Here is a 69,188-nt window from a genome sequence, read left to right on the forward strand (position 1 = left end):
AGATTTCGACTGTAAACTGCGAGACGAATTTATTAAGCCTAATTAATCCGTCATTAGCAAATGTTTAGTGTAGCACCATATTGTCAAATCATGGCGCAATCAGGCTTAAAAGATTCATCTGGCAATTTACATGCAACCTGTCTAATTAATTTATTTTTCTATATTTAATACTCTATTCATATGTTTAAACATTAGATGTAACAGGTGGCCGTACTAGTAGGGCATGCATGTAGGTGCTGCTAGCCACTGAAAGTACTAATCTTTTCACTAATATATATATTTTCTTCAAGTGCATTTACTGAACACTAATCCATCTACTCTATAGTTAGACATCAGGTATTTATACTAGCCATATACTCGTAAAAAACAAAAGGACAGGGTTCCATGCATTACCTGGAAAGCTTCTACTAGCTCCAGTGCTCTCAATCTCCCGCGGCCCTCGCCACAATAAGAGTAGAAAAAGTTCTACTGATGATGCAAGTGATATAGGGTCAAGTACGGGCTTTAAATAGAGTAGCTTCCTTCAGACTAAGGAGGACATATGTCCCAGTCTTCATGAGGTGGACAGGTTTCACCCTCTCTCTTCCTTACCTCAGGAGCAGTGGCGGATCTAAAAAATTGATTCGTTGGTTTCATAATGTGTCTATCGATGTTATAGTATGCTAATTATACTTAAATCATAATGTTATAATATATGGATAATCAGTTTTACTGTAAGTTTTACTAAAAGTCGTCGTGTTACCTGACACCGGTACTTATACGGTAGATCCGTCCCTGCTTAGGAGCGTTCGATTCTATCCATTTCATCAATACTCAACGATATTTATCTGTCTTCCTATCCAAAATAATTCAAAAGTTATAATAGAATCTATATATTTAATGTCACGTAGCGTAAGGGTTTTATTATTAGGAGTATTATTGTCGGTGAAGTGCAACACCCGAAAACCGGACCGGCTATGCACGGTACTGCGGTTTTCATTTCTCTTAAAGAATTTTCTGGTTGTTCAAAAAAAACCAGGAGAATAAACCAGGAAAACCGAGGAGCCCACCCGGCCCCCTCTTGCGAGTCGCGTAAAATCATCCTCCCTCCCTTTCTCGCGTGTCGCGTCGTCCCCAAATCCGCTACTCGCTATCCTCCTTCCTCCATGATTCCCTTCTCGAATCTTCTCACTTTCTTCTGAAGTGCTCCGCTCCGCTCCGCTCCGATCCAATCCACTCCGCCCGAGTCCCCCACCCATCGGCACCCACCAGCGCGAGGGTGGGTGGCCATCGATCGATCGGCCCATCGCCGATTCCCGCGGGATCTGCGGCGGCGCGGGGGGATTTGATCGGAGGTGAGAACCATTCGCCGTCCTGGTTGTGTATGGTTCCTCGCGATTGTTCCCTCGCAGACCGTGAAATTGGTCGTCGTCCGTGGAGGATCTGTGCGCATATGACCGTTTGTGTCTAGTTGAATTCACAGTTTGTGGTGATTTGTTTCGGTGATGAGGATTTGGGGGTGGTGGTAGGCTTTATTTCATGTTTGTTGGGGGTGATTGGTTGGGGGGAGGATGAGGGTTGCGGAGGGTATGGGCGATTGATTGGTGGAGTTGTTGCGCTTGTCTTCGTTGGGGGAAATTTATGGGTCCAGATTTGCAGTAGTATAATGGCCTTGTTGGGTTCATCGGATGACCTCGGTCTGTTAATCTAAGCATGGGAAATAGGGATGGAATGGTGTGCTTGTCATGTTTATGTTTCGCCTTTTCGTTTCATGGAGATTTTTTCTCGTGATCACAGGATGTATGGGTTGTTTGGAAGGGAATTCCTGTACCTATTTGTGCTCAGAGCCTCAGATGCAACTCTTGTGCATGTGGGATTCTCCAAGACTCCAGTTACTGGCTGTCCAAACTTAGTCGAGAACAGGACAAACGGAAAATATGAAAATTCTCATATGTTACTTTTGCAACATCCATAAAAAAATTGTATACCCAAAGCAATTTTTTCTTCTGAAATTACAGGCTACTTCAACACTATTACTAGCATAGTGATGAACTGCCTTGATTGTTAGTATGGATTGGTCTGGCTAGTAGGTGTCATGGGTAAACTAAAGAATCTCAGTGTAGGTTTCCCATTCCTTCTATTTAGCTTATTTGGTGACTTGGTATCTACACAGGGTGAATATGTCGACGCCAGCAAGGAAGAGGTTGATGAGGGATTTCAAACGACTGATGCAGGATCCTCCAGCTGGCATAAGTGGGGCCCCACAGGACAACAATATAATGCTTTGGAATGCTGTAATTTTTGGGTAAGGTGTTAGACTTAAGAGATATGTTTTATTCCTTTCGGTTTTATTTTGATCCATTATACTTAGTTGTCAATTATGTCTTGTTTTGCAGCCCTGATGATACTCCTTGGGATGGAGGTAAGGAATTTAAAGTCTTTCCTTTTATTTGGGGTTTGCATTTGGGACTTGGGAGAGTAATCACAGGCATGATATGGGGAAATTTAACTATTTTCCACTTTTAGTTTTGGCAATTAACCAAATACCCTTCTTAGATTTGCACTTAAGAATTTGCCACTGGAGAGAGAAGCTTTTGTAATTTTTTGCCACTTTCTGCACTGTTCAGTGCCACATATACATGCCAGCATGGACCAGGCACACGAAATGACTAATCTACCCTTGTTAGTAATGTCTGTAATATAAGCTGAGTCAGGAATAATATTTGGACAAATTGCTTTCGCGAATCAGTTGCATCGGTATGGATGCTGTTCACTTTTATGAGGTACTATATTAAAGACCGAGTACCTCCACATCAGTTAACAAATCAATATTTGAAGGAATAGATCCACTGAGATGGTTATAACAAACTTTCAAAACGATACTTAGATTGAGTTCTTTTGTTCACTTTCACAACTTATCTCTCTCGTTTTTCATGTGTACGTTTTTCAAGCTGCTAAACGGTATTCCAATTTGGCTGGTATTGTTGGGATGGTGCCACCTGGAGTGAGCTCGATTAAGGTGTACGATAGCATGGTTTGGAAATATTTCTCTCTTCACGTAAAACTGAGCAAAGAATTAGCGCATGACTAATTTAGTTTGAGTTTTAAGAAATAAAGAATAGATTAATATATATTTTTAAAGTAACTTAATTTTATTTAAAAAGTTATTAAAGAAACGTGCGAAAAAAAATGAGGGAGTAGAACTCAGACTGGCGGAGGCCCTGGTTCCGGTTTTTTTCAGTCCAACCGCCGGTCCGGTCGGTCCTAATAACTGTGAGTAGAAGTTAGAAAAAAGACATCCGAATGCAGCCTCAGAAAGTTAATGAACTGACTGTAACATGAATGGTGCCATTGATGTTGTTGCCTTATAAATTTAAAAGGGTAAAATGGGAAGATTGGGCAGGTTGCTGGTTTCTCTTGGTATCTTTCCAGTGAATGAATTATGACTAAGATTCAATGCGGACAGGCTTAGCAACTGAGAAACTTACCACTAGCTAGAAGGGGTAGGTTGGTCATTTTTCACGTTGGTCCATGTTGGCATGCACATGTGGCACTCCACAGGGCAAAAAGTGGCAAAAAGTTACAAAAGCTTCTCTCTCTAATGGCAAATTCTTAAGTACAATCTTAAGAAGGGTATTTGGTTAATTGTCAAATGTAAAAGTGGCAAATAGTTAAATTCCCCCATGATATGACGCATATCTTGTACTTCATTTTACTTCTGTTTTCATATTCAGAGATAGTTTTGCTTGCATAATTCCATTTTTGTTGTTGATATAACAATTGGTTCATTTAATTAATAGGCACTTAACTTTCTGGACAAATGATACAATTTATAATTATCAAACAAATAGAATGTATGAACCTCATTTTTTCTGTCAGTTCAACCCACATTTCTACTGTCTTTGGGATTTTATGTCTCGGAATGTATATTCTACACTTTAGACACTTTTCTTTTTGTCTACAATGGTCCAGCCTTGGAGCATGTAGTTCAAACATTTTAGGTTAATTTTAATTAAAACTTGTAATTTTCTTGTCTAATCGAGTGAAGCATGTGTTTTTTTTGGGGTGACATGGTTTGGAGATCTTATTTTGATTAATGTTTTGAATTCAAATATATGATAGTCTAAATCGTCAATAAACATTTGTTAAAACCTTTTCATCATTAGCTGATCATGTTTTATTGGTTCTATGACTGAGAAAGTGCTTGTTTTTTTTAAAGAGCCTCTGTACAACATAAATAAGGTGATTAACCCGTTTTAAACAGTCTGTTGGGGAAGTCCTCTTTGCCAAACGTCCATTTGATATTTTTCCTTTTTGTATTTATTGGCATTTTGTTCTTGTACGTGTCACCAATTGTACTCTTTTACATGTTAACACTGTCAAATTATGTTTACTTCGCCATCGCCAGGTACGTTCAAGCTGACACTTCAGTTTACTGAAGATTATCCTAACAAGCCACCTACAGTGCGATTTGTTTCTCGGATGTTTCATCCTAACAGTAAGCCTCTCTCCCTGCTGTTTAATACTTGCCTGTGGCATGGTTCCTGTTTCTTACAAGTTATAAGTATTTATGTGGCATTTCGGAACAATAGTCTAACATCCCGAGAGACGTACAATTAAGAACCAGGCTAAAATAAGATATGAGAACTAGTGAGACAATTGAGCTGAATCTGGATGGCTCATGTCAAGGCCAAATGCTACAGGAAACCTATGACAGTTCCACCTCCACCTTCTAGTGACGTTGGCAGTCCTTTATTCTACATCGTTGAAAAGCTGACCTAGGTAATTTCTAAATGTATCAAACAAGAATCAGCCAAAAAATAGGATCCAGAACTAGCGATCTTATTCATGGATTGGATCTAGATGCAGCATAGAAGGCCACCCTGATTCTCCTTGCTTCCATGCCATCCAAAATTATTTTGGTCACTGAGATCAATGTTCTAGTTATCCCATTTTAGTTTCTTTTTCTATCTAATGCAGAAGTTGGTTGTTAAGGCGGTAAGGCATCCTAAGGCGACCCCGGACTGCCTTATCGCCATAGCGGTAAGGCGTAAGGCGAGGCGACGCCTTAGGCACTCCATACCAATTAGATGACAAACAAAATAATCTAATATGATAGCAAATCAAAGCTTGGCAACTCTTGAGCCCACTAGATGGTTGTAATAATTACTTAACCAGATATCAATTTATTAACTAAAAGAACACCATCCTATAAATACAGAGTGAGGGTGCATGGGGGAAGAGCAAACGGGGTAAATATGTGCTAAGTACTAACTACTAACAGGGAGTCAGGGATGTAAGCGAGGGGCAGGGAGTAAAACAGAGCAGTAGAGGGAGGATTATAGTAGATGAGATGTAGAGGAGAGGGAGGAAAACCACAACATAGCAGCAAATGAGGGAGCAGAGTAGAGGATGTAGAAGAGGGGGGAGGAAACACCAAAACAAGCAGCAGAGGAAGGATAAGAACAGGGTAGAGGAAGGAGCAAAGCAGGATCATGTAGAGCAGAGAAAGAAACAGAGGAAAGAAGAGGGTGGAGGAAAGAGGAGAAAGAAGAGCGTGCCTGCTTAGTTTTTGTGTCAATGGTGAGGACCAGGATGATGGCGCAGGTGCAGAGGACCAGGACGATGGCGCAGGTGCAGAGGACCAGGACAATGGTGCAGGCACAGGATAGCCGCAGGCAACAACTTGGATCGCCGCCAGGGATGGAGATGTCGCGAGGGATGGATCGCCACAGCCTCAGACTCCAGCGACCCTCTTTCTGTTGTTTTCTCCTTGATTTGGTGGGATATGGTGCGTGGGGACCTTTTCACCCCAAAAATTGGCGCTTCTGTTAGTTCTGTTTCACGCCCAGGGCCCATGGCGCCAATTTTTTCGGGCTCTTCAACCAATCGCGGCAAAAACCACGCCCTCGACTTCCTGTGGCGTTGCCTTTAGCCATTGTAGCGCCTAAGGACGCAATATCGACGCCGTAGCGGCGCCTTGGGCATAAGGCGGACGCCATAAGCAATATGGTAAGGCGGGCCAGACGCCCTGACTCCTGGCAGCGCCTTACCGCTATAGCGACGCTATGGCGATGCCTTGACAACCAGCAGAACATTGAATAAGGTATCAAATATCCAATTGTTGCAATTATGCTGTTATGGGCCTCATCGCAGGCAGTTAAGAGTATACTAGCAAATACGCAGATCCAATTAGTACTTGTTTGATTTGATGACTAGCTTTGCTCTCGAATGTCATAATTGATGACTAGTATAAGTTTACTTGCATCAAGATATAAAGGACTTTACAGATATGCAGTATATCTGAAGCTTATTTAATGCTTCATACAATTTATGTAAATACTTAAAAAGATCGACTTCTTTTGCTACTTGTGTGGAAGCACTTATGTACCTTAGAATAGCATGATATTGTTGTATCTCCATTTGTTTTACTTTCCTAACATTTTCCTTTTATCATGTACAGTTTATGCTGATGGGAGCATATGCTTAGATATACTACAAAACCAGTGGAGCCCCATATATGATGTAGCTGCTATACTCACATCCATCCAGGTAGATGATGCCTTTTTTGGGGGTATTAGCATGTCATGATGTCCTGTCATGTTTGTTGCAATATTTTGTATCATGTTTATAATTCGTGCTTCTGATTTTGGTCCTGTCTTTAAAAATATTGAGCAAACTCACCAATCTAGTATAAGTGAATTGTCACTAACTTAATTGTTGTCGCCTTAAAATACACATGGTGTTTCCTTATAGATAGTCTGCTTTTCCTCCCCACATGCTCCATTGTTAAGTAGTAAGCTATATTCACTTGAATAATTATTTTTCTTTGTTAGAGGCACTATCACGCGATATACCTGTGGAAGGGTTTCATCTTGAGAGTAGAGATATTAGGCCTCTGTGACTGATTATCACTATTCAGTATTAAGTGACATTGGCACGTGGGGTATATATACATAAAAAAGAATAATATTTCCAGCCTCTGCTTAGTTTTTGATTCTGGTGACAACTATATATAGGCCACGAAGAGTAGACGGCTAACTTCTATATGTAGGCAAACTTCTATAACAGTAACTTTAGTGTGGTGAGGCCGCCTGTCAATAACAACATATTATCTTTATATGTTTTTCATATACATGGTGATATTTATTAATCTATGCTCTATGGAAAATAGTATAGAACACAATAATTTTTATATCAGTTGGGATACTTGCATATCTTGCTTCTGTGAATAACAAATGCATATCACAACAATGCATATTTCATGGACTCAAGACATTGACATATTACAGGCAATTTCATTGATTTAACTGTTCAGTACTTCTATTTCCTGCTTTGTATTATTTCCAGTCGCTGCTTTGCGATCCAAACCCAAATTCACCTGCCAACTCTGAAGCTGCCCGCCTATTCAGTGAGAACAAGCGGGAATACAACCGAAAAGTTCGTGAGATAGTGGAGCAGAGCTGGACCGCGGACTGATCCACTCCATCTAACCATATGATGCCTGATACTTAAAACGCTCATCTTTTCAGTGTGTCGTGTACCAAACTGCTTGTAATTAAAATGCTAAAACAGTAAAACGTGCTTACTGTTATGTATGCCCTTCCCGAATACGAGGAAGGCTTTGGACCATGTTGAGGACCATATGGACTTCTTATATAACATCTATTGTTGCCAGCTACTAAGTGTTAAATGCTATATTGAGTACGAAGCCGTGCCTAAAATTCAATGAGTAATTCTTTTCGCCATTCAAGGAATTACCTCGTGGGCTATATGTATTTTATGCTCTAGTTCCAATATCTATCTTTACCTTGAGGATTAACCAATATCGAGATGGATTCAACCGGAATGCGCTCAGACGTGTGAGTGTACTTGTGTGTGAGAAAAAAAAAAGACAGATTTTTTCAGTTTGTCGTCTGGAATTTCAATCTGGATGGGTAGGGATTAATGCAAAAATCTGAAGCAGATATAATTTCACTGATGCAATTCTTTCTGCGGAAAAAAAAAGCTTTCTCCCGTTGAGAAAGCCCAAGATATTTGTATCTGCTCAGCCCATCTCAGAAATATACTGGGGCCGATATTTTACACCTGATTTTGGGCCCATAACTAGGCCTGAGCCCATGTAGCCTTCCGTGAACTCTTGCGATGTCCCCACCTGTCAGTCTCCGCTCGCTCTCCCGTCCAAACGCCTATATTAACGCGCCGCGCGCCCCCCTCTCCCTCCCAAAAAGCCAAAGCCCCACCCAAAGCGGCGACGCCCCTCTCTCTCTCTCTCTCTCTCTCTTCTCTTCTCTTCTCTCCTCCACGTCGCGGCTCGCGCCTCCAAATCCCCCCCCGCGAGGCGAGCAGGGCGAGGCGGCGAAAGCGCGACGCGCGAGCGGATCGAGGCGGCGGCGTCGGTGCCGGCATCCACCGCGTGCATAGGTTGCGTCGGCGGCGGCGGAAGCGGGGCGCGATGACGGACGGCCACCACTTCAACAACATATCCCTCGGCGGCCGCGGCGGCAACGTGAGTGCTACTCGTCGACTTGGTCGAAAAATTCGCTTCCCCCTCGTCGAATCTTCGCCTCCGGGCTTCGTTTCGTTAGGATTTTGTGGCGGCGTTGTCTCGCTCCCGTGGAGGCGGTTTCCGCGGACGGGCTTGACTACCGGAATTTGTGGCGGCGATTGATTTTGTTTTTTTTTGGTGTGGCGGGCGGTTGATTTTTCTAGGGTTTGCGCGCTAGGGTTTCTGCTTGGAAGGGGGGAAGTCGAAATGAATTAGGAAAATTTTGGTGGATGGACTCGAATATTGTAAGGTTGGCTAGGCAAAACGAATTATTCTGTTGCAAATGCGGCGGTGAAAAGCATTGTATGGAACAATTTTGGAAGTTAAATTAATTGTAAATATTCCCAAACCCTGGGTTTTTGATAATCTCTTCATTCAATATCCTTTCACTAGTCGAATGTCTCATGAAATTGCTCCTAATATCTAGTTGGCTTGCGTTTGGCGCACATTTTAGCATTCATCCTGTGGTTATTTCGTCCATCACTGCATCAATTTATTTAATCGCATCTTATGTCCTACATAATTATCAGTATTCTTCAATTTTAAATACCATTTATCTTCAATTTGCTTGCTTTGTTAAATGATTTATTCCTCTTATGATTTTTTTATCACATGCCTGAAACAAATCACTTTTTGCAGAACTAAAAATGTTTTCATCTGTTTTGTTCATGATTTTTTTTCTGGAAATAGTGGATGCTTATGCCATTTCCCATTGCAAATAGGAATATGTATATCAAGTTTAGTCTGATATCAACGCCAACTTTTCCATCATCATTATTTGCTTGCCCACTGTTAGTAACTTCCCTTGTACCTTGAGGTGCTGAAATCTTCTGCTACTGTTATTGTTTGGGCTCTTGTAGAACCCTGGCCAGTTTAAACTTTATTCGGGAGGACTTGCATGGAAGAGGCAAGGTGGAGGAAAGACCATTGAGGTTGAAAAGTCTGATATCACTTCTGTGACATGGATGGCAATCCCCAGATCCTATCAGCTTGGTGTTTCAACAAAGGAGGGCCTCTTCTACAGGTTCTTTGGCTTCCGTGAACAGGTAATACTTCCTCCTGTTTTTCCTAAGAAAATTAGGTCTTCCCAAACGTGTATGTTTCTCATAGATAACTTTTATTGAGCTAAGATTTTTCTTCTAATTTTTAGGATATCAGTTCATTGACTAACTTCATGGAAAAGAACATGAGAATCACACCAGAGGAGAAGCAGCTTTCTGTTGGTGGACATAATTGGGGCGGAATTGAAATCAATGGTTAGCCAAATTCTCTATATTATTCCGTTGCTCCATTGCCTTTCTGCAACGTTTGGTAGTTTGATTGCTTTCCATGTTATTTCCATTTCAGGCAATATGCTTAGCTTTAATGTTGGTTCAAAGGAAGCATTTGAAGTCTCTCTAGCAGACGTAGCACAAACTCAGATGCAAGGAAAAACAGATGTTGTTCTGGAGTTTCATGTGGATGATACTACTGGTGGTAATGAGGTATGTGGTTTATCCAGATATACATTTCTCTGCATCCAATTTCGCCCATATTTTATTAGATGCTACTTTTCTGTTTGTTAGGTGCAATTGGTTATAAGTAATCAATTTATGTTTATCAATCTGAAGAAATGTGGATGTAACAATTGTACAAGCTATCTGTTACATTTCAGTGTCATGTATTATTAGCTACTCAACTGTCTGCCTTGTAATTAAAGAGTGATTTTACTGTCCTGCTTTTTCATTCTCATTTGATGGTATTGCAAGTAACACACTCCCATTGTTAGAGAAAAACCATTTCATAAAATTTTGGGGTCTTTATTTGTGCTGAAGGGCATATTGATCATTGTTTTCCACCCTACTACATATTTTGGAGGGTCTTTATTTGTGCTCAGAATATTATTAAGGTAGCTAAGCTAATCGTTGACAAAAAAAAAGGACAGCTAATTTCAACTTCCTTTCCTTCTTTTAAATGTAGAAAGATTCATTGATGGATTTAAGCTTTCATGTACCAACTTCAAATACTCAATTCCCTGGAGATGAGAATCGTCCTTCAGCTCAGGTGAGTTTGCTCAACAAGCATGCAAGATGGACAACATACACATGATTTTATTGTGCAAATGGTGAAATCCTCTCCTTTTTTTAGGTTTTATGGCAGGCTATCTTGAATAAGGCTGATGTTGGCTCATCAGAGGAAGCTGTTGTTACATTTGATGGAATTGCTATTCTTACTCCAAGGTGGGTAAATCATATAACCATAGAGACTAGACTTTTTAGAAATAAGGACATCATTCAATGTTATTGTTTTCAATTTTCTGGAATAGCTAACTTCTCCTTTTCTATTCAGAGGTCGATACAGTGTTGAACTTCATCTGTCATTCTTACGACTCCAAGGACAAGCTAATGATTTCAAAATTCAATATAGCAGTATTCTTCGCCTCTTTGTTTTACCAAAGGTTCTGCCCCTTTTATATTTTTATTATGCTGTACTTGTTGTTAACTTTGTATCTGACAAAAAATCCTATGACTTTTCACCTTGGCAGTCAAATAATCCTCATACCTTTGTGGTTATCACTCTTGATCCACCAATTCGCAAAGGACAGACATTATATCCTCACATTGTTATTCAGGTGTTGTATTAGAATTCAATTTGATACTAACTTGGTTACAGTTTACGGTAACCTTCCAATATGCATTTGGTAACCATTTTCTGTATTTATGAATAGTTTGAAACTGAAGCAGTCGTTCAAAGGGATCTGACATTAAGTGATGAGGTTTTGGCTGAAAAGTACAAGGATAGACTGGAGAACTCTTACCAGGTGATGTATTTTGTTTGCGTTCAATCAAGTCTGACATTCTTCATCTAAAAAGTGGATCCTAATTCCCGGCTCATGTAGTTTTGCATTTCTTTCTACATCTGAGCATCTGTAGAACAAAAAAAAAAGTAGTTTGGGGGTGTGAATCATTTTAAATAACTGCTTCCAGCAATGTTATTTGTTCTTGTTTGTTTTAGTTTCTTGTTTGTAGTCATATGCTCTGAGCTGTATTTATTGTGGTAATGTGCTGCTGGATGCTTGCAACTCCAGGAATCATCAGTGCACTGATTCCCAAACTTGTGATTCATCCGTTTATCACTGAATTGCTTGTTTTTTTTCTATCTACTCATGACTCCTGTTTGACTGAATTGCACAAGCTGCTATTGATGTGATGAACTGCTTCTGTGGCATTACTGCCATTGAGTCTATCATTATGTATTCCTTTGTGTTTGCAACTTTGCATGAGTTATAGGGTCCTATAGCTTTTGCTCATTTGCTATTTTTAACTCCTGATAGACTAATAACAAACTCACAGAAAGTATTTGATTTATCTATAGGGTCTGATACATGAAGTGTTCTCCAAGGTCCTTCGTGGCCTATCTGGTGCTAAAGTTACGAGGCCAAGCACGTTCCGCAGTTGTCAAGATGGATATGCAGTGAAATCATCACTCAAAGCTGAAGATGGATTGCTCTATCCGCTGGAGAAGGGCTTCTTCTTTCTACCAAAGCCCCCAACACTCATTCTGCATGAGGAGGTCTGTTTTCTACACTGCTGAGATGATTGATAATTCCATCCATTTGTCCTGTTTTAAGCTGTAGCTCTTTATGGCAGATTGAGTATGTTGAATTTGAGCGACATGGTGCTGGGGGTGCTAGTATCTCATCTCACTATTTTGATCTCCTGGTCAAGCTGAAAAATGATCAAGAACATCTATTCAGAAATATCCAAAGAAATGAATACCATAATCTCTTCAATTTCATCAGGTCTGTGCTTTATTTAGCTGATTCCACCATCATTGGTTTACTTGCCTTTTTGAATAGAAGTATGAAGCTGATAAGTGCCTTTTTGTAATCCCTTTCAAGTGGCAAGCATTTGAAAATCTTGAATCTTGGAGAAGCTCAAGGTAGAGCTGGTGGCGTTACAGCTGTTCTTCAGAGCACTGATGATGATGCTGTTGATCCTCATCTGGAGCGGATCAGAAATCAGACTGGCGATGATGAGAGTGATGAAGAGGTATTTCCTGCGTTTAATTGTTGATCCTACTTATCATGATTCCATGATCTGACTTATCAATCCTGTCATAGCTTGGAATTAATTTGTTTGTATCGGATAATCTTCAACTTCAGGATGAAGATTTTGTGGCGGACAAGGACGACAGTGGATCTCCTACTGATGATTCTGGAGAGGAGGGTTCTGACGCTAGTTTAAGTGGAGGAGAAAAGGAGGTAACTCATTTTACTCACGCAATATCCCTGATCAGTGTCTATAATGAATACATCATGCTAATCAACATTACTATTCCCCCCCTCCAAAGAAATCTTCCAAAAAGGAAGCTAGTAGCTCAAAGGCGCCTTTGAAGAAGAGGAAGCCAAAGGGTGGGGATGCGGCGGAAGGCTCGGAGAAAAGAAAGCCAAAGAAAAAGAAGGATCCTAATGCCCCTAAAAGAGCAATTGCACCATTCATGTACTTCTCAAAAGCTGAGCGAGCTGTAAGTTCCTTTCCACCCTGCACTACTGTACAGAAATTCCCTGACTAATCCTATGTGAAACATTGTGGGAGGATCTCTCTCTCTCTCTCTCTCTCACACACACAAGCAAAGAAGGGAGCTTACGATCGTTTTTCCCAAATGCAGAATCTGAAGAACAGCAATCCGGAGCTGGCTACCACAGAGATTGCGAAGAAGCTTGGGGAGAGGTGGCAAAAGATGACAGGTAACATTCTTTGATCTCTATGCTCGACAATGTCCATGCTGGTCGGTCAAGTCCTCCGAGACCTCCGTTTGAACCATGTCCGCTTCGTGTAACTTGCAGCCGAGGAGAAGCAGCCATACGTCGAGCAGTCTCAAGTTGACAAGAAGCGCTACGCGGAGGAGTCAGCCGCCTACCGCGGGGCGGCTGCCATGGATGTGGACTCCGGCCCTGCTTCGGACTGAAGAGAAGAGACCTGAATTGCATTCCAGATTACCCTTAGTCTAGGAGGGCGACAGACAGGATACGGCTAGTGGCATCTCTATTTCCATGTAAATAAAACTTATGAGTTATCTGGATGTAAATAAAACTATCGTAGGTATCTTTCGAGTCCCGTTCTATGAGTGTCTTATCGCTTTATCTTAGCTATATATATAGATAGCAGCTATAGTATAGTAGAGTTCTTCCCGCCATTTATGCTGGCCGGATAACTTACCTTCACCTATGTAGCAGCAATAAGCATGCTTATCTGCTTAGTTAAATTATAAATGCGTGTTCTAGCTGGAGAATCACCTCTGTTGTGTTGAGCTTGTGGAGTTGCCTGTGCATAACTTGTTCGGGATTAATTCACATATACTTGCTAGGTTTAAAATCATGGGTAAATACATTTATGAAAACAAGCGTATCAGTAGAAAATTTGAAGAGTTAACGAGACTTGTCCTTAGACAATGTGTACTTGGACTTCTGCCAAGGAGCATACTCTCACGGTTGTTTGCGGGAGTTTCCTGGAATCGAAAGTAATAAGCATATACTGTAAACATAGAGAGATTATGAATGCAAACACATTCAAGTGGATATCAGTGTATATTTTGGTACCGATGATTCTTTTTTTTGGGGACAGTGCCCCCCTCTATTGCCATCGGAGTGGGTAACGTTGTGGGCCGAGATCTCCCTCCATTCCCGGCCCATGAAAGGCCTTGTTAAACTAGACCGACCAACCCAACCCATTACTCCGCTTGGAATGGATTCGTGTTCGTTTTACCTCCGCAGATTGCGGCGACCGGCACAGCGACTCCATCCGACCACCCCTCCTGCCACTGACATGTGGGCCCAACTCAACCATTTCCGCCCCCTCTCTCTCCCTCCTTCCCCAAATCAGCTAGAGTGGTCGGCTCGACCCCTCCTCCACGCCTCCGCCTCCGCCTCCGCCTCCACGACGTAGCCCAGGGCGGCTAGGGTTTCGGTTTCCTCCGCCGCCGCCGCCACCTCCTCCTCCTCCTCGTGCGCGGCGGCGACCATGGCGATGGTGCAGGCCGGCATGGGCCTCACCCGCGTCGTTGTCCTCATCGGCGCCGGGATGGCCGGCTCCGTCGTCCTCCGCAACGGCCGCCTCTCCGAGATCCTCGGCGAGCTCCAGGTGCGTCGCGTCTCCACCGCCTTGGGGGGAAGAATCCCCCGCTCTTCCTCCTCACCTGAATCGGTGATCCTGGTCCTGGGAGAGGTGGCGGCGCGCCACCGGATTGGATTTTGATTTGGTTTGGTTCTGATGATGATCCGTGCCTTGCGGACCTCTCTCACTCGTTGCAGGAGATACTGGACAAGGGGGAGAAGGGGAAAGACGGAGAAGGGGGCGGGGGCGCCGACATGACGGACGCGCTCACTAGACAGGTGCGTCGGTGATCTCCCTGTCCCTAGATGTTTCAGCTAGTATATGCTCAGGGATGTGTCCGATTCAGCTGTTCGATTGATTATTGCGCCATTTTTCTTTGCCATTAGTTAGGTGCTCTGGCTTCCCCACCAGAGCCCCATGTCAATAGGAGAAGCATGGGATGCATTTTAATGCGATTATTGTATTTAAAAATGGATGTTATCTGTGCCTATCAGTATATGTATCTATAGCTGCAGTGATTGCTGAATTATTGTTTTATAGTGGCAATGATTCACATTGCATTGAGTCAGTTCTGCTTGTATTTTTTCTTATTTCTGGGAATTGCTAGCTTCAACAATGCATTAGTTGTTCTTCCATTATGTATAAGTTAATATTGTCATGTGATACATTAGGTTGTGGCCTTGGCATTTCTACGTTCACAATGAAGAGCTGTTGAGTATTTTTGGAAGTGTATAGTAGCTGTTGTAATATTAATTATTACTACAAGCCACAACACAAGTGTGTGCTCATAAGAAGCATTCTGCGTGTGTTTTAAACAGCTGTGGTATATGCAACAGTAAACATACTACTTCAATATTCCCATAATATTTTTTTCATTGTCATTTATGAGTAAAACAGTTTGCCTATCTTCATACACATATTTGATACTTTGTTTAATTTTGTCAAGCTAGACTTACACCTTGGTCCATTTAGGTGCGCAACTTGGCTATGGAGGTTAAACAACTTGCTTCTTCCCGTGGATCTATAACTGTTCTTAATGGAGGTTCTGGTCAAACAGGTCAGTCTAGCTTCTGCACAACCTACATAACTGTTACTTCCTCAGTCTAGACATATATGTGTGCCTTGATTCATTAACATCTATATGAATGTGGGCAATGCTAGAAAGTCTTATAACCTGAAACGGAGGTAGTAAATCACAAGCTCCACCCATTTTATTTGCCCTCTTTTTTTCTTTTCTTTCTTGTAGTGTTCTGACATGAGTATTACTTATCGCTTGGCTTCATTTTCTCTTGTTTTAAATTTGAAAGAATTCACGTAGTTAGGGAATGAGTGGACTGAACAATAATCATTACTCACTAATTCAGCCTACATATTTCTGTTGTAGCTTATTTCAGAAATTGGCTTAATTAACCAGTGACCTCTTTGATCAGACATTCATGATGTTAGTGTTCTTGATCTTCTTTTTTGCAGGGGTGTCAGGTTTGATAGTACCTGCAGCAACTGTTGGAGCACTCGGTTATGGTTACATGTGGTGGAAGGTATGCTGTACTTCTATCATAGCCTTTATGTTTGTGTTGTGATTGTAATAGAGTAACTGCCAAATTGTAAGATCAGCTTTAATTTTGGCTGCTATTTTTTTTATCAGAAACCAAACCTAGTTAACTGCTATTTCTTCAGCTGGTCTTGTTCTGTTGAATTGTTTTTTATGTCTTACATCGGCAGTAGAAACTCTTTGGAAGAACAATTCATTAATATGTTTTGATTGTATTTGTTATCCAGGGCATCTCCTTTGCGGACCTAATGTATGTGACTAAGCGTAACATGGCAAATGCTGTTTCCAGTATGACTAAGCATCTGGAGCAAGTGCAAACCTCTCTTGCTGTAAGTCTTACTGTTACAAGTTTCTTTCCTAGTTCATCACGAAGCATTGCTTTTTCACTTGTCTGTGAGAGTATGGAGTGTATACTAATAATCTATGCCAGGACGAGTTTAATGCATCCTAATTCATCTGCATCTAACGTCCACATTTTCATCTTAAAAACAATCCCTGTATACATTTTCATCATATAGAACATCACAGAATTCGGTTGTATGTCACTGTTGAGATGTTTGGTAGTTTGTTGTACAATTTCTGAGATCCTCAATTGTGAAACAATTTTCTTGATTGTCATGCAGGCTGCTAAAAGGCATTTGACTCAGCGTATTGAAAGGTTGGATGATAAATTGGATCAGCAAAAGGCGCTTTCTGGACAAATAAGAGATGATGTACTTTCTCCTTAACATTCATATCAATCCATGTTTGGCATTAACATGTCTTCATTTTCACGCGCATGGGTTGAATAATTAAGAAATGTCTAGTAGCATATGCCTATATGCAATTATTAGCCCAATTATATTTTAAGATGCACTTTTTATTTCTTTTTAGGGAAGTGAACTGTGAGAACTTACAGCTAAGTACATTCTTGTTGTATCATTTTCACTTTTCAAATATCTACTTTTTTATCCAGGTTACTGATGCACGACTGAAGCTTGAGAATATTGGTTCAGAAATTAAGAACATCAAACAATTGGTTTGGGGTCTGGTTAGTGTATTTCTTCCCAGCCATTCTTTATAATTGCCTTGTTCAGGTTGTTTCAATCCCCTTTTGCTTCTGCAGGATGAAAAAATGGATTCGATGGAAGCCAAACAGGTTGGCCACTTGGCATTCACTTAGAAATGTTTGTGTGTTATTTCTGTCCTTTTAGTTTCACTATTTTCTTTTTGCATAGAACAATGCGGTAGTGCATTCTAAGGGTACCGGTTTTAGCCTGGGCAATGATATTCTGAGTTGGAAATACTCCTGACTCGATGTGTGTTAGCCTCATGTCCCAACCTTAGTGAAAAGTGGAGATTGGCTGGCTTGAAATTTGCTGGGGAAGTAATGGAATTAGCTCTTCAGATTTTTTTAGTGCATGCTGCACTTTATTGAATTTGTTTGGTGATTGGACTGAGACGGCAGCCCTTATCTCTTTTGTTCCAACTATACTTTGATAAGAAAGACATCTGTTACACCAAACCTAGTGTTCTTTTCATCCTATTGAAGGTTGAATTTACATGTATTCAGTTTATATGGCAAGCTCCTTGAACCTTGGTTTTTGTTATAATGACTAATTATATTTTATCAACAGAACTTTTCATGTGCTGGTGTGATGTACCTCTGCCAATTTATTGAGCAAAATGGTGGAAAGCTGCCAGAACGCCTGGTATGAGCCTGAGCATTTATTATACAATTCCCAGTTCTGGCTTAATTATGTGTAACTTATCAACTATTCTGTTCTTTTCATATGTATGCCTTGTGCTTATATGACATCCCTTTGATGACAAGTCATGCATTCAGTTGCCACTTTTGTTTAAATTTGATTTTCTAAGGATATTTATTGAATGTTAGTATTGCAGAGTATTTCTATGGTGTTGTAAATTGCAGTTAAGTAGCATGTATGGGCATGTTTGGATTGATGCCCAAATAAGCCTGACTAAAATTTTGGCAAGACCAATGCATTTAGCCATTGTGTGGTTCATTGCCAAAGCTAAAAAATTTGGTTACATTGTTTAGTCTCTTGTTGGTCTCAAACTAAACAACCAAAGCAGCTCTGCCAAAATTTTGCCAACAAACTAAACACTCAACTTTACCAAAATTTTGGCAATGCCCATATTTTTGACTTGCAAATATTTTGCTAAGTTTGAGATGTCTATAAAGCAAACAAACTTTATGTTCTTTATATTTGGTATGGTGTATGCTATGTTCAGTTTTTATCCACTTCTCTGAACTTCTTTGTTCAATTTGTACAGGAAGGCTCAAAAATGGCTGGGAAGCGTTTTGGAAGCCAAAATCTCATACAGGTTAGTAGTAACATTGAGAGATGGTGGCACCACAAGTTGATTCTCAATCCTGATTTTCCTACCCAAAAAATGCTCAAGGCAATTGCACTTAAAATATTTGTGAGATTTATGAAAAATTCCTGTTGCCAATATCTCGGAGAAGTGTTCTGATTTCATTACCTTAATTGAACCTACCAACTAAGTCTGGATTTAAATATTTTTGGCGCTGGTGCTGATAATGGCCTTGTGCCACTGCTTTTCAGGGGTTGCAACTGGCCATAGAAACAGGGAATTTTGACAAGGAAACGTTCAATGCACTTAAGAACAACTCTGATTCAAGATAAACAGGTTCGAGGACTGACCCTTTGCATGTTGTTGCCTGAGCAGCTGAGCTTATTACTTACAGAGTTACAGTCATGTTCTGAAGGAATGACCAACAATTTTATAGGTCCAACGTCTGCCAAAGTAATTTTTGTCAGGGCGGTATCCGAGGGCATCTCATCTTTCCAGACCACGCCCTCCATTGAAATGCTGTAAAGGATAATTTCTTACTAGTTTAACATGTAAAAAGTTCCAGCCTTTTCAAGTTTTCTGCTTGCAGAAGGTGCTGCTACATTTTAAAGCTTGTGCAATACTTAGTGGTTAGGGTTTTTTTACCGTGCTATGCTGGCACCGCTTGTGGTTTCAGAATTTCAGGCAACACTTTGCCGTAAATAAAAGGACAACACGTGTGGTTCGTGTGATGTTTTCAAACCCATTTCATGTTTTATTTGTAATATATGCTACAAGCTTACGTAGATTTTCAAGTCGGCTATGATGCGCTGTTGACAGGTTGGTGATGTACATAAGCCCAAAACTGGTTGTGACGAAACCAAACTGGTCTTCGATTTTGTATGTGAAGTTGTGAACTGCTCACGCAGCAGCACACTTGACGACTAAAAAAACATCCACGTTGGATAAATATTTCGTCAAAAGCAACACGATCTACCCCTAATTTTACCAATGTCTCGGCAGAATAATCCATCGGAGATTGATGGCAAAGTTTATGAAAAAAGCCTTTGGATAGACTAAACATCCAGTTGTTGGGTTGCAGCATAGCGACAACATAGAGAGCACAGCTGCCACAGAATTTTGGTTTCTATTGCAACTGTCAAGTAAACAGAGTTTGACTGGCTAATACAAAAGGCGGTTCCAGATGATTGTAAACAAAATTTGAGGGGTATACCCACTGGTGTATTTTACCGCTGGTGCAATACAAAAGACCAGCAATGATGCTGTTACACCAATCTTTTCAACCACAAACAAAACGATCACTTGGGTCCAGCTTTTCCATAGGAATCCCGTAGAGTAACGGTTCTGTTGAACACAAGTTCCTCAGCCGTCGAGTCGGAATCCACAGCAAAGTAACCTGTAATTGCATAACACTATGGCAGTGAGCAACAAAGACACCATAACATTTTTTTTATTTTTTATTTCCGATTTAAGACACCATCCAAATATTGTTTACCGAGGCGTTCAAACTGAAATTTGTCCCCCAGCGCTGCAGTTGCAAGCGAAGGCACGGCATAGGCACCCTTTATCACTTCCTTTGATCGTGGGTTGAGATCACCCAGCCAATCCTCAAGCTCCACAGGATTCTAATGTAGACCAAGAAGTGATGTCAGCAAGGATAATTTCCGGTACAACAGGGACTTGCAAGAGAGTGTAATGCTATACCTCTGAAAGAAATAATTTCTCGAACAATCTGATTTCCACTTTGAGCGGGTTAACACCTGGAGAAGGTTCGGCAACCCAGTGCAACACACCCTACATATTGTACACAACATCATGATCTCATAAATTCAAATAGCAGAATAATATTCTCATCTGATCTAAAAGAATTTCAATTGCCTAGTTACCTTTGGTTTTGTAGCCTTCGAAGGGTCATACTCAGCTCGGATTTCAATGATATTATCTGAATTATCACCATAGATAACTTCCGTACATTTTATTGGGAATGCATACCTATCAGTTTCAGACGGCAAACATAGATGAGACCACAAAGTATACAAAGTAAGCAAACTAATTAAGTACAGAGTCTACAGATGTATAATGTACTAGTACCTTAGTAGTACTGTTTTACCAGGAGCAAGCCCATAATAATCTTTTGAATCCTTTACACGAAAATCAGACTGCTCGATGTAGACAGTTCTTGAGAATGGAACCTAGGGATGACCACAGTTCCAGAATCAGAGAAGTGATGAACTTATATTGCTCAATGTGTCTAATCTTTGAGCAGAAGTGCAGAACCAAAGGGACTCTGTAACCACTAAACCAGATTTTTAATTCTCAAAATGATTAAGTCATTCAGACATAAGAATTACCTTGTAATAGGCCGAAGCATCATCTCCTGGAGCATCGGGCCACTTTTTTGCATCAAGGTCTATTATTGTTCCATAGTCTAAATTATTTATAACAACCTAAAATTTACCAAATTAAAAGAAAATACTATCAGTGCGTCAATTAACAAAGAGAAAAATAACAAAACTTTTGCCAAAAAAAAAAAGAGAATGCCAATTGCTAAACCTTTAGGGGATGCAAAACAACCATAGCACGAGGAGCTACTTTGTTGAGCTCTTCTCTAATATGATACTCAAGGCGTTCTAAGCGTATCAAACTGTTGTCACTGCATTGAAAGGATAAAATAATGGTATCAGTATATTATGTTGACAACTAGAAAAAGTTCTGCTGATATCGAAAGATGGAAGCATGTCTTTGGGTAAAACATTTCTCCTTACCTCCTTGTTATGCCCATTCCACGAATAAAGGAGTTAATTGCTGTTGATGATACTCCTCTCCGCCGTAGTCCTGCAAGTGTCAACAGGCGAGGATCATCCCACCCATCTACCCACTTCTCTGTCACAAGTTTATTTAGCTGCAAATCCAATCCATATTATAGAACCATATATCAAGGATCATAAGATTGATATAATTCTCCACAAGAATCAGCGCTATACCTTTCGCTTGGACATAACATTGTTTGATATGTTTAACCTTGAATATTCCCAAACATATGGCTGGTACTGGTCCAGGGATACGAGCAGCCAGTAGTATGAAGGACGACGTATGTCAAATTCTAGTGTGCACAACTGGTGATTGCAACAGCCATATGTCAAATTCTAGTGTGTACAACTGATAATTTCAACTGATAACATGTTAAGGCTCACACAACCAAAAGTAGTTAGAGAGAAACTATTACCGAATGGGTAATGTTTTCAAGAGAGTCAACCAAACAATGAGCATAGTCATAGCTTGGATAGATAAACCACTTGTCGCCAGCATGGGGATGAGGTGTAAACTGTGTAGATATATAGAAATATATTAAATTCTACACTTCACAGAAAACAGTAACTCCATAATGTCGAATTGTTTACCTTTATTCTATATGCTATTAAGTCAGCCATGTTCTTGTTATCATTCTGCATGTCTTGTTTCATCCTAAGAGTTGCCTTTCCCTCAGCAACCAACCCATGCCTCATATCTTCAAACAGTTTTAGTGACTCTTCTATAGGCCTATCCCTCCATGGACTATTCATTTGCTTTTCTCTATACTCCTTTATCTCTTCTGGTGTCTGGCAAGCATACAATAGTCAATTTACACATACTGTTGCTTTCTCAAGAGGCGTTCAGTGATAACAATTTAAAAAGCTATATGATTAATGCAGTCAACTATCAATCCAAGGAAAACAAACCTGGTGATCGACATAAGCTAGTCCCTTCTTTATCAAACAAACAGCAAGTTCATATAATTCTTGGAAATAGTCACTTGTATAGGTAACTTTATAAGGCTCCCAGCCCATCCATCGGACAATTTCTTGAATGTGATCTATATATTCTTTCTTCTCCGCCTCAGGGTTTGTATCATCAAACCTGTTGTTCAGATATTAATCATGTCAGCATGTTTTGCAATGCAGTATGTCCATATAAGGAAGAAAAGGGCAAATCAATGGACTTGAAGGCTCCTTTGGAACCATAACATCTAACTATTCCTTCGTACCTAAGGTAACAATGTCCGTTGCGCTCTTTAGCCAGTCCAAAATCAATAAACATAGCCTGTGCATCAAAAATCTTGTAAGCATCATTTCAGATTTTGAGAAACCAGCATTTGCAGAATTGACATCACAGGTGAAAGGGATAGTCACAACCTTAGCATGACCAATATGAAGGTAGCCATTAGGCTCTGGGGGAAAGCGGGTCATCACTTTTCCTCCAGTTGCTTTAAGATGTTTCTCTAAAATGTCCTTTCTGTTGTGTGCTCTCCATATATTTCCATCGCTGAAGAAAATTTCTGTATGGACCTACTCGTAAAGAACAATTTTCAGCTTCAAGGCCATTAGAGAATTCTTTATTTTGAGGAATATGGAGTATCATTGCATATCCTATATAACAATCATCTTACCTTTAAGTTTTCCTCCGGTTGAGGAAATATGGAGTAGGGATTAAGTTCTTCCTCAGATGGTGGAGCAGGAGCAGCTACCGCAGTTTTTTTCTCCTATATTTTGTCAGAAACAAAACTGGATGAGGCAGAGCTAATAACTAAACAGTCCTGCCATAAAACTTGATTGAATTTCAGGTAACAAACCTCAACTTTTGCGGGCTTCTCCTTCTTCTTTTTCACAGGCTTTACATTGTCAGCTTCTGTCTTTGGACCAAGAATCTCTGTAAGCCTTTTATCAATTTCCTCCTGTAGATTAACAGAAGTAATTAGTACAAGCCATATCACAAAGTTACTAGTAATAAATAGTAGCAATTAAACAAAAAACTCCATAATTTCAGCCATGAAATGTATTAAACCTTTATGAACTTAGCATCGCCCCAGGGGTGCCACTTCCTAACCTGTCCGCACAAGCTGCCAACTGGAAAACAAGAAAGTCAGGAGCAAATGATGCCCAGCTTTCCCGACATCACAAATCGAAAGATAAAACAAAACCATCAATAACAAAGTAAAATGAAAATGAAGCAGAAAACAAACCATTTATATGATATCGCTGTTCAACTATGGCTTCCATGTTTTCCTTCAGGATATCAGTGACCATTGACTGAATCTCTTCAGTTGAAACAACCACCCCTGCAGGGGAAAAAAACGCAGGCCCTTAAACAACAGTGAGCTGAAAATGGGCATTTGAAGGACTATTGATTTATCAGCCAACTATAGTATGTGCAAAATAAATTGTGGTTGACTCTTATCAACATAAGAGTTGTTTTAGCCCTGCAAGGTATGAATTCATCAACTTTTCAAAAGCTTGTGGCACTACAGCTTTCAAGCTTTAGTACTGTAGAAGATGAGAAATCATATAAATATAAATGTAATTTCAACCAGACAGAACGTACCCACTCCACATGTCTCTTCAAACTTTGCTGTGTCCAATGGATCAGGACCCAAAGTAGAAAGAAACGACAGAGCAGCATCTAATTGCGCGGGGGTCTTGATCTGGAAACCACAATTTGTCAAGTTCACAACACTTACGAACTCAGCCACACAGCAGCAGTGTTTACAACACAATCACACACAACAGAACTCACCTTTGACGACACAATGTATTGGATGACAACGGGACGATGCACCAGGGCATTCGCCGGATACTTCGTCGCGACCTACTCCAATGCGCAACCAATTAACACACAAACTAACTATCACCAATTCACAGATTTTAATTAGATCAATACTACTATCATATAATAACTCAGCAGCGACGGATGCTCACAGTGTAGAGAAGATTCCCCACAGATTTGTCACACCCACTAACACCAGCCTGCAGGCATAAGCATGGGTTAGCTAGTCCCCCAAACGCAAGGCGGCGAGACCGAAGCGGGAGGGCGGCGCGGTTACCTCGGCGATGACGGCGGTGAGGTTGGCGGTGACCTTGCGGTTGGCGAGGGCGTTCTCCGCCGTGCGCTGGTCAAGCCCGATCGCCAGGAACGACGCCAGCTCCGGCGGCGACGCCGCCGCCGCCGCCGCTTCTCCGGTCGCCATCTCCGACGGATCCCGCGGCTCAACTCCGGCGAGGAGACGAAGCGGAGGCGGCGTGAGAGAAGAGGAGGCGGGGGTGGGGCCCACTGTCAGTGTCACAGAGCGCTCAAACCCTAGCCGTGTGTAGTAGTGAGTACTACTACCGCAGGTCACTGGAGAAAAGGGGATACGAAACGCACTCCGTCCAGTGGAAAAAGAACTGGATATAATCCGGTTCGCAGTTTTGGCCGTCAGATTGGTTCACGGACGGTGGCAGATCAATCTTGGGCGCACATTGGTCGCTAGTACTACCTTTCCATGTATCGTGGGGAGATTGGGCCACTTGGCCCATTAGGAGAAGCAAGTTAGGCCCATTAATTTTCGAGTTTAGGCCCATCAGGGTAATCCCGCGCCCGCTACGATAATGACTGGTGTTCGTTTTGTTCTCAACTTAGCTGTGTTCGTTAGCTAGGGTTGGGAACCATCTCCTCTGCACGGAAAACAGAGCGGTCTATTAGCGCGTGATTAATTAAGTACTACCTCCATATTTTAATGTATGATGCCGTTGACTTTTTGTCTAACATTTGACCATTCATCTTATTCAAAAAATTTATATAACTATCATTTATTTTATTGTGACTTAATTCATCATCAAATGTTATTTAAGCATGAAATAATATTTTCGTATTTATACAAAAACTTTGAATAAAACAAATGGTCAAATGTTAGTAAAAAAATTCAACGACGTCATACATTAAAATACGGAGGGAGTATTAGCTAATTTTTTTCAAAAATGGATTTTTATTTTTTAAAGCAACTTTTGTATAGGAAGTTTTTGCAAAAAACTTACCGTTTATGAGTTTGAAAAGCGTGCGCACGGAAAACAAGGGAGAGAGGTTGGGAACAGCCTGAAACGAATGCAGCCTTATTTATGTTCCGTTTATCTAATTTATTATCTTATGGTATATGTATGTTTCGTACATGTATAAAGAAAGGTACCTAAATATTCCCTCCGTCTCAAACTATAAACATTTATAGACTTCGACACAGTTTCCGAGATGCTAATTTGACCAACAGTATCTAAAATAGTAAAACATTTTAAATAAAAAGGAGTTGCATATTATGATAGTTTGTTGAATGATAAATCTATTAACATAAATTTTACATGATTGATGTTTTAAATTTTTTTTTGTTACTAATGTTCAAAATTAAAAGATATTTGACTTGGTACTATTCTAAAATGCGCATATTTTGGAACGAAGGGAGTACTGTATAAAACATCATTTGACTATGCATAGAAAGGGATGGTCACTGCACTGCGACGCTAGATTGCCGACAAATCTATCAACAAAAGCGAGGAATCTTTTGACAAGATATTTGTCGGCAAAAGGTTTTCGGTGCACTATTTTATATTTAAGAGGATATAAGTGGATCGGCACGTGAATCTACTTATAAGCTAATTAAATTGGTTTATCCTTAAGTTACCCATTTATTTGGTCTACTGGTAACATACTCGTACATTATAACTGGACCGTATCATCAGGGTTAGACTAGGATGGTGGTTGAGGAACATTGGACCCGGTGATTACGTAAGCGGAGTGACACAGTGGGGGAGGGTGCAAAGAGGATGACTTCGTTTTTATAGTAGAGATAAGTAGGTTGACAGGTCGACCCACTTGCACAGTTAATTCATAAAGCAATACTGCAAGTATATAGCGGCAATCAGCATAGGTTAGAGCTGTCTTGCTCAAGGAAGGACAGCATACAGTTAGATTGACACACGAAAGTTAAACAAAAGGACACATTCAGATGAAGGAAAAAAAAAGAAGGTATAGGTATCTCGAATCTGAACAAAGACATGGCACACATAACATCCAATCATTTTCAGCATCATGGGACATCAGATGTAGACTTGCAGTGTAAGCTCTGGACAGCTTACCAACTTACGATGTTAATACCTTTGTCCACAAATTACAAGACGACATTACTGAACTGTCAGCTATGGGTCAAGATAAGATGAGTTTCACATTGCCTACTATATTTACCAATTATATTTGAGCAGCTGAACCAAGGCTCTATAAACAGTAATCCATCAGCAGAGACTATGGGTTGCTATTGATGGGGTAAAAGTAAGAACCATTAGCCAGATTTCTGCGCTATCAGACTATAAGGATCCAGGCTCACCTCCAGATAAGAACTTATGGGCCCAAGCTTCAAGGTACTCCCTACCCATGTTCATGAAAAAGCTTCGATGCACTTCAAACTCTGGTTTACAAAGGCAAATTCCAACTGAGAGTCTATCAGCAGGTGTCAGTGGGATTTCTTTCAGCATGTTCCATAGAGGAGCATTTGGGTCCGATGATGTCGGTGCTGCTCGTATTGGTTTTGCAGGGGTGTCATGGATCCCAGCTAAGGTACTCTTTACCATATCCGCCTTCCTGCCATCATGTGGCACGGGTGCCTGCGGTTTTGGGTTTGGGGTTGTTTTTGTTCTGCTGACTACTTTGCACTTCTTCAATCCAGGCTTGAGAGCAGCCATTGTGCTCTCAGCAAAGGATCCAGATGGCTGGGCAGATGGTGCACTAGTGTCAGACATCACTTCACAAGGCACTGCATCACTACTTGCTGCCACCTCATGACAGTCATCTTCATCCTCCAAAACAAACTTGTCCAAGTCTGCCCCATCAGGGTCCCTTGCATCTGCACAATTTGCCATCATGTTCAACGGATCGAGGATTTCCATGTCATCATCGTTAATGTCAGCAGCTTCAATTGGGTCTGTCACAGGGGCAGCATCCACTGACCACTCACCAAAGAGAGCTTGTATATGATCGAAGAATGGAATTGGTTTAACAAGAATTGCACGCTCTGCTATCTGTACAAGGAGGAAAAGAATCATTAGTGCACTTGGAGAATAGTGAAACTGCAATCATCTCCAACGATAAAAATACTTACAGGTAGACTAGCCAAAGTTGAAGGAGGTAGTATTAGCATTTTGTGTTTCTTGTCAAACCTACTCCCACTCATATTCATATAACGGGCCACAATATTCCAAACCTCCTTGAAGCGCCTAAAGTGGCGGTGGACCTGATCAACAGTGAAAGTTGTCTCAAATCTAGCATTTAGTACGGTCGTGCAATAATGGTGGTGCATCTTCTTGAACTTGGTCTTGGGTGGCATCTCCTTCTTCTTCTGAAGGTACCAATCAAGCACAAACTTTGACATGACTGTAGGCCAATTCGTGGCTCTTGCCCTTTTGATCTTAGAGTTGTCACCCAAGTCCATGATGTGATGGTCTACAAGAAGTAGATTGAGTGACAGGAGTTAAGAATATTATGGTGTAAAATTGCAGTAACCTCATTGATAGTAGGTAAATCATACTCCCTCCAGTCACAAAAACCCCACTCTTTTTGATTTTCAAATATATCCTAAGTCAAACTTTCAAAATTTAAATATGTACATATTTTTTAATATTTGCATAGGATGCATGAAAATCATAGGGGTAGATTCACTGAAGAAAGAACTTTAGTAATATAATAATATTGTCAGATTTCAAAAATGCATCGTAATAGAAATTAGTGATCAATGCTGCTTTTCAAATACTATGTTGGCGTCCAAAATGACATGTTTTTGTTACTGGAGTGGAGGGAGTACTTAAGATTCTGCGGAAACAGTAGAAACTATCAACGATAAATAAAAGTATGAACACAATACAAGTAATAGTTGTGGCAGCAAGTGGTGTATGCATTAATTAACATTTGCACTCTGCATTGTAAAGCATTACAATGCAAATGCAACATCAATTTTCTCTCCAAATCCGTGAAGCAGAGTCATCGAATTATAAGACCTATTGGTAATGCATCACTGCTTGATCTGTAACCACTCTAATTAATATAGGGAGTGTTTCAACCACCTTTGGTCTCCCCAAACCAATGTCACAGAGCTATTAGTAAACTAGCTACCTATTGGCAGTCCACCACTACCTGATCTAAAAAATACTATAATCAACTTCAGACATCATACAAGACATTGTTTACGCAACTATTATCCAGTGTAATTAAAGAACATGAGTTACAATCATCAGTTTAGCCCCGCACGAAATGGAGGGTCATTGGGTATGGACTAGAGAAATCCTGAAGTTCAAAGTCTCATTCAATTTTCATGTAAATATATATACAAGGCAGTAGGTAATTGCACAGTTATTAGAGGAGCACACCAGGATGACTCCCACCTTCATACTTCTTTGAATGATATTCACCATTCTGAACAACTACATGATGGCCGTGTACTATGCCAATCCGCATACCTTTAATCGGCTAAATACTGCCACCCTAGAAGTAAAATCAATCTGGTGTCATCACCTTGTGATCATGAATGTGCTCTCATTTTCACACTAGCGAATTCGGTATTCCATCCGTTCAGGCATCTGAAATCCTTGTTGACCAATTAACTTATCAAGGCTTCAGCAGCAGTGTTATCAGGACATACATTTCCAACTACTGTTTGGCATGTTGATTCTTTTCCATGCATCAACTTGCTTCTTACATGTGCGACACTCATCTGCCAGCTCTAGTGGTGTTGAACAACAAACAAATTGACCATTTAACATTGAACAGTGAATAACAGCTCTACCCAAAAAATAACATATTCCAATGGTTTCTATCAGATGTCTCCAGAGAGACGATTCCTCTGTTAAGAACGCGTCGAATTTTTCCTCACACAAAATACGCGCATACATTGTTTGGAATAAGCACTCTGCGGCTTTCAATCGAACTACTCACTACTCGATTTTGCTCCTAGATTTATCCATCGAATCCCTAAGTCATATCACCGCAGGCCATAACGAATTCGCGATAATAATGAAATAAATTCCTAGCCTAATGCTGCATATGGATCACCTAAGAGCAATCACTGAACAAACTAAACTAGGTCACGCGATTCAACCAAGCCCTTCTCCCTATCATTCCAAAAGAAAAAAAAACAAGAAGGAATTGCAGTTGAATCCCCCACGATACCTTGCGCTAGCTTCGGCGAACCCAAATCACCCGAGCCCTCGTCTTGGCCGCCGGACATCGTCCGTCTCCCGGGTGCGGCGCCGCCCTCCCACGCGCGCGCGCGGCGATTGGCGTGGCTGCTAGGGTTCGCGAGGCGCGAGGGCGGGGTGGCGGCCGCGGCGAGGAGGGGAGACGGCGGCGAAGGCGAAGGCGAAGTGATGGAGGACGGGATGGGGTTGGGGAGTTTCTTGTCTGAGGCTGACCGGTGGGGCCCACATACCGAACTGGACCGAACCTGAACCTAACAGTGATTTTCGGGTGTGTTCGGCTCACCGATTTGACCGAACTATAACCAAACCTAACCTAATTTCGTGTAGTTTAATTTTAAAATTTTTGGGGATTCGATATGACTGAAAATCGAGCAAGCTGTTACATCAACTGGCAATATAGTAACTTTAAAATTCAAATTCAAATTACAGAGGTACTTTAAAAATCTTCTACTATAGTAGCTTTAAGGGATTTTGACATTTTGCTTGCACTGTTTGACCACTCGTCTTATTCAAAATTTGTGCAAATATAAAAAACAGAAAGTTGTGCTTAAAGTACTTTGGGTTATAAAGTAAGTCACAAATAAAATAAATAATAATTTCAAATTTTTTTGAATAAGACGAATGGTCAAACAGTACAAGCAAAATGTCAAAAATCCCTTATATTAGAGGATGGAGGGAGTACTTAATTAGGACTGGAATCCGGACAGGAATCCTACACTTATTTAAAAATCGTAATCGTTGTGAGCGTTTGTATTTGTACCGTGTTTCTTCCAAAAATTCGTAAGACTAGGATGTGTCATATCTATTACAAGATTGCTATATTTAGGATGAAATGAGTACATATCTGGCTATTTCCTGAACTTTTAGTTCTATGGTTCAAGCTTGTAAATGCTTGTGTAAAATATTTATTTCAAAATTTGATCAATATTTAGTTTCAGTATTTAAGATTTTTTTTCAAGTAGTCATTATTTTGTTTGTAAATTATATTTTTTTCTCTCTCGTATTTCAACTCATACGGTCATACGCTAGCTGATTTTTGCTGATCTTTCAGTACTAACCTGATTTAGATACCAAAATAAAATAAATAAACATTTAATTGATTGACGTGTAGGTCCATTCTGATGGCTACAGCTTTGCAGTTTTATAGTAGCAAAGTTGCTCAAATTTGGAAAGGGTAATTATAGGTTTTGGGTGCTTTCCTTTCCGGTTGTGATTTACCATTGCTTAGCAATTGGAAATAAAAAAAATCAATAGTTATAGGTTCATTCCCACTAAATACAGTTAATGCCACTTCTCTCTCTTCTCAGTAAGACATCACCTTATTTTTTTCTAACCCTTGGATTATTGGTTTATATCCAAATTATCTTTTTTCTTTCTCTTCTCTCACGAAGTCATATCACCTAAGTTTTCTTTTTAGATGATTAATCTATATTATCTTATTTATTTTTCTTCTCTCATTGAGCCACATTATCTTAATTTTTCTTTTGAGTGATTAACCTATATATTAACTTAGATTATTATAAACCACACCATCTTGTTTACATCTTTTTATTTAGTAATCGATCAAAGATGAAAATTATATAAAATTATTATGTCTAGCTATCTTATAAATATTTTTACTATTATCATAAAAAAAATCTCTTAGCAACGTGTGGAGTTTCATCTAGTTATTATTAGTACTAAAATTCATCAAGTCAGATGTCAGAGTGTGGACGCCACCACTCCTTCCGAAGACTCACCAGCGAGGTATCGATGTACTACTTCCATCCCCATTCCCCATTCTCTTTTATCTCTCTGTGACTCTGCTTTGCATGGTGCATGTGTCTAGTAACAACAACTAAAAAGCTTCAAAGGCATGATCTTTAAATACTTTATCTTAAGCTATTTATTTAATAGGTTAATTTGATCCATGCCATTAAAAATATTTTATATTAGAAAAATATCATTACTATTTGTGATATCGGTTGTATGCCACTGAAACTTTCTAAAATATGATCCATGCAATCGCCGTCACGTTTTCCATCACCACCGTCATCCTCAAACAACGGCAGCAAGCAGTGGCGATGGGGTGGAGCTCGAGCAAGAGGTAGCGTCGACGGTGGTGGAGCAAATGGCAGCATCGGCCGTGAAGTGATGGCATCCGACATGGTCTGGCAGATCCAAAAGCAGTGGTGGACCTGGCACGGCACAGCCTGGGGATGAGCAGAGCGCCGATGCAAGGAGGTTTCGAGGCCACGAAGTCAGCGGTGAGCGGTGCACGGTGCAAAGGAGAGTGCAGAGGCATGGAGACGATCGAAGTGGACACTGAGACAGTAGATGAGGCGTGGAGAAAGGTAGCAGCGGCCGACGTGAGGTGGAGCAGCGGTATCACCAGTGCTGACTGGGAGGCACGGTGGTGCCATGCCACGTGTGAGCAACGGAGGAGGAGAGATGAGCGAGACAAAGATCGAGAGAAAAAGGAAAAAAGAAGATGAGGAAAAAAGATGGAAGAATGGTGGAAAGATGGAACTGATATGTGGGTCCCACGTCAAGGGATATTTTGGTCTATGATGATGATGGAAAACGTGACGGTGATGGTACGGTTATAATTTTGTGCGAATTCGAATGACGTGATACGGATAGATGAATGGTAATAGCATTTATCTGAATTGACATATTTACAATGGCACATATCAAATTAACCCTTATTTAATTTAGGATCCAATCACACCACTGTGTTAATTGTAATTTTTTTTTACAATCAAAGTAAAATACATGATACGTACTTGAACTTGGTTTCATCTAGGCACATGAACACTTGTAAAGTTCAAACCTATGTTCTTGTCGAAACATGAATTCGGCAATAATAAAACGGGGTAGCGCACGAGACCTAAAAGTGGATGGATGTGGAGACAAAGGATTTAGACAGGTTCAGGCCCTCTCAATGAGAGGTAATACCCTACTCCTGTTTGGGGATTTGAATCCGCCGAGGGTGTATTGATCTGACGATCAGGTTGTCTCATGCCCCCTAGAGGGCCTCCTGCCCACCTTATATAGGGTGGGGGGCAGGATTACAAGATAGAAACCTTAACCAATACGGTATCGGTTTCCTAAATCTACTTTACAATATTATCAAACCAGGACTTTAGGCTGTTCCGTAATATATAAGGAAACGTAATACCCAAGTCATGATCTGTTACATATTCCATATATATAAGTTATCCCCTATAACTAGTCGGATAACCATGCCGTGTGGGTATGGGGTACCCATAATCTCCACAGTAGCCCCTGAGACCTTCACAGTCGAAAAGATAATCTTCTCTCAAACCAGATTACTCCAAAGCCGAGTACTTCAATCATCTTTGCCATGGTCTCCCGAGTACTTTTACCAAATCTGAAGACTGTGGAGGGCTGAAAAATAAAGTCAGGTGCATCGACTAGATGCACCTAATAGGTGTAGCCCTCGACTATGCGGTTAAGTGAACAAACCAAGCATATAGTCAAGGAATAAATAATCCAACCAACCGAGTGGCTTCAATAATTATAGTTAACCAAGCGACTTGATATTAATATGTAGCATATGCGGTGTAAATCCCTGAATAACATGATCCGAGTGATATACCGACTGCTTTGTAAAATATGATGAGTGTAACCTAAAGTTGGCTACATTATTGAAAATTCACATAGCAAAACAGCTATAAAAAAGCTTGTATGTTGTGAATAAAGAAATTTCCAAAGTATTGGGCATACGCCATGCGCACACTGCTTTAACAGATGTGCTTAAGTCCCTAGAAGACACATGGTTCCACCACACCTGGAAATATATGGCATATGTGGTATAAAATCCGAGTAAATAAACTCATAAAGGATTTACCAACCGCCTGAAAAATGACCACAATATATAATCAGGCTAAGCCATAATATTGGTCAATAAAAATGCACACTTACGTGGCAAAAAGCAACGATATTGTATCCAATCAATTGCTTAAAAACCCAAACAGCACCATGACTATATTAAAAAGTCAGCGGGGCAGCTATATAAAGCTTTACTGTTTGACACCTTTTAAGATGCATTGTACCAACTCCTAAAAAGTTGAGTAACTGCGGTATAAAAGGATTTTAAGGTATTGGGCACTTGATCACGCGCACTTTGGCCTAAGCAAAAAGTGCCTAAGTCCCTAAAAGAACGTGACAGGCCACACCTGAAAATATGGGCTGCAGACATATTAGGCCTAGGCCAAAAAATATGCCTTCGATACCCTTTAAAGGATGACGCATGTAACATGCTCCCGGGTGATATAGACCATGTGATCTGAGTGATTATCCCTTATGGAATACTCCAAAATAGATATAAAAATTGAATCCCGACTGGCGCAAGTATTCGGTTGATAACCCTTACGGGGAATAATAAATAGTCCAGTCTTTAAACATAGAAAATAGACCCATGATCATGAATCCATATTGCATGTATCCAGAGCAAGTCCAAATTGAAGGTATGATACTTGTGTTTGAGCTAGTAAGCCCCTGAGCACGTAGTCACAATTGTTCATTGATGGTAGCTGACGCAATTGGCATAGAGACAAGACGACCAATACAGAGATAATATTGCCCAGCAGAGGTGGCAAAAATATTGGTGGTAGTGAAGATAGTGATACCAATCAAAAGTGATGAAGTTGCACAGCCGTGGAGGCGAAGAAACCAGTCGGCAGCAGTCAGATCAGCCAGCAATGAATATGAAGGCGCTCAGCGATAAAGTTGTGTAGCTATGGCAGCGAAATAATCAGTCGGTGACAGACGAGGCAAATCAAAGGCGATGACGAAATCCACCAATCATGAAGATGAAGAAAATACTTGACGACGACAAACGCAACCGATATGATGAAGATGACGATGTCGGTGATCCAGCCAATAGCAGTGTAGCAACCAATGATAATGACAAAGACGCTCATCAGCATTTGCATAGTAGGTCAACCGTGAAGGTGAAATAATAAGTCGGTGAAGACATAATCATCCATTAGCAACAGCGGAGATGTCAGGGCCGATGAAGCAAAGGTGCTGGTGATGATGTCAGTGACAATAATCCATCAAATTAATGTTATAGCTGTTGTAGATGCTTCACTTGGAGGAGAGTTGATGCTGTTGTCCAACTCGTCTAAATCAAAATATTTGATGTTGTTGAAGTAGAATGTCTGTTCTGAAGCAAAGATGAAGATAATGACTCCTGGAGTTGACTCGTTGGTTGATGAATTGATTTCTTCAGCTTGACATAAAATTTGTCAAATTTTGAGCCTTGTATTTGTGTAGCCCCCGACTCTTTGATTAGTTGGGAAACAACTGAACATAGAGTCGAGAACTGTAGCTTCTTGTCGTCGAATAGTCATTGCCTGATTGAAGATATGTGTTGAAGATGTCCAAGTAGAAATCCGGTGGTGAAGACGCGCAGTTGTGAAGATAAAAGCACCAGTCGGCGGCGGCATAACCAGTCGGCGACGGAAGACGATGATGTCCATCAGTAGTGGTAGCTGTATAACCAGACGTAGAGGTAAGGGCACTAGTCAGCAGCAGACGAGACGACCGGCGATGAAGATGTAGATGCCCAACAACGGCGGCATAATAGGCCAGCCGTGTAGGCGGTGACACCAGTCGGCGGCGGACGAGGCGGCCGGTCGATGAAGACGTAGACGCCCAACAACGGCGGCATAATAGGCCAGCCGTGCAGACGGAAACACCAGTCGGCGGCGATGGAGGCAGGCCGGTGGTGGAGTCGTAGACGCCCAACAACGACAGCATAATAGGCCAGCCGTGCAGACGGAGACACCAGTCGGCGGCGGCGAAGGCAAGCCGGTCGGTGAAGACGCAGACGCCCATCAACGGTGGCATAATAGGCCAGCGTGCAGGCGGAAACACCAGTCGGCGACGATGGAGGCAGGCCGGTGGTGGAGTCGTAGACGCCCAACAACGACGGCATAATAGGCCAGCCGTGCAGACGGAAACACCAGTCGGCGGCGATGGAGGCAGGCCGGTGGTGGAGTCGTAGACGCCCAACAACGACAGCATAATAGGCCAGCCGTGCAGACGGAGACACCAGTCGGTGGCGGCGAAGGCAAGCCGGTCGGTGAAGACGCAGACGCCCATCAACGGTGGCATAATAGGCCAGCGTGCAGGCGGAAACACCAGTCGGCGACGATGGAGGCAGGCCGGTGGTGGAGTCGTAGACGCCCAACAACGACGGCATAATAGGCCAGCCGTGCAGACGGAGACACCAGTCGGCGGCGGCGAAGGCAAGCCGGTCGGTGAAGACGTAGACGCCCATCAACAGTGGCATAATAGGCCAGCGTGCAGGCGGAAACACCAGTCGGCAGCCATGGCAAACGTAGGCAGCTTGTGTTGAAGATACTGATGCCTATTAGTAGTGACAGCGATGTAGCTAGCCGTGAAGAAGATAGCATCAGTTGGCGTTATAACAGGCCAGCCGTGCAGGCGGTGACACCAGTCAGCGGCGGATGCGGCGGCCGGTCGGTGACGACGTAGACGCCCAACAACGGCGGCATAAAGGCCAGCCGTGCAGGCGGAAACACCAGTCGGCAGCGGCGAAGGCAAGCCGGTCGGTGAAGACGTAGACGCCCAACAACGGCGGCATAATAGGCCAGCCGTGCAGGCGGAAACACCAGTCGGCGGCGGCGAAGGCAAGCCGGTCGGTGAAGACGTAGACGCCCAACAACGGCGGCATAAAGGCCAGCCGTGCAGGCGGAAACACCAGTCGGCGGCGGCGAAGGCAAGCCGGTCGGTGATGTTCTGACTGATCCATTCCTGGAGTATAAGAGATAAGCTTAAAGCCATGAATCCCTTTTATGCATATCTGGATCTGGATCCTGCAGAACAAACATATAGGATGAGTAGTATCTGATATAAATATAATACTCGAGAAAAAATCAAGTATTTTAAAATATTTATAAATATGTATTTCTCCTCTTGTCAATTTTGATTTCCCCGAGCAGATGACTCTGTACGTTTAAACACTCTGTCCGACTAGTCATTGCCCCCAAGCATCGGGAGTCGGCCTAGGCATTTCCCAAACATGCATATGAGTGACATGAGTTCGTCATTAATGGAACACAGTTTCACGGATCAGAATTTACTACTCAGGTACTTTTGCAATTATTAAGAGCAGAAAATAAATTTATCTCATCTCTATGCTTTTGATTTATTCCGAATAATACTTAGCACCTTGCGTTACTCGGTCCATCCAACGAACCAAACGGAAAGCATAGGAAGATAGAACTCCATAACTCGATAGGTACTTTTGTACTCAGATTATGTCGCAAGCAATCAAGATAAATATTATGAAAAATATGATATAACATCTGTAGCCCCCGACTCACTACTCAATGGAAGACCAATTGGTGTAGTGAGGCAGAGGAAAAGGAAAAATATCATATAAAGAATAAAATAAATGATGACTTAGCTTTGTAATATTCCCCTTGGTGATGGCAGAAGTGGCCAATGTGGGAACAAAGTCGTCCATCAATAACAATGAAGACACCAGTCGGCGGCGACGAAGGCGGTCGACGGTGAAAGCGAAGATGCCCACTAACGGCGGCAGAATAGGCCAGCCGTGTAAGCGGAAACACCAGTCGACGGCAACGAAGGTGAGCCAACGGTGAAGATGTAGACATCCAACAACGGCGGCATAATAGGCCAGCCGTGCAGGCGGAAACACCAGTCGGCGAAGGCCAGCCGGTCGGTGAAGACGTGGACGCCCATGAACGGTGGTGTGACCAACCGACCGTATAGGCGGGGACACCAGTCGGCGGCGACGGAGGCAGGCCGGCGGTGTAGATGACGATGCCCATCAACGGTGGTGTGACCAACCGACCGTATAGGCGAGGACACCAGTCGGCGGCGACGGAGGCAGGCCGGTGGTGAAGTCGTAGACGCCCAACAGCGGCGGCATAATAGGCCAGCCGTGCAGGCGGAAACACCAGTCGGCGGCGGCGAAGGCCAGCCGGTCGGTGAAGACATGGACGCCCATGAACGGTGGTGTGACCGACCAACCGTATAGGCGATGACACCAGTCGGCGGCGACGGAGGCAGGCCGGCAGTGTAGATGACGATGCCCATCAACGGTGGTGTGACCAACCGACCGTATAGGCGGGGACACCAGTCGGCGGCGATGGAGGCAGGCCGGTGGTGAAGTCGTAGACGCCCAACAGCGGCGGCATAATAGGCCAGCCGTGCAGGCGGAAACACCAGTCGGCGGCGGCGAAGGCCAGCTGGTCGGTGAAGACATGGACGCCCATGAACGGTGGTGTGACCGACCAACCGTATAGGCGATGACACCAGTCGGCGGCGACGGAGGCAGGCCGGCGGTGAAGTCGTTGTTGCTATCAGCAATGGCGGTGGCGAGGACAAGCCGGCGGAGTGGACTCGCGGCCGATCGACCGGAAAGCTGAGACGCCTCGAGTCCATGACCAGCATCAATCGCCTCAATAGTGCCGCGTAGTTATATGCGAACAACAACAAAAAATAGCAAGAAATTAATCTGAGATTAGAAATCAATCTAATATATATTGATAACAAATTGAAACGAAAAACTCAAGTCGAGCAGTGAGGCTGGATCATGAGTGATAGCCGGCGACGTGCCATGCAACATGTATAAGCCCCGGCAACTAACAGCTAACTCGATGTTCTTTCGGCATGATGCCATCATCGGAGGTAGCCGGCGGAGCCCATCAACCATCATACATGCAAACAGGAATCGAATCCTGGCGGCCTGTGCCACTCCTGCAACACGTCCATCTGCAAGGAAAGGAAGAGAGGAGCACTCGGACACGGCAAGGGCACCCAAGTAGGCGACGATGATGGCCGTGTTTCGATCTCATCCAGTATATGAAATTCGTCAAAATATCAGGAAATCAAACAATGATTAAAAATTAATCTAATAGAGATTAAATTGGAACGGTAGACCCGATTGAAGATTTGAGCCATCGAAATTGATGAGATTGATCTCGGGGTTTCTTCTGAAGTTGATTCCATCGCACTTTTCGACAGGTAATTCGACGCAACCCCTACCTGGCGCGCCAACTGTCGAAACATGAATTCGGCAATAATAAAACGGGGTAGCGCACGAGACCTAAAAGTGGATGGATGTGGAGACAAAGGATTTAGACAGGTTCAGGCCCTCTCAATGAGAGGTAATACCCTACTCCTGTTTGGGGATTTGAATCCGCCGAGTGTGTATTGATCTGACGATCAGGTTGTCTCATGCCCCCTATAGGGCCTCCTGCCCACCTTATATAGGGTGGGGGGCAGGATTACAAGATAGAAACCTTAACCAATACGGTATCGGTTTCCTAAATCTACTTTACAATATTATCAAACCAGGACTTTAGGCTGTTCCGTAATATATAAGGAAACGTAATACCCAAGTCATGATCTGTTACATATTCCATATATATAAGTTATCCCCTATAACTAGTCGGATAACCATGCCGTGTGGGTATGGGGTACCCATAATCTCCACAGTTCTTAATTTTGATCTATTGTATTACCCAAGATTCAAAGTGTAGATGACGCAGCTCGGGTGTTGATACGGCCATTCACGCTAGTAGAAATATTTTTTTTAGACCATTCTGCTACAGTATACCTCCATTTTGACTCCCACCAAATCAACTCCTACTCTCACCGTGCCTGTGGATGGTGATCATGGATTCGTGGGCGGACAGAAGTCCCAGAGCTGAGATAGATGGCACGATAGGGAGAAGGTGCTCCTGCGAGTGAAGGTGGCCAATTGACCTCGAACCAATGCTTGTTTATGGTGAGTTCCCACCCATATTTGTTTATCCTTGCCCTGCAATAGCTCTAGCAAACACCAAGATTCTAGGCCTGTTTGGTACAGCTCTAACTCCTAAATTTAGCTCCAGGAGTTGGGTCTGGAGTGGAGTTGTGGAGCTGCCTAAACCCAGCTACACAACTCTAGTTCATTTTATGAGAGAGCTCCATCCAGCTCCACTCCCAGTTTTGATGGAGCTGAAACTGTTTGGCTGAGCTCCAACTCTAGGAGGGGTGGAGTTGGAGTTGGAGCTGTACCAGACAGGCCCTGAACTCCATTGCAGCTCTGCCTACAACCCGCCCTCACCCCCGTTGCCATCCTTAGTTTTTTTCCTGCAAATTTCATGTCCATACTTTCGTAACATGACAAGCAAATTAGAATCCATTTAAGACATGAACCAATATAATATCACTAAAAACTATTTCAATTCTTGCCACAATGGAGTAATTAACAAAAAAGAACATTCCAAAGTCCAACACATACTATTCTTGGTCCCATAAGGAACATGTAATGTATGGTTGCCAAATAATAAGTTAGTTCCTGATGGAACCATTTCAGGGATTGTTATTTTTCAAATGAATATTCGATGTTAAAGAGTGGTGTTCATTTGATTGATAAGATAGACAAGCGAGAGATTAAGGAGTATAGAAACTTCGGAGAATGATAGGAGTACGTTACACGAGTCTTTTCCTGCCTATCATCGATCATGCAGGTCTCGTATTTTGACTGGGAATTCAACCGGTTTAATTTGCCTGCTGGCGATTTGGACTAAAGGAAGAAAATAACAGACCGGCTAATTAGCTCATTTGCTGGGTCAAGGGTACTTGTAGTTACCAGTTAATGACTTGTTACTTGTTGAAATGGTGCTCAGAGACAACAAGGCTTTACATTGCGAACGAAAAACAAATCAGGAGAAAGGGACATAAATTTTTGAATGAAGAGTTTTAAACTTTAAACATGTTTTCACTGATTTCAAACATTTTAATTTGTTGAATTCAAATAAATTCTAAAATTCTGGCTAGAGGCGGTGAACTTGTTTTTCCTACAGTGAGATAGACCTGACATTTTATAAATTTCATTGCAAAACGGTGAACTTTGTTAAGTTTATGTTAAATATATCTACTATATAAAGTTGGCTATCAATAGGTTTTAAAGTTGTAATAGGTATTAAAGATATAAATAGAGTTAACTTCTAATATTCTAATATCCTAGCCCCTTTTAAAATAAAGAGAACCACCTGAGATAACCGCCGCATTTGCTGTAACATAGGCGAGGAAGCGATCGATGAAACTAGTTTGTTGTGGGTCATTGGTATATTGTAGTTGTGCGTATATTAAGAGAGATGTAGACATAATTAGTACGCCAGATGTATAGGGTTTGGCTAATCTTATTAACAAATATCGTACATTTGTGTCCATTGATCTATTGTATTTGGAATGCGGCGCTCAGAAAGTGGATCACTTCAGCAAGCGAAAGAAAAGAAAATGCTCAGTCAGTGGTGGAGCTATGTATGAGGCTTTGGGGTCACTTAACCCTATAACTTTTTCACAAACATCATTACAACTCTTGGTTTTTACATGCCAATTCATTAAAATTTATGAAAATGATCCCACTAAATTATGAAGTAATGGTATTCGACCTTACGGGGTAAAATTCCTAAAAATTGTATATTAAAACCAGCAGTTGATCTTTCTGCTAAAAACATACATGAAGACGTTAAGTCATGAACACACGAACCGAAGATCACATCGATCGGCAAAATTAAATTAACAAGCAGTCACTATCACGATATAATATGATACATCAGAGTTTTGTGAGGTGATTAATTAAAATTCAGGTATAATTAAACTTTCTCTAGTTTTCTATCCTAGCTAGAGCTCCCGGGCGTGTCTAGTACTAGACAAACTCATCAGCCTCAGAAGAGCAGCGAGCCGCCTGCCGAATAGGCGGCCGGCGGCGAGCCGGCGCTGCTGAGCGGCGGGCTGTAGTAGTCGCCGGCGGCGGCGGCGTACTGCAGCGCCGCGGCGGCGGCGGCGGGGCTCGCGTGGTTGTGGACGCCGTCGTAGGTGGTGATGACGTAGCGGTGGTCCTCCCGGTCTCTCTCCACTCGCTTCTTCACGTTGCACCCCTCCGTCGAGCACCGGTAGTAGTTTCTGAAAAAATTGACAGGGAGATTGATGAATTTCATCATCCAATGCAAATTTAATTTGGAACGAAATTTCGTCCGAAGCACTCCTAAGGTTTACAGTTTTCAGAATGAAATTCAATTTGGGTCTATCAGTGAGTCCCGGTAGGAAGTAATACCGACCAAACACTCTGAATTTGATTGAATTTTCTCAAATTCGGTTCAAGTAAAGTGAAAACCTGTTCAAATTACAAAATTTGTCTGAAAATTCAGTTCAAAATCTCCGCAATTTTTTTGCATTCTAAAATTTTTAACCCTGAACAGATGATATTTCAGAAAAGGTGATTATAAAACTTTGATTGGCCAGAACGCCAGTAATTAAGCTAGTGATTAAACTTGTGGTACTAATTAATTAAGATTGATAGCCAAATGGGCATAGTGGCAGTGACGTCAATATTCGTGTACCTTGGATTTGGGCTGTTCTTGACAGCTTTCTTGCCGTACTTCCTCCACTTGAAGCCATCATCAAGAATCTCCACCTCCGACCTCGTCCTGAACCCGATCCTCCCGTTCACCCTCGCCCTCATCTTCTCCTCGCTCTCGTACCTCATCCTAATAAAATCAAATCAAACAAAAACAATTCAGTACCAATTTTAATCCATCAATCAATCAATATATCCAACACCAAAAATACCTTCTTACATAGTGTTTTCATTTTCCGGGTACTCCTGGGCCGGAGCTGGGAGAGAGCAGTCGAAATCGAGCTCGCCGGAGAATAAGTTGGCGTCGATAGCGGCGGCCGAGAACTCCGGCGTGTAGCTGGCCATGAAAGGGGATGAGGAGTAGGAGTAGGAGTTGCTGAAGAAGAAAGCTTCAGGGTTCAGTCCTACGGAAGCCGCCATTGCACAGTGCTGAACCTTTTCACCGGTGAATTTTCTTCTGTGATGGTAATGGATAAATGGTCAGGGCGGCGAGGCTCGCAATTTATATGCAGCCATGTGGCCTGAGAAACGCGAGGTGGCTGGCTTTCTTGGCTTGGCTTCCCGGATCTTTCTGGGATGGCGAGCTTGGCTTTGATCCGAAGGTTCGGAGATGCGTCACCTGTCAAATCCATGGACCTTTAGCTAATCTTTGCTTTGGGAGATACGTCACATGTCAATTCCACTATCGTTTGATGTCGACGCATCCCTGAGCTGCACTTGATGCGTTTGCTCGTACCACAACAATCTTTTTTTTTATTTTAAAGGGTCCTGATTTTTTCCGACTACTTCATTAGATCATTAGTGAATCATTGGTTTATGCCTCTAAAAATATATCATCTCAAAAAAATATTTCTTTTATGACATTGTTTGAATCATTGTTCTAAGTTATTTATGAAGTTTAGTTTAAAAAATCTTTAATTTAACCCTATAATTAAATAGATAACCTGCTGAATAGTCTGTTTCAATCTGAGCCTGGTGTCGGTGTAATTGGGGCATAGTGTTTGGTTGGCAAAGAGGTTTAGGAAATAATATCACACCCACTGAAGGGTATATTTAAGTACTGGCCATTCATTTTTCATGCTTAATTTCATCCCAACCCTCTGTTCATTACCCTATCACAATCCCACCTTTTATAACCCATTTACTGAACATGTCCATATTTGTTACCATGGTTATTGTTTTTATATTTTCTTTGAAATACATGAATCTATTTTTGATTGGTTGAGTTATAATGATAATCTGCAAAGATATGAATGAACCAAATAAAAATAGTTTACATGTATTTTTTTTGCATCTACATTATTCGGGGTCCAAAAGCAAATGCATAAAAGTAAGCTATATTGAAAGAAAACCTTAAATAAATTTAAAATCATGTTTTTAAAATTCAAAATTACTAGCCTATAATATCGCGCAATGGCACGACTATAAACATCTTGTTTACGTGGAAGTGGCAATCTTTCTATATTGGACTTCTCTCGTTGATCGGAAGAGAACGTTGGCTAGGATAAATGATATTATGATGGTATTATAAATGGCTTAATATGCAGTGCAAACTTTATATTTGTACGAGTCACTATATTATCGTTTGCCTTCTCACCATCCTCTTATTTTCTGTTGGTGCATATGCTTTTATAGATCATGCACATATATTTTTTGGGTTTTGTAAGAAAATAGGTTATTTGTATTTTAAATTCATGTGAAATTAATAAACCTATAAAAAAATCATTACGAAATCATTCTAAAAAATTAGGCGATTATGGCTGCCTGTTTCTTTGGAAGGAATGTGACGAGGGTTTATTTGTAAAACAGTTTTTACTGTACGTGTAGATCCTAAAATTATATGCACCACATGATCTCTTCTTGTGCTTATTCTTTATCTTTTTTCTTTTCTTTTCTTTCTTTCAATAACTTCATGCATATTCGAAAGTCTTGAATTTTACCATCCATCTAGCTAATCCTTTCCAATAGCTTCGTAAATCTCCGGAAACCTTAATAAATTTTATACCATCCATCTAATCTATTCAAGATTAATTCAAATTTTATACCATCCATCTAATCCATTCAAGATTAATTCATCCTCTTTTATCTTCTAGTGAATCCAATAACTAATTAATATTACCTGATGATGTGGCTCATTTTTTTTTCTCATACTGGATTTCAATAGAATACTAGGGCTGATAATCAACAAGCAGAGACGACGTGTTCATAGGATCAAGAAAATTTTCTAACATTACAAGGAGGGCCTTTAAAAGCCAAAATTTTCGTTAGCACGTTCATTACACGTACACGTGCCATTGCTTTAAGGTGCCACTACATGCATATTCGAGCGTTTGCAGAGAAAACAAAGGCATATGCTTGTGGTTTTGTCTGGATTTATGCGTCCAAATTAGTAATGATCTCTCAAAAAGACAAATAAAATGGCAAGACTAGTTTTCCTAACTAGCAAGGTACGTTGTGACTTGTGACTGATCGAGTAGTCCAAAATCATGCAGAAATAATTCTCACCACCTCAGCCAAAGTCGCAGATTTCCATATGACTGCATGCAAACAGAAATTTAATTATTTGGTCCCTTACAAATCAATTCTGATAATTTACAAATCAATTCAAATACTTTTTTAATAATAACGATAAATTAGGTGAGGTCCAATCGGATGTCTCCGAAGAGACAGGTGAGGTCCAATCAAAGCTATCCTAATCGTAGACAAATTATTTACCTTTTTAAAAAGATTTTTTAAGTCCCCTTGGTCACTAATTCTTTCTTGGTTCGATATTGGGGAGGTTGCCGTTTCTTGACAGCGATGTACTTGTGATCATCTAGATGTTAACAGAATAGTTATCTGACTTTTTAGAACTCTTTTCCTATTAATTTGCACGTGCTGTGGAATTTGGATCTTGTGTTTGTGGAGCTCATCCAGTGGAGAGCGCAAAAGAATTATTAATTATATCCACCATACATGCATTTCTTTATAGCTACTTTTCGATAAGTATGACGGTGAAGTTAAAGATATGAAATATACTAGACAATACCTTGTATATTGTTATGAGAAATTATAGAAGTAACTTTTGAATGAAATGTGACGTGATGAAAATATTGATAAAGCGGTATGAAAGATTTAGAAGATATATGTAATTGAAACAAAGTTTATAATAGTGGTGTTGCGTTCTGAGAAAGTTGTTGAGGCATAGAACTTACCTCAACTTCGTAATGCTATCAAATTATCCCTCAAGAACTGAACCATGGTTAGAGACATACTTCCTCCGTTAAAAAAAAAAAGCCAATCCTAGCATCCCAAGATAAAAATAGTGGATATAGAAAATGACTAAAATGCCCTTAATCATTAAAAAAAGTAGTAAGAGTGATTGGTAAGTAAAGGGTATTGAAGGGATAAAACTTCTCGTTTTACGTACTGAGGTAGGTAGGATGGTAGAATTTGGTTTTTTTAGACAAAATTCAAACTCTAGAAGTTGTGTTTTTTTGGGACGGAGGGAGTATAATTCCAAAGTTAATACTCCCTCTTTACCAAAATGATCATTAAGTATGTTTATGCACAAGACTAAGGATAATTTAAATCACATCAATCAAGACAGCATGCACATATTCTCTCACAATGTATGTATCGATTAAAACACCATGCCAATTACACCTTGCATGCACACATTCTCCTATGCTGCATTAATTGTATCACGATGAAATCCGTGTCCAGCGGTTATATGATGATCAATTTAAGAAATTTTGAATTTTATTATATGATGATCAATTTGGGAAGGAGAGAGTGAGATAAAAAAAGCATAGATAAAGCTGCAGTCCGAGAGTGGGAGCCATGAAGGTGAATTTTGTATTCATGTTGCTGGGATTATTAAGGCCAGAAATGTTAGAAGAGAAATGGGAGTAATTGGCTAGATGAGTGACTACTTGATGGTTCTTTGAGCATGAATAAAGTGCCATTACTTAATCATGTACAGAGTAATTAGCACCAAGAATAAAAGGGGGTCTATTTCTGTTTTATCGAGGCAACAGCTGATGTGTGAGGAACGGGCAACACGTTAGTGGCCCTTTACTGTATCTTATGCCTGATATGTAAGATGCACAACAATCCAAGGACTGTGACATTTATGATAACGTGGTTGCACGTGACCATAGCTAATGTTGATATTTCTATAGGAATATAGGATAAGACTCTATCATCAAGTTCAAATTATTCATAACAAAATAATTACGCGCATATATCCCTAGTTAATTACTCCCTTTGTTCATGTTTACTTGACCACTCCCTCTCTCTATATATTTATATTTTTGATAAACAAAAGTTGTATGATTATATCCATCATGCAACATACTTTCATATAATATAATTTTTTTTAAATATTTACAAACTTATTGCTAAAATACGAGTGATCAAACTTTGGATATGAGTAGTAGGCTAGTAGCCGCCAAGTAACGAAGGGAGTAGGATAGAGACAAAGAGTGTCTCCATTATTGTATACACGGATAGCTTAATTAGTACGTGTGGTTGCGTGTCACACATAATAAATTTCACATGTGTGGTTGCATGTCACACATAATAAATTTCACATGAAAAGAGACGTCTACTATGAGCACAAGCAACCAAAGCCATTGTAGGAAAATTTGAACACAAAATTGTACTCTTAGCCGATGTAGGGAAATTTGAGCACAAAATTGTACTCCTTTTGAGGCCTCATGTTTGCTGTATCTGTGGCAGTACATTTCTGACCTTAGTATCGTACATCAAAGTAGGATAGCCACACCCGTCCATGCGAAATTTGAAGAAACACGTATCGTGCCTAGTACAGCACGGAGTTTCAAGTTAATGCCCGTGCATTGCATCTGCATGTGTTGGTCCTTTCGTTAATTAAGCTTATCTAGTGTTATCTACACCTGTGGCTCATTCCAACTTCAATAGTTTCAGCTTAAAAGCTCCTGGCAAATACTAGCTAAATATCTGTGCGTTTGAAACCGGTAAGAAGGATCCATCCATGTCCTTATATTGTTTAAAACATAGAATGCGATTTTGTTTTTATCAAACAAGCATGTCATTTGGTCATTTTATATTTTTATATGTCAACTACAATTTTATAAAAAGCCATATAAAAGAGAATAATGTATAAAAGGAAAATTATTTAATGTTGAAGTAAGGGAGCAATATTCCAAAAAAGAGAAGTTGTACGCAGTAGGTGATGGGGTGTCTGATTCAGAAGTGAATTATCCATTTATATTCCTGCAAGTGATTATTATGTAGGTATATCTTTCAGCTAATAAATAATTTTGAGCAAGTTATTTAACTGAATTTTGTGTTTCATCAACCGCTGCATGATATTGCTTTATGTTTTTTTGATTCTGCTTTATGCGGAAAACTTGTAATATGAGCATGGCTTTGTGCATCTATGGGTGCAGCGAATGGGATATTATTGTCTCATTATCTAAAACTAATGATGTTTTTGAGTTTTAGTTTTTTTAGGGACTGATCATTAAATTTTTATTATATTTTTAGAGGAAATTGAAGCTTTCCATGACAAGTGATCGCATCCATGTGGGCATTGGTTTCTCTTCCCCATTGGCTGTTGGCGGCGTGGAACTACACATTTGTAGTGACAGCTTGAGTAGATAGTAGTGAGTTTCTTATCCCAACGACAGCAGGCGGTGGGAGATGTGGATGTTCATACCAAGTGTTCTCGACTTACATGTTATAATTCTATATACATTAATAACATACTAAGTTTCTCATTAGTCATATTTTCCTTTTTTTCTCTCATCCCAGGGATAACGTGGAGCTAAGAACACGGTAGAAGCTCAAGATAGAGATGACAAGTTCATCATCCCCAAGAGGATGATGGAGCTTTAGATGCCTGAGTGGTGGATTCATAGAGCCAAGCAAATAATCTATTTTATCTCCTGCAGTAGCTTGAGCTAGTGGCGGCCGATGGAACTGGTGGTTGAGGATGAGAAAGAGAAGGGAAATGGAGGAATAATATTGAAAAATGTGACATTTCACTAGCTTAATGGTACTGTTAGAATTTTGAGAAGATGTTATGTTATTAATTGGTACCTTAAAAATCCGTGGTATTATTTGACTACGATGGAATCTAATGTTGGAATTTAATTTGACTTTGAGTAAAATCTCTTGTCTCCACTCTTCTTGCTCTCTTTTTGTGTTTCTTGCTCTAGTCCTTGTGGCTCCTGTAACTCTGTTTCTATGTTGAAATCTAGGGGTGAAATTAGGATAAATGATCGCGGGGTCAGTACTAACTAGGGTCTATGTTTTCAACCAAACCTGGTCGAAAACCATGCAATCTCGATGTTCCAACGTGGAATGGAAGTAGATTCTAAGTAAAATTTTTAATAGTTTTCTAAAATTCAAATTTGAAACGATAAATTCAACCAAAATTAATAAAAATTTATGAAATTTTGGCAAAAAAGTCATATCTCTATGTTCAGAATCTAATATTAAATCGAAGAGGTGAACCTTGATGCAATCTGGGTTTGTTCAGATCTATCTACAGGTTCTAAACCCTTCCCTCCCAGCACACACAATGGAGCGAGGATTAACACATGATTAATTATCATTAAAAAACTTGAAAAAACAATAGATTAATATGTTTTAAAGCAATTTTGTATAGAAACTATTTTGCTAGAACACTTGAGAGGTTGTTGGCCACTAGCCTTATGCATGGTCTCAAATCTCAAAGACTCAAATAATGTATATGCATATTCGGCTGTATAATCATAAGTTCTAGCTAATTTTCTCTTTGATGCTTCTAGTATCGTTCCTAGTTGTCAATTGGGCTTTAACGCAGCAATCAACAATTAATGTCACTGAGGTCATAGCTGGTAAAATAAAGAGGATATGAGAGGTTAAAAGCGACAACTTTCAATACCAAGTGTTCTTAACTCTGTTTTTCCCTGATTAAGATACATGTTTTATTTCGGTTTTCATTAGATGCTTTTCAAACTTCTAAACTGTGCATCGCGTGCGAAAAATTTTCTATACATAAGTTCCTTTAAAAAATATCAGATAAATCCAATTTCAAGTTTGTAATAATTAAAACTCAAACAATCATATGCTAATAGCTTTCTCATTTTTCGTGACCTAACTTCATCTTCATTTTCAGTAAAAACGAACACCTAATTTTAATTTTCTATTAATGTGATACTCCCTCCGTCCCAAAATAAGTGTAGTTTTGCACTATTCACGTTCAACGTTTAACCGTTCGTCTTATTTGAAATTTTTTTATGATTAGTATTTTTATTGCTATTAGATGATAAAACATGAATAGTATTTTTTGTGTGACTAAATATTTTCAAATTTTTCAAATAAGACAGACGGTCAAACGTTGGGCACGGATATCCACGGCTGCACTTATTTTGGGACGGAGGTAGTACTAAGTTTCACCTTAATTGTATCTTTCTTTTTTTTTTCTTATCCTAACGGTAACGGGAGTTCCAAACATGGAAATGACAAGTTCATCATCATATCCAAGAGCATGATGGAGCTCCACATGCTAGGGTGAATTCCCTGGAGCTAAGCGAACTACTACCTTGTCTCTGATAATAGCTCGTGCTAGTGGCCGCTGACTGAGCTGGTGGCTGAGTCTGAGAAAGAGGGAAGGGGGAAGAATAAAGAGGAAATATGTGACATTCCGTTAGGTTAATGGTATAGTTAGAACTTTTGAGAAGATGTTGTGTTATTAATTGGCATGTTAAAAATTTGTGATATTATTTGACTCCGATGGAATCCTCATGCTATTAATAAAATTTAATTCCTCAAAGGAAAAAAAAAACCATTCTAGTGTAATAAGATGAAACAGCATTTCTTTGGCCAGCAACCTCAAGGTTATTTGGAGATCTCTATTTGTCGGAATTAGCGACAAGGGATAGATAGAGGAAGTGAAGGTCAAATGCTATGAGATTATAAATCAGACGAGTGTAATTGATTACCACGAGCTAGCTAATTGATGGCTGACCGTAGAATAACCCTCTTAAAAGTGGTATGCATTTACATATGAGCCGTATCAATTACAAAGTGACGGTAGCACAAAAATGTTGTTAAAAAAAACAGAGGTGTTGACGATTTGTTTTTGAAAATAAACCCTCTAAAACCCTTATTATTAGAAAGATCGAAAATTTTCCCCGGCCAAAAGTAAACAATGGTTGACGGAGCTCGTGGCTCCTCACCGGGAGACCGCGCAGGCCCCCCTTTGCCGGTTCGGCCGGGGGCTTAGGGTGAGATCTCAAGCTCTCTCGGTATGTGGAAAGATCGTCTGTTAGCAAGAAAACGCGAGACTCGGACGATGTATACAGGTTCGGGCCGCTGAGAAGCGTAATACCCTACTCCTGTGTTTTGGTGGATCTGTGTATGAATGAGCTACAAGTGTGAGCTGACTTCTCCCCCGTTCTAAGCTCACCATCTGGGAAAGAACCAACCAACCCCCCCCTTCATGGGCAAGGTCCTCCTTTTATATTTCAAGGGGATACCACATGCACCCTTCTCTTTCCAAACTGGACTGTTCTTTTTCTCTTGAATGGGCGGAGATCAGCACGGTTGCCGTCCGAATGACGCTCCGATGGGACAGCCCACACCTACCTCCACTTCCGCCGGGGGTGAGCGCGTCGTGGGAACATGGCTGTGCGCTGACGATATGATCAGTGTCAGACCGGTCACAAATCGGTCATTCTTGTCTACCGCGTGTAATCTTGGCAATGTGCATGTTTGCCCTTCTTCACACAACATCTTGCCTGTAATGGTTAGGATGAAGCCTGGCATATATCGACTGGGGCTAACGTGTCATCTCTAAGAGATAACACGCTTAACTCCGGCTTGAGACGAGCGCCTAGAGGCTTTCGTCTTGACGGGATGGGGCAAGGAGTGCGTCAGACCGCCAGTCGCCACCTAACCCGTGATCTGACCGGTCTGTGACTGATCACAGACCGGATAAAAGAACGCGCCGTACTGCGCTGCATGCAGCGTGACGCGCTTGACCAGACTGCAATAAATGCTGCTAGGTGAGCACAGCTGTGCTCACTTGCCCCATATATGTGGCGCAGATTTCTTTAAGGGGTCGGGGTGCCTCGGCCCTCGGGGCCGGGGCAAGCACAACCCGACCCCCCCTCGGGGGAAATCAGGAGGAGGGCGGACACCTCACCCTCGGGCCCGACGCCCCCGAAGGTGCCAGGCCACGTGGGCGATTGTGTCTGCCTCAAGCCTCTGGTCATGATACTCCCGGTCCCATATTACCGACAGTAGCCCCCGGCGTTATGCCAGAGCAATTTCCCTTCCCAAGGGAAGCGGTCAGGTGTGACGCCACCCTGTGACAGGTGGGACCGGTCTCCGTAGTTGGGCAAAATACCCAACGGTCTCAATCCATGCACATTGGTATTGGTAACTTTGGTTGTCCATAATGGGTGGTCTATTCAAGACTGCCACACCACTTGAGCAGCGCGCGAATCTGGGTGAGCAGATTCGTCTCGCCCGGAGATATGGTAACGCCGCTTCGGTCGGCGAGCGTAATTAACGCGCGCACGATACAATCCATTTCGATTGCCACAACCGCATATCCACTTAATGCGCCGTAAGCGGGCGAATGGGATTAGTGGATGCGTGGGCACGGGAAACGAGGGAGCGAGATAGCGAGATACGAGGGAGCGAGGTAGTGGGCGCGAGAAACGAGGAGTCAGGCCTAGCGATGGCAAGGGTATAAAAGCATCGAGGAAAGGATTTGCTCCCTTCCTTTCGCCATTGTTCCTCTTGCCTTCGCCGCCTGAGCTCTAACTCTTTCTCTGCTACGCCCTACTTTCGCCACACGCGCTCGTTCCCAACCATCTCTTCCTCCACCGCCATGGCGCGGGGCTCTGCTCTGCTCGACGGCAGTGTACTGCCGCCTTCCCGCATCGTGAACGAGAGGCACGTCGGACTGCCGCGCCGCTTCATGCCGGAGTCCGCCACCGGTCGGGAGATAGTGATGCTGGGCGAGGGGCGCCCGGCACCAGACTACCCGGGGCGGTCCATCTTCTTCCTCCCCTTTGCAATGGCTGGGCTGGTCCCGCCATTTTCTCACTTCTTCATGGATGTCCTGGAGTTCTACGATCTCCAGATGGCGCACCTCACCCCCAATGCGGTGATGACATTGGCCATCTTCGCACACCTGTGCGAGATGTTCATTGGGGTGCGCCCCTCTCTTCAGCTGTTCCGGTGGTTCCTCACCGTGCAGTCGGTGTCACCGCCGTCGGTGGTTGGCGGCTGCTACTTCCAGCCGCGGGGGCCGGTGTTGAACCGCTACATCCCCTGCGTCCTCCGCAAGAAGTGGGACGACTGGAAGAGCGACTGGTTCTACACCCCCTTCGCCGACGAAGCGCGCCTCCGACTTCCAAGCCAGCCCCCGGCGCCGGTCTCCAGCTGGCGGGCGCCGGTAGATCTGGGGGAGGAGTACGACGCCGTCCTCGACCGCCTGGCGGGCCTGCGATCCCAGGGGCTCACCGGGGCCATGGTGTTCGGCGATTACCTCCGTCGCCGGATTGCGCCGCTCCAACGGCGCGCCCGAAGCGCCTGGGAGTACACTGGGCCTGAAGACTACATGCGGACCCACCAGGGAGCCAGATGGGATTGGGCTCCTGAGGACTTCAAGATCGTAGTCCAAAGGGTGCTGAATCTTAGCTCTGCGGAGGCGTCTCGCCTTCCTCAGGAGATCCTCCCCCTCTGCATAGATCCCGACCGCGTCTCCATTCTAACCATTATGTTGGGGGTCGGGGCCTCAGAGGAGAGAGCCCCTAAGGGCCACGACGGCGCGGGCGAGAGCCGCCGGGGGAAACAATCTGCCCCAGGAGGGGGTCGTGCTTCTGGGCCCCGCGTCGGGGGCTCGGGGAGCAGCCGTCCTGCCGACGCCCCGGGGAAGAGGAAGCTGGGAGGAACACCTCCCCCATCTCCTCCCCGAGGGGGCGGGGCGGCGCGTGCCAGCAGTCGGCGCCCGGAGGGGGCCGCGCCGACATCGCAGCCCGAGGGGGTGCGCAAGAAGAAGCGGCTCCGCAAGACGGGGGAGACGGAGCCATGCCGGGGAAACCTGATTTCCCCTCCAAGGTGGTCATTCACCCGTCCCCCTCGCAGGTTCGTCTCACTCTCATTGCAACCATCTTTCTCCAAAAAGAAGTTTTTTCTTGCTCATTTTGTTCGTCTTCTGGTTTTTTCTTCTGCTTTAGCGATGTCCCGTCGCATTCCTCCCGCCACCCCAAGTCCGGCCAGTCCGAGGCCGAAGATCCAGCGGCCGCAGAGGAGCGGAGGCGAGAGTCTGACCGGCGTGAAGCCGCAGCCCGCCTTCGGGAAGCTGAAGAGGCCGCCCGGGAGGTCGCCCGGGTTCGCCAAGCGGAGGAAACTGCTCGGGAGGAGGCCGCCCGGGCTCGCCAAGCCGAAGAAGCTGCCCGGGAGGAGGCCGCCCGGGCTCGCCAGGCTGAGGCGACAGCTGCTGCTGGCGCGTCACTTGGGCCCACTCCCTCGGGCGGCCCTCAGGCGACATCCTCCGAGGCGGCTCGCGACGTGGCCGCGGGCGCATCGCCTGGGCCTACCTCACCGGGCGACGCCCAGGACCAAACGGGCCCGGGGGACATCCCCGAGCTCAGCGCGTCCTCCGGGGGGCCAAGCCGCGTCGCCTTTTCTCCAAGGCGGCTTTTCTCCTCATCTTCCGTCGCCCTGGTGAGCGCCGAGCCCATTATGCAGGCCTTGGCCGCCGCAAACACCGCGGTGCTAGATGGATTTAGCGCCCAGGTGGAGGCCTTGCGAGCGGAACGAGCGGAGCTCGAGGCCGCATGGGCGCGCGTCGAGGAGGGGCGGCGCTCGGTGGACGCCATGGTGGAGGTGGGCCGTAAGGCCCACCGCCGCCACATCTCGGAGCTTGAAGCCCGCAAGGCGGCGCTGGCGGAGATCGCCCGAGAGGTGGAGGAGGAGCGAGAGGCCGCCCTCATCGCCACCACCGCGATGGTCGAGGCGCAAGACACCCTCCGCCTTCAACACGCAAGCTGGGAGGCGGAGCTGAAGAACAAGCTCGACGCCGCCCAAGGGGTTCTCGACTCCGCCGCTGTCCGAGAGCGGCGGGCAACGGAAGCCGAAGCAGCGTCCCGGCGGCGCGAGGAGGCCCTCGAGGCCCGTGCCATGGCGCTGGAAGAACACGCCGGCACCGTGGAGAAGGGCTTCACGGACCGCGAGGCCGCCACCGCTCTCCGGGAGGCGACGCTGGCGGCGCACGAGGCCGCCTGCGCCGAGGAGGAGTCCGCGCTCCGCCTTCGCGAGGATGCACTCGCTGAGCGGGAGCGAGCTCTCGAGGAGGCCGAGGCCACGACGCAACGGCTGGCGGATAGCCTCTCCCTCCGCGAGGCGGCGCAAGAGGAGCAGGCGCGCCGCAACCTTGAATGCGTCCGTGCCGAGAGAGCCGCGCTGGAGCAGCGGGCTGCCGACCTCGAGACACGGGAGAAGGAGCTGGCCGCGAGGGCGCGCATCGGTGGGGCGGCTGCGGGCGAAAACGACTTAGCCGCTCGCCTCGCGGCTGCCGAACACACCGTCGCTGACATGCAGCGCGCGCTGGATTCCTCCACCGGGGAGGTCGAGGCCCTTCGCTTGGCGGGCGAGATCGGGCCCGACATGCTTTGGGATGCGGTCTCCCGCATGAAGCGCGCCGGTCGGCAAGCAGGCCTCTGGAGAGACCAGACGACGGTGCCCCCCACCAATCTGGAAGGCCTCGCTCCGCACCTCAACAGGATGGCCTGGGTCCTCGAACGACTCCCCGAGGAGCTCGAGAAGACCATCAAGTCATCCTCGAGGGACCTCGCCCGGGGGGCGGTTGAACTCGTGCTAGCGAGTTACCAGGCCCGGGACCCCAATTTCTCTCCCTGGATGGCGCTGGAGGAGTTCCCTCCCGGGACCGAGGACGACGCGCGCGCGCGCGTCGGGGATGCTGCTGACCACATCGTCAACGGCTTCGAGGGCTCGGCCCCTCGGCTCGCGTTCGCCCCCAGCTCCGACGAGGAGGGCGACGCCAGCGGCGAGGACGACGGTGGCGACGAGGCCAGCGACCCGGGTGCATTTGAATGAGCCCCCAGGCCCCCGCCAATCTTTACTTTTTTTCTTTTTCTTTCTTCTAAGGCCTTCATGCCTCTTTTGTGTATAGATCAACTTAATCTGCAATCAAAAATGATGAAAAATTTTCTATGTTAACTTTATTTTGCTATGCATGTGAGTTGAGGATGATCTGTGCCGTGATCCTCTTTTTGTGTCTTAGCCTGATTTAAGGGCTCGTGCTCAAGTCCCAATCCTCAGATGGCTCGGGTCGGGGCTAGTGCCTGGGGAGATCCACATGTCGAGACTGGCCAGGCCGGGAACATGGTGACCGAGGGTTATGGGTGACCCGATTGTGGGTTTTTGCCGATTCCCCCCCGGAGTTCACCATGCCCCGGGGCACGGCTCGGTTCTGGGCCCCGCTTGGCGATTTTAGCTGACCGAACCGAGCCCCCGAGGGCAAGGTTGAGCACGAGTGACCTTATTTCAAGTTAAGATTCTTCAGAAGGAAAAACGGCACAGACACAACCTTTAGGAAATTGAAACTTCTTTTATTGAAAAGCTGAAATAAGAAAAGTAAGACTGTGCATGTGTGGTAGCCCCCGGCCAACCCTGCACACCCGAGGGGGGTGCGGGGTTGGCCCGAGCCAAAACCTGACACCCGACCCCCCCTCTTCAGGGGTAGAAGCGACGAAGGTGTTCGATGTTCCACGGGTTTGGCAGCTCCGTGCCGTCGCCCGTGGCCAGCCGTACCGAGCCCGGCCGGGGGACACCGATCACTCGATACGGACCCTCCCACATTGGTGAGAGCTTGCTCAATCCAGCACGCGTTTGGACGCGGCGTAGGACGAGGTCGTCGACGCAGAGTGATCGGGCCCGGACGTGGCGCTGATGGTAGCGCCGCAGGCTCTGCTGGTAGCGCGCAGCTCGGAGAGCCGCGCGCCGCCTTCGCTCTTCTAAGTAGTCGAGGTCATCTCTGCGAAGCTGATCTTGGTCAGCCTCGCAGTACATGGTGGCCCGGGGAGACCTCAGGGTGAGCTCGGATGGGAGAACCGCTTCTGCGCCGTAGACGAGGAAGAAAGGCGTTTCCCCGGTTGCTCGGCTTGGTGCGGTTCGGTTTGCCCAGAGCACCGCTGGCAACTCCTCGATCCATGAATCGCCGTGCTTCTTGAGAATGTTGAAGGTCTTGGTTTTAAGGCCTTTGAGGATTTCTGCATTGGCGCGCTCCACTTGGCCATTGCTTCTGGGGTGGGCAGGTGAGGCGAAGCAGAGCTTGATGCCCATGTCTTCGCAGTAGTCGCCGAAGAGTTCACTAGTGAATTGGGTGCCATTATCCGTTATAATACGGTTAGGCACTCCAAAACGGGCCGTGATGCCCTTAATGAATTTAAGAGCAGAGTGCTTATCGATCTTAACAACCGGATAAGCCTCGGGCCACTTAGTGAACTTGTCGATCGCAACATACAGATACTCAAACCCGCCCGGGGCCCGTTTGAACGGTCCCAGGATATCAAGCCCCCAGACAGCAAATGGCCATGACAGCGGTATGATCTGCAGGGCCTGGGCCGGCTGATGGATTTGCTTGGCGTGGAACTGACACGCTCTGCATCGCCGGACCAGATCGACTGCGTCATTGAGAGCTGTCGGCCAATAAAATCCTTGACGAAAGGCCTTGCCAACCAGGGTACGCGAGGCGGAATGGGCTCCGCACTCGCCCTCATGGATGTCTGCAAGAAGCTCAACGCCTTGTTCCTGAGGAATGCACTTCAGGAGGATTCCGTTAGCCGCGCGCCGATAGAGGGTCCCTTCTACCAGCACATAGCGTTTGGAAATGCGTTGTACGCGTTCACTCCCTTCGCGGTCCTCAGGTAGAGTCTTATCTGTGAGGTATGTTTGGATCTCAGAGATCCAAGCAATCAATCTAAGGGAGCTTGGAGCGCTCCCTTCGGGTCCCGAGGCCTGGACTCCGACAGGCCTCGGGGGCCGGTCAGGCGCATCCGTCTCCCCTAAGGGGTCGGGTCGCGCCGACGGCTGGGTAAGCCTTTCTTCAAAGGCGCCCGGTGGGGTCTGGGCTCGCGAGGACGCGAGCCGTGAGAGTTCGTCGGCTATCATGTTATCCCGCCTGGGCACATGCCGAAGCTCTATTCCATCGAAATGGCGCTCCATACGCCGCACTTGGCGTACGTAGGCGTCCATCTGTGGGTCAGAGCACCGGTACTCCTTACAGACCTGATTAACGACTAGCTGGGAGTCGCCTAATACCAAGAGGCGGCGGATCCCCAGTCCAACTGCCACTCTGAGTCCGGCAAGGAGTCCCTCGTACTCTGCCATATTGTTAGTCGCTCGAAAGTCGAGACGGACCAAATATCTGAGGACATCTCCGTTCGGAGAGGTCAACGTGACCCCTGCACCGGCGCCCTGAAGAGACAGAGAGCCGTCGAACTGCATCACCCAGTGGGCGGCGTGAGGCAGCTGTGTGGGGTCCGTGTTGGCCTCGGGTATTGAGACGGTCTCTGGAGCCGGGGTCCACTCTGCCACAAAATCGGCGAGGGCCTGGCTCTTGATAGCGTGGCGTGGTTCAAAGTGCAGATCGAACTCAGAAAGCTCGATTGCCCATTTTACCACTCGTCCTGTACCCTCTCGATTATGCAAGATTTGACCGAGGGGGTAAGACGTAACCACAGTGACCCGATGCGCCTGGAAATAATGGCGCAGTTTCCTCGAGGCCATCAGAATAGCGTAAAGCATCTTCTGGGCCTGTGGGTATCGGGTCTTGGCGTCCCGGAGGGCCTCACTAACAAAGTAGACAGGCCTCTGCACCCTTCGGTGGGGCCGATCCTCTCTGCTAGGGGCCGTATCCCCGGGGCGTTCTTCGTTCAAGTGGCCTTTCGGGGCGCACTTGTCTTCTGTACCGATGACCTCGGGGTCGGAGGATGAAAGGGGCGGCCTTCCCTCAGTGGCCTCGGGGCCGTCCTGGGGGTCGGGGGCTCCTGGCATCGTCGGACAAGCGGGCAAAGGGCCAACTCCGGTCGTCAGGGGCCTCTGGCCTCCGTTCGACTCGGGGGCCTCTTCTCCCTGCTCTTTCCCGGGTCGAGTCAGCACAGGGTTAGCCTCGGGGTCAAAGGGCGTTAAGTGCGGCCTTCCCACAGTGGCCTCGGGGCCTTCCTGAGGGTCGGGGGCACCCGGCACCTTCTGACAAGCGGGGGGAGGGCCGACTCCGGTCGTCGGGGGCCTTAGGCCACCGTTCGACTCGGGGGTCTCTCCTCCCTGCCTGCTCCCGGGCCTAGTCGGCACAGAGTGGGGGTGCGCAGAATGAGGATTATCCTCATCGCGCTCCACAACCAACGCTGCACTAACTACTTGGGGGGTCGCCGCTAAGTAAAGTAGCAGGGACTCATTTGGCTCCGGGGCGACTAGAACCGGGGGAGAGCTGAGATATGCCTTTAATTGAGTAAGGGCATGTTCAGCTTCCTCCGTCCAAGTGAACGGCCCCGAGCGTTTGAGGAGCTTAAACAAGGGTAGCGCCTTCTCTCCCAGCCTTGATATGAAACGACTTAGGGCGGCCATGCAACCGGTGACGCATTGCACATCCCTAAGTTTGCTGGGGGGGCGCATCCGCTCGATAGCTCGAATCTTCTCGGGGTTGGCCTCAATGCCTCGGGCAGAGACCAAGAACCCGAGAAGCTTGCCCGCAGGTACACCAAACACACACTTATCGGGGTTCAGCTTTATACGGGCGGAGCGGAGGTTCTCAAAAGTTTCCGCTAGATCCGAAAGTAAAGTTTCTTGGTTGCGCGTTTTTACAACCAAGTCATCGACATACGCCTCAACATTACGTCCTATTTGGCTACCCAAAGAAATTCGAGTAGTACGCTGAAAAGTGGGACCTGCATTCTTTAACCCGAAGGGCATTGATGTATAACAATAGGTTCCTACGGGGGTAATGAACGCAGTTTTTTCCTCATCCTCCCTAGCCATGCGAATCTGATGGTAACCAGAGTATGCATCTAGAAAACACAAAAGGTCGCACCCCGCAGTGGAGTCGACGATCTGATCTATGCGAGGCAGGGGGTAAGGATCCTTAGGACATGCCTTGTTAAGGTCGGTGTAGTCGATGCACATCCGAAGCTTGCCGTTCGCCTTGGGAACGACCACCGGGTTCGCCAGCCACTCCGGATGGATGACCTCACGGATGAACCCGGCCTCCAAAAGTCTAGCCACCTCCTCGCGGATGAAGGCTTGACGTTCCGGGGCTTGCCGCCGCACTTTCTGCCGGACCGGCCTTGCGCCCGGCCGCACGGCGAGACGATGCTCAATCACCTCCCTGGGGACCCCGGGCATGTCCGCTGGTCTCCATGCGAAGACGTCAGCGTTTGCCCGCAGGAAGGAGACGAGCGCGTCTTCCTATTTGCCATCCAGAAGACCACCGATCCGTGTGGTCTTGGATGGGCCGTCGCCCAAGGCAACCTCCTTGACCGGGACCTCGTCGCCTGTGGCCATCCGCTGCCTCGGGGCGGTGGGGGCAGAGGGGCCAAGCCTCTCGTCACCGCCCTCGGGCTTGGACGCAGCAGCGAGGCGGTCCGCGCGCTGCTCCATGCAAGCAAGCGCGACTTTAAGGTCGCCACGGACAGAGATGGGGCCACCGGGGCCCGGCATCTTCATCTGGAGGTAGGCGTAGTGGACCGCCGCCATGAACTTCACCAACGCGGGTCTCCCCAGGACCGCGTTGTAGGGCAGACTGAGGTCCGCCACATCGAAGCTCACCCGCTCCGTGCGGAAGTTGGCAGGTCCACCGAAGGTGACCGGTAGGTCGATGTGACCTAATGGCCACGTGTGCCCCGGCGTCACACCGATGATCGGTTGAGACGGCTGGAGCACCATCCCCGGGGCCTTGATAGCATCAAAGGCCGCGGGGGAAAGGATGTTGAGAGCCGCTCCTCCATCTATGAGGACACGTCCCAACTTCACGTTGCAGATGGTGGGGGAAACCACCATCGCAACCTGCCCTCCCCGGGCAATGCACGGTGGGTGGTCGGTCTGGTCGAAAGTGAGAGCAACCTCCGACCACCGCGCCCGACGCATCGCCTCATGGGTAGGGGCCATGGCCAGAAGCTCTCGCTTCATAGCCTTGAAGCTCCGGCGAGAGACTTGAGCACATGCTCCTCCATCCACGGTGGCAATGGTGGCCCCAGGTTCTTGGAAACCTAGGTCATCATCACCATCATCAATGTCAACAGCGGGGGCCTTCTGCTTGGCCTCACTTCGCCGTTTGCCGGAGGGAACCGCCGGGGACTTGCCCTCACGGCGTTCCTGCCTCCTGTCCTCCTCCCACTTCCTCGTTCGCTCAGCCAGGTTTTTGACTGCGCGACAGTCCGCGAGATCGTGGAGGGAGGTGTTGTGGACGGAGCACCACCTGCCGGCGGGGCGCTCCCTGCTGGGAGTACCAGCCTCTTTCTTCTTGTCGCTCGCAGGCCTCCCCTTTCGGGTGGCCCGCGGAGCGCCCTCGACGGCGAGGACATGACCCTCGTCGCCAGAACGGTCCGACCTCTTCTTCCTCCTCCTGTCACACCGCCCTGTCTGAGCGGCGGATCCGGGGGCGGCCGAAGCTGCCACTCCGGAACCGGAGGAGTTCCATGTCCACGCTTCCTCCTTACGAGCCACTCGGTCCGCGAGCTGAAAAAGCTCCGCGGTAGTCTGGGGCTCTTTGGAAGCGATCTTTTCGAGCATGCGGTTGTGCCGCACGCCCCCCCTGAACGCGTAGATCACCGCGTGTGCAGGGATGCATGGTATAGTATTGCGGACTTGGCAAAACCGCTGAATGTACGAGCGAAGCGACTCATCATCGCCTCGCTGTACTGCATGCAAGTCCGCTTCTTCGCCTGGGCGTGGATATGTGCCTTGGAAGTTCATGGTGAACTGTTGGCACAAATCTTCCCAGGAGTGGACCGACGCGGGTGGCAGGTTCATTAGCCAACCCCGCGCCTGTCCTTTTAGGGCCATGGGAAAGAAGTTCGCCATGACCCTGTCGTCACCCCCAGCGGCCTCGATCCCGGTCGTATAGACCTGGAGAAACTCGGTGGGGTTGACGCTCCCATCGTACTTCTCGGTGATGGTGGGCCGGAACCTTGGGGGCCAACGGACGTTCCGAAGACTCGCCACAAAGGCTCTACAGCCAACACCACCAGCCGGGGGCACGGAAGGCTGATCTTCACGTCCGTGTCGAGGTGACACTCTGGACGAGGAGGCACCCTCCGTTGCACGGGGAGTACGCCGGCTATTACGCCGGCGCCCGATGTTGAGGCGGGCATCCGGCTCCCCATGCTGATCCTCCCTAGTCGACGGTGTCGACGAGGGAGTGGCAGCCGAATGACGTGCAGCCGCCGCCGCTCGCCGCGCCCTCCGCCTTGATGACACGGAGCCGGTGGTAGCGGCGCCGGAGGTCTTGGTGGTGGCGGATCGTCCACCAGCACCCAGGCGCTGCTGTGCCGTCATGACCAAGTTGGCCACGTCTTCCAGCCATCGTTGGGCTGGAGACTCCGGGTCATGGACGACAGGCGGGTGTCGTAGAAGCGCGCCAGCAGCCTGAAGCGCACCCTGAGGCGTGCTGCCGTCGCCGTAGACGAGGAGGCGACGCTCCCCATCTCGCCGTTCTCCTGCATCACCTGCGGCCGGTGACGCCGCGGACTTGTCGACCCTCTCAAGCGCCTCCCCCTGCTTAGGGCTTTGGCGCGGAGGAGGTGGAGGAGTACGAGCTCGACGGCGTGGATTCGGCTCCCCGTCGTCGCCGCTCACACTCGGCGAGAGGTCGTGCGTTTTTCCTTGCTCGGCCATTAGGCTGAACAAGAAAAACTTGGGGCACACGGAAGAGTCTGAGAGCCCTGAAAGCACACGCTGAGCCCCCTACCTGGCGCGCCAGATGACGGAGCTCGTGGCTCCTCACCGGGAGACCGCGCAGGCCCCCCTTTGCCGGTTCGGCCGGGGGCTTAGGGTGAGATCTCAAGCTCTCTCGGTATGTGGAAAGATCGTCTGTTAGCAAGAAAACGCGAGACTCGGACGATGTATACAGGTTCGGGCCGCTGAGAAGCGTAATACCCTACTCCTGTGTTTTGGTGGATCTGTGTATGAATGAGCTACAAGTGTGAGCTGACTTCTCCCCCGTTCTAAGCTCACCATCTGGGAAAGAACCAACCAACCCCCCCCCTTCATGGGCAAGGTCCTCCTTTTATATTTCAAGGGGATACCACATGCACCCTTCTCTTTCCAAACTGGACTGTTCTTTTTCTCTTGAATGGGCGGAGATCAGCACGGTTGCCGTCCGAATGACGCTCCGATGGGACAGCCCACACCTACCTCCACTTCCGCCGGGGGTGAGCGCGTCGTGGGAACATGGCTGTGCGCTGACGATATGATCAGTGTCAGACCGGTCACAAATCGGTCATTCTTGTCTACCGCGTGTAATCTTGGCAATGTGCATGTTTGCCCTTCTTCACACAACATCTTGCCTGTAATGGTTAGGATGAAGCCTGGCATATATCGACTGGGGCTAACGTGTCATCTCTAAGAGATAACACGCTTAACTCCGGCTTGAGACGAGCGCCTAGAGGCTTTCGTCTTGACGGGATGGGGCAAGGCGTGCGTCAGACCGCCAGTCGCCACCTAACCCGTGATCTGACCGGTCTGTGACTGATCACAGACCGGATAAAAGAACGCGCCGTACTGCGCTGCATGCAGCGTGACGCGCTTGACCAGACTGCAATAAATGCTGCTAGGTGAGCACAGCTGTGCTCACTTGCCCCATATATGTGGCGCAGATTTCTTTAAGGGGTCGGGGTGCCTCGGCCCTCGGGGCCGGGGCAAGCACAACCCGACCCCCCCTCGGGGGAAATCAGGAGGAGGGCGGACACCTCACCCTCGGGCCCGACGCCCCCGAAGGTGCCAGGCCACGTGGGCGATTGCGTCTGCCTCAAGCCTCTGGTCATGATACTCCCGGTCCCATATTACCGACAATGGTAGTTTGTTACTTATAGTTCTATTGCTTATAGCACCTCCATAAGTAATGTGATGCAATCTTTATCACACGCTAGGGTTTTTAACCTACATGAGTACATGACAACGTTGTTCTACCGTGTTTTGACCAAAAGGTTAGTAAACTTGAAAAGGGATATATGTTATACTTTTTGTCTCCGTTCCAAAATATCATGATTTTTAGTTTGTTTAACAAATACCAAGGTTAGAATAAAATATTCCCTTTTTAATCATGTCAGTTGTCAATATTTGAATTTTAAATTACTTAAATTCCCTTCGCAAGCATGCGATTGGCTTTATAATTATTGAAATAATTGAAACCACGGGAATCACTGCATAGATCCTTATATTGTAATTCCCCCATTCCAAAATATAAAAAAATTTAGTTAGATGTGACACATCGTAATATTATGAATTTAAACAGACTCCCTATCTAAGATTTATAGTAGTAGAAAGTGTCTCTGATTTTAGTTCGGACTAAATCCTAAAATTTCTTAAATTTTGAAAACAAGAGATTAAATTCTACTAAAACCGTGGAAACATAAAAGGAAAAGTAGGCCGAGAGCAAAGCTCGGAAATTTGTCTTGTCAGAAAGGGTTGACACTTCACCAAAAGCTAGTAGCAGGCAGCTGGCTATCGATCAGCTACCCATCAAATCAATATAGAGTTCCACATTAAAATTAAAAATTTAAAGAAATTGGAACTATGTGATGAAAAAGTTTGAAGTTTAAATGCGTAGAAAAGTTCGATATGACGGAAAAGTTAAAAGTTTGAAGGAAAAAATGTTGGAATCAAGACAGCGCCGTAATCAAACGGCGACGTCAATCAGGCCTGGATAGGCATCGTCATGTCGCCGTGGCATCGATCGTCGTCGTGTGCCGTGTCGTCTCCGGCAGACCTCGCCGGAAAGGGACGCGAGCCACTCGACGACAGGCACCGGTCGTCTCCGTCTCCGTCGCGGTCGTCGCCGGCCGGCCGTCTCTATCCCTCCGACTGTTACACAGAATGATTCGGCCGTGCGTGCCAGCTAAGGGCCCGATTAGTTCTCTAAATTTTTTTCCAAAAACATCACATCAAATCTTTGGATACATGTATAAAGCATTAAATATAGATAAAAAATGCATGAAGCATTAAATATAGATAAAAAGAAAAACTAATTGCACAGTTATAGGGAAATCGCGAGACGAATCTTTTAAGCCTAATTAGTCCGTGATTAGCCATAAGTGCTACAGTAACCCACATGTGCTAATGACGGCTCAATTAGTCTCAAAAGATTCGTCTCGCAGTTTCCAGGCGAGTTATGAAATTAATTTTTTCATTCGTATCCGAAAACCCCTTCCAATATCCGGTTAAATGTTCAATGTGACACCCAAAAAATTTCTTTTCCCCAACTAAACACACCCTAAGCTAGCTAGCTAGCTGCAGGTGACGTGAAAATTTCAGCTATTTGGTACTTTGGTTTTTTAATGGTCGTCTTTGAGTATGCACCGGTGTCGTCAGCCAATGACGCCATCCTGCATTATTTTCGTTATTTACTATTATTACAGTTTGAAAGATGAGCTCATGCACCATGTTGGTTCTTGAATGCACACCGTACCAGTGAGTATACTGTCAATATATAATCTTCTAGGAAAAAAATATTTGACTTAGGTGTGTTAGATTAGTACTCCTATCTTTAAACATTATTGATTAGAGGAGTGGTAAACAGATAAAAAGAAGTTATAAATAAACCTAATAAAATCCTATCAAAACGTAGTTACAAATACATATATTAATTTGGGTAGAAGGATTTGAACTCTAAGAATATAATTGTGCTCCAACGCTTTTAATAAGACCACTCCTTCAAAAAGTTAAACTCGAAATTCAATATATTGGACCTCGGAAAAGACCGAGGGTGTCATTACATAGGTGGTACCTATTAGGGCACCCACAATGGTTATCTATAGGCTCTCTACAAAAGATCTATGTCAACATATTTTCCTACATGGAAGATATTAAATGAAGAGAGAGAGCAAAACTATCTACTAACTTAGAGATAGTCTATAGAGAAAAACGAGGCAATGCATGAGAGAGCTATAGATACCCATGTAGACATACTATTGAGGTGGTTTACTATTAATCTAGTCTATTGCTGAGATGTACATGTTTTATAGATAGCACCTTACTTTACCATTGCGGGTGCTCTTAGGACTCTTTTTTGGAGGCTACAGTTATTCATAGAATATCCGGCACCTCCAAACAATCTAGATTTTTATCTAGATTATGAGAAATTATCGCTGAAACATAAGCTAAAAATTGAGTTTTCCAGCTTCTCTATATACTTATCAGCTGGTACCTATGCCAGCTGTTTTGCAGAATCTTGAGGCTACGTTCGTTCCCCAGCTCTAGCACATAAAATGGAGCGACCCATTAACACATGATTAATTGAGTGTTAGTTATTTTTCTAAAAAATAGATTAATAATATTTTTAAAGTATTTTTTTTATAAAAAAATTTTATAAAAAAATTGTACCGTTAGCCGTTTAGGAAGCGTGCGCACGAAAAAAAGATGGCGAGTTGGAAAAGCAAACAAAAAACATAGCCTACGGCTGCGTTTGGTTGGATCCAAAGTTTGGATTTTGGTTGAAATTGGAGATGATGTGACTGAAAAGTTGTGTGTGTATGACAGGTTGATGTGATGGAAAATGACTGAAGTTTGGATCCAAATTTTGGATCTAAACACAGCCTATAAACGCTTAGAAGTCCGGTTGACTTCTCAGACAGGAGAACTGGAAGAACTTGCCCAAATCAACTAGAGGAGGGGCTTGACTCCTGGTAATTCCTTCGCTTGGAATCTCAGGAAGGAAAGAGATGCCCACGTTTTCAATGGTACATTCACCTCGGTGCAAGCACTGGTCAACCTCATCCTGCAGGAAGCCAGGGTCGAAGCAGGCGCGCCGGCCACAGCTTAATTGGAGACCTCCTTACGCCTTCCTCCATGTTATGCCTGCCTATATATGCAGCTTGTTCATTTTCAAGATCATGGATCCTATTTTTACTTCACTAGTTCACTGTTGTTTGCGTCTACACACCAGGATTTACAAAACCGTACGGTTATCACGATAATCATGTCAGTACCTTAGTTTTTGAAACCACAGTATATCTTACGGTTTTCATAGTAATAACCACATGTTTACCACGATAACCGCCAATCCATAGAGTAACGGTAACCCCACCAAAAACGGTTTGAGAAACCTTGGTACACACTGCTAGTGACTATATAAAACGAGATAATTATGGGTGATGATATTTATTTTAATTAGAAGTTTAGGTGTTTTTTGTGTTCTAAAAATATTTATGTTTGTATTCGTGTCCGGTTATATTTGATCCTTATTTTTATTTGAGATAATTCATATTTGTTTTCGTATATGAATTATTCATATTTATTTTTGTATGTGAAAAAAAATACAAAAATAAATATGATATTAGCATTCCATCCGTATTTGTTCTTTTTCATTCCTAGCTGCGGGCGGCCTAATCGTTATTCTCAGCTTCTAATGTATTCATGGCAAAGCTTTTGCGTACTCGAAAAATAACCAGCTTGTAAAAAATAAAAACAATAAAACGAGCAAGCATGTGTGTCCCCGTCATACATGCATCAGAAAAAAGGATGTTCATATTTTAGCACGAAAGATGGAAGTCATTTAAGTGGAAAAAACATTTTTTTTTTGGGTTATGGTGGTTCATTGGGCCAAAAACAAGCCCAATGATGTGCTAATCGGGCCAAGGCCTTTGATTGCAGGTGATGAATGAAATTTCTAATGTATAGTCTAGCCAGGTGATTCCAAGAAATAGCTGATGAGTTTTCAATTGATGAGAATGCGAACCAGACGAGGGTGTTTTTACTATTATTATTATTCACATTTTACGGCTGCTGAGTTTCAGAATCTGGAAATCAGCTATCTCGTTTGCTTGCTAGCTCAATTATCAACCATATCTAAATTATGAAATATAAAGCTTATATTTTAAGTTGATTTCGAGGTTTTTCTATCGCATTATATATTTTTATTAGTCTTTATGTCGCTAAAAATATATATACAAGTAGACATACACATTACAGATGGGTTGTGTCGTAGCTAAAACACAACCCACCCTTACCCCCTACCCACCCAGGTGCGCTTTAGCGCTTCCTTATGTACATACTTTATATACAAACGTACATATGAAAAAAAAAAAGGACGCATTGCGCGGAGAGTGGCGCGTGACTAGGCACCGGTTCGCGTGACTCTTACATTCGCGCCAATAGTAGCTAAACTGTTTGCTACCAAAAATACATTTGGACAAGCAAATAACGATTTTTCATGCTTATTTATATATATGGCAAAATTAGATCAGGCAAAATATGTTCCCAAGAGCTGACTTGAAAAGCAAAACCGAGAGCAAGAATTCATCAGTGCACGTGGCAGCTGCATGACATATACTGCAATTAGTTCATAAAACTGTGACACTGCGATTATATCTTAATTGTACAAAGTTATAACAATACATTGATCAAACATAATAAATACAACAATTAACCACTTAAAAAAGGAGGGGAAACTGCAGAAACATATTCAGTTCCTCATCCCTGTCGCCCTGCTTGTCCTACGTACCCTATATATTTTCAAGGATACGTACCCTATGTATGAAATACGGTACATACATACGTATATACGTACTGCTGCACTGTAGGCCTGTAGCTACTGGTACAACAAAAAAAATCAATGGTAAATTAATTAATCACTTAGTAATAAGTAATTAATTAGTTACTATGCTTGATCGATTAATTAGCTTAGCTAATTATCCTTTGCTATTAGCTTGCAATGGATCGATATCGAATCGATCACGGCTCGAGCTTGACGAACTCGTAATCGCCTTCCTCCCCTTTCTTGGACCCCGACCCGCCGCCGGCTTGCTGCTCGCCGCCGGCCTCGCCGCCGCCGGCCTTCCTCTGCGTGAGCGCGACGCCGCCGGCCTCGCCCTTGGGGCTGCCGGAGTGGGGGCTCGCCGCCGCGTGGTCGCCGCCGGCGTCGCCGTGCTTGGATGAGGACGCCGCCGCCGGCTTCTTCTTGACGCCGGCGCGCCAGTTCTTGAGCGCCTTGGACGTCTGGTCGTCGAAGATTGACTGCTTCATCGTTGACCCCATCTGACCGTGCACGGACACGTGTCAGTCCAGGGATATGACCACGTGGCAATAATATTTTTTTAAAGGAAGAACACTTAAATATAATAGGAGTACTCGCTTTGTTTCATATTTGCGATATGCTTTAACTTTTTTTAAACTCCTTTAACAAAATTTATACAAAAAAACGTAGTAGACTGTAAATATATAAATATATTATTAAAATATATTCGATGTTAGATTTAATAAAATTAATTTGACGTTACAAATATTGCTAATTTTTTTAAAAAATTGATCAAATTTAAAAATAAGTTTAATCAAGAAAAAAAAGTTAAAACAATTTATAATATAAAAGGGATGGAGTAATATACTTGTGAGACGAGTGCATAGAGGGGGAGAGTGACATAGCTACACAAGAACTGAACCACAACTCTGCAGGCACACAAAATCATAATCAATTTTCAGACGATAAATCAAAACCAAATTCAATGATCACAATATCTACAAATTCTGGATCGAAACTTATCGTTCTGAAATGAAAAGTTTGGTGTTAATTAATTATTACCCGAGGCAGAGGCGAGCAAAGACGAACTCTTTGGAGTCATTGAAGCAGGAGTCCATGCCGTACTCGTACTACACAAACACACAACACAGAAGCAGTGAGACAAGATCAATCAATCTACTGAAGATTTTCATGAAGCAGAACTGAAGAAATTCAGTGAGCAAAGATTGGGTCACCAGTATCCAGAGGAAGTAGATGATCTGGAAGCCATTCTGCGCAAAACAAGAAGAAGAATCAATCAAAGGTCAGGTATAGTTTATCACTAATTGCAATGGTGGATGGTGACAATTAATTCATGGAGATCAATGGAGAGAGAAAAAATGATTGATTGAGACCAACCTGGAAGAGGGTGAAATGGATGAGGAAGAGGACGAAGGTTGGTCGGCTGAACCAGAAGTAGGAGTCGCTGACCTGCACCAGCGGTATCCCCTGGATCACCGCGTGCCGCTCCGTGATGTCGATCGCCATCCTGCAGAT

At 44.4% G+C, this 69,188-nt stretch overlaps 7 protein-coding genes across 9 annotated transcripts in view; 3 read left to right on the plus strand and 4 right to left on the minus strand.

The window, feature by feature from the left end:
• Window positions 1-1,062: 1,062 nt before the first annotated feature.
• On the plus strand, window positions 1,063-7,736 carry LOC4337993 (ubiquitin-conjugating enzyme E2 2). The gene is made up of 6 exons (NM_001420219.1): window positions 1,063-1,334; window positions 2,153-2,284; window positions 2,376-2,401; window positions 4,388-4,477; window positions 6,443-6,531; window positions 7,330-7,736. Exons 2-6 carry the CDS (start codon window positions 2,160-2,162, stop codon window positions 7,456-7,458), a joined length of 459 nt encoding a protein of 152 aa, NP_001407148.1. The 5' UTR covers window positions 1,063-1,334; window positions 2,153-2,159; the 3' UTR covers window positions 7,459-7,736.
• Window positions 7,737-8,204: 468 nt separating this feature from the next.
• On the plus strand, window positions 8,205-13,809 carry LOC4337994 (FACT complex subunit SSRP1-B-like). Its single transcript, NM_001420230.1, has 16 exons — window positions 8,205-8,488; window positions 9,388-9,573; window positions 9,678-9,783; window positions 9,875-10,011; window positions 10,487-10,570; window positions 10,655-10,746; window positions 10,856-10,964; window positions 11,052-11,138; window positions 11,235-11,327; window positions 11,882-12,079; window positions 12,157-12,308; window positions 12,408-12,558; window positions 12,672-12,770; window positions 12,860-13,033; window positions 13,178-13,256; window positions 13,356-13,809. The coding sequence occupies exons 1-16, from the start codon at window positions 8,435-8,437 to the stop codon at window positions 13,475-13,477; spliced, it is 1,923 nt and encodes a 640-aa protein (NP_001407159.1). The 5' UTR covers window positions 8,205-8,434; the 3' UTR covers window positions 13,478-13,809.
• Window positions 13,810-14,341: 532 nt separating this feature from the next.
• On the plus strand, window positions 14,342-19,294 carry LOC4337995 (uncharacterized). Of its 3 annotated transcripts, none has more exons than NM_001420231.1 (12): window positions 14,342-14,649; window positions 14,820-14,900; window positions 15,595-15,679; window positions 16,093-16,160; window positions 16,402-16,503; window positions 16,798-16,887; window positions 17,130-17,204; window positions 17,280-17,312; window positions 17,791-17,865; window positions 18,452-18,502; window positions 18,745-18,829; window positions 18,930-19,294. In NM_001420231.1, exons 1-11 carry the CDS (start codon window positions 14,530-14,532, stop codon window positions 18,823-18,825), a joined length of 861 nt encoding a protein of 286 aa, NP_001407160.1. In that variant the 5' UTR covers window positions 14,342-14,529; the 3' UTR covers window positions 18,826-18,829; window positions 18,930-19,294. The 3 variants fall into 3 exon arrangements, with proteins under 3 accessions (NP_001407160.1, XP_015639959.1, XP_015639960.1); XM_015784473.3 differs by having other exon boundaries at window positions 14,385-14,649; window positions 18,896-19,278; XM_015784474.3 differs by having other exon boundaries at window positions 14,385-14,649; window positions 18,909-19,278.
• Window positions 19,295-19,600: 306 nt separating this feature from the next.
• On the minus strand, window positions 19,601-24,524 carry LOC4337996 (glutamine--tRNA ligase). The gene is made up of 22 exons (XM_015784471.3): window positions 24,351-24,524; window positions 24,226-24,273; window positions 24,044-24,115; window positions 23,852-23,951; window positions 23,493-23,588; window positions 23,315-23,376; window positions 23,103-23,204; window positions 22,920-23,012; window positions 22,666-22,818; window positions 22,518-22,573; window positions 22,213-22,390; window positions 21,895-22,092; window positions 21,720-21,818; window positions 21,478-21,609; window positions 21,259-21,395; window positions 21,047-21,146; window positions 20,845-20,940; window positions 20,585-20,685; window positions 20,380-20,485; window positions 20,198-20,287; window positions 19,989-20,118; window positions 19,601-19,889 (listed from the first exon to the last, which is right to left on the minus strand). Exons 1-22 carry the CDS (start codon window positions 24,492-24,494, stop codon window positions 19,792-19,794), a joined length of 2,391 nt encoding a protein of 796 aa, XP_015639957.1. The 5' UTR covers window positions 24,495-24,524; the 3' UTR covers window positions 19,601-19,791.
• A 1,756-nt stretch (window positions 24,525-26,280) lies between these two features.
• Window positions 26,281-29,738, minus strand: LOC4337997 (uncharacterized). Its single transcript, XM_015782159.3, has 3 exons — window positions 29,486-29,738; window positions 27,426-27,766; window positions 26,281-27,345 (listed from the first exon to the last, which is right to left on the minus strand). Exons 1-3 carry the CDS (start codon window positions 29,541-29,543, stop codon window positions 26,635-26,637), a joined length of 1,110 nt encoding a protein of 369 aa, XP_015637645.1. The 5' UTR covers window positions 29,544-29,738; the 3' UTR covers window positions 26,281-26,634.
• Window positions 29,739-40,965: 11,227 nt separating this feature from the next.
• On the minus strand, window positions 40,966-42,406 carry LOC4337998 (probable WRKY transcription factor 50). The gene is made up of 3 exons (XM_015782532.3): window positions 42,153-42,406; window positions 41,916-42,062; window positions 40,966-41,478 (listed from the first exon to the last, which is right to left on the minus strand). The coding sequence occupies exons 1-3, from the start codon at window positions 42,350-42,352 to the stop codon at window positions 41,241-41,243; spliced, it is 585 nt and encodes a 194-aa protein (XP_015638018.1). The 5' UTR covers window positions 42,353-42,406; the 3' UTR covers window positions 40,966-41,240.
• A 25,067-nt stretch (window positions 42,407-67,473) lies between these two features.
• The window catches only part of LOC4337999 (MLO-like protein 9), a 7,772-nt gene continuing 6,057 nt past the window's right edge, over window positions 67,474-69,188 (minus strand). Inside the window, exons 9-13 of the mRNA XM_066310991.1 lie at window positions 69,051-69,188; window positions 68,888-68,923; window positions 68,715-68,782; window positions 68,521-68,581; window positions 67,474-68,173 (exon numbers count right to left, since the gene is read on the minus strand). The exon at window positions 69,051-69,188 is cut by the window's right edge and continues 36 nt beyond it. Coding sequence (XP_066167088.1) covers window positions 67,871-68,173; window positions 68,521-68,581; window positions 68,715-68,782; window positions 68,888-68,923; window positions 69,051-69,188 — 606 coding nt within the window. The 3' untranslated portion in view covers window positions 67,474-67,870. The remainder of the gene's footprint in view (window positions 68,174-68,520; window positions 68,582-68,714; window positions 68,783-68,887; window positions 68,924-69,050) is intronic.

The sequence above is a fragment of the Oryza sativa genome, chromosome 5, assembly GCF_034140825.1.
Source record: "Oryza sativa Japonica Group chromosome 5, ASM3414082v1".
Classification (NCBI taxonomy): domain Eukaryota; kingdom Viridiplantae; phylum Streptophyta; class Magnoliopsida; order Poales; family Poaceae; genus Oryza; species Oryza sativa.

Bases quoted from the DNA above. Each gene is read 5' to 3' on its own strand.
- LOC4337993 (NM_001420219.1), top strand. From the start codon at position 2,160: ATGTCGACGCCAGCAAGGAAGAGGTTGATGAGGGATTTCAAACGACTG. The intron at 2,402-4,387 runs GTAAGGAATTTA...CGCCATCGCCAG, and splicing joins TGATACTCCTTGGGATGGAG to GTACGTTCAAGCTGACACTT. The intron at 6,532-7,329 runs GTAGATGATGCC...TATTATTTCCAG, and splicing joins CTATACTCACATCCATCCAG to TCGCTGCTTTGCGATCCAAA.
- LOC4337994 (NM_001420230.1), top strand. From the start codon at position 8,435: ATGACGGACGGCCACCACTTCAACAACATATCCCTCGGCGGCCGCGGC. The intron at 10,571-10,654 runs GTGAGTTTGCTC...TCCTTTTTTTAG, and splicing joins AGAATCGTCCTTCAGCTCAG to GTTTTATGGCAGGCTATCTT. The intron at 13,257-13,355 runs GTAACATTCTTT...TGTAACTTGCAG, and splicing joins GAGGTGGCAAAAGATGACAG to CCGAGGAGAAGCAGCCATAC.
- LOC4337995 (NM_001420231.1), top strand. From the start codon at position 14,530: ATGGCGATGGTGCAGGCCGGCATGGGCCTCACCCGCGTCGTTGTCCTC. The intron at 16,504-16,797 runs GTAAGTCTTACT...ATTGTCATGCAG, and splicing joins AAGTGCAAACCTCTCTTGCT to GCTGCTAAAAGGCATTTGAC. The intron at 17,313-17,790 runs GTTGGCCACTTG...TTTTATCAACAG, and splicing joins ATTCGATGGAAGCCAAACAG to AACTTTTCATGTGCTGGTGT.
- LOC4337996 (XM_015784471.3), bottom strand. From the start codon at position 24,494: ATGGCGACCGGAGAAGCGGCGGCGGCGGCGGCGTCGCCGCCGGAGCTG. The intron at 24,274-24,350 runs GTAACCGCGCCG...TTATGCCTGCAG, and splicing joins TCACCGCCGTCATCGCCGAG to GCTGGTGTTAGTGGGTGTGA. The intron at 23,377-23,492 runs GTTTGTTTTCTG...CTTGTTTTCCAG, and splicing joins ACAGCGATATCATATAAATG to TTGGCAGCTTGTGCGGACAG.
- LOC4337997 (XM_015782159.3), bottom strand. From the start codon at position 29,543: ATGTCCGGCGGCCAAGACGAGGGCTCGGGTGATTTGGGTTCGCCGAAG. The intron at 27,767-29,485 runs GTATCGTGGGGG...TACTTCTTGTAG, and splicing joins TTCGCCGAAGCTAGCGCAAG to ACCATCACATCATGGACTTG. The intron at 27,346-27,425 runs GTAAGTATTTTT...CTCCTTGTACAG, and splicing joins CAACTTTGGCTAGTCTACCT to ATAGCAGAGCGTGCAATTCT.
- LOC4337998 (XM_015782532.3), bottom strand. From the start codon at position 42,352: ATGGCGGCTTCCGTAGGACTGAACCCTGAAGCTTTCTTCTTCAGCAAC. The intron at 42,063-42,152 runs GTAAGAAGGTAT...TGATTTTATTAG, and splicing joins CCGGAAAATGAAAACACTAT to GATGAGGTACGAGAGCGAGG. The intron at 41,479-41,915 runs GTACACGAATAT...CAATTTTTTCAG, and splicing joins AAGAACAGCCCAAATCCAAG to AAACTACTACCGGTGCTCGA.